At 41.4% G+C, this 65,786-nt stretch overlaps 2 long non-coding RNA genes across 3 annotated transcripts; one reads left to right on the top strand and one right to left on the bottom strand.

Annotated features, from left to right (window-relative positions):
* Positions 1-5,735: 5,735 nt before the first annotated feature.
* LOC308177193 lies at positions 5,736-45,764 on the bottom strand. 2 transcript variants are annotated; one of them, XR_013938934.1, is made up of 4 exons: positions 43,805-45,741; positions 42,478-42,673; positions 41,625-41,711; positions 5,736-11,193 (listed from the first exon to the last, which is right to left on the bottom strand). It is a non-coding gene; the product is annotated as an uncharacterized lncRNA (long non-coding RNA). The 2 variants fall into 2 exon arrangements; XR_013938933.1 differs by lacking the exon at positions 5,736-11,193 and adding an exon at positions 18,791-21,722 and having other exon boundaries at positions 43,805-45,764.
* Positions 41,732-56,347, top strand: LOC308177196. The gene is made up of 4 exons (XR_013938937.1): positions 41,732-42,044; positions 42,436-42,627; positions 48,551-52,036; positions 52,657-56,347. It is a non-coding gene; the product is annotated as an uncharacterized lncRNA (long non-coding RNA).
* Positions 56,348-65,786: the final 9,439 nt, after the last annotated feature.

The following is a 65,786-nucleotide window of genomic DNA, read 5'->3' as shown; positions in this document are numbered from 1 at the left end:
TGACAGGACGGTGCATGTACAGCCATGAGCACATTATAACATTTGATATTTTTAATCAAATCCCATTTTAAGGTGCAATGTGTTTTACTCTGTTAAAGGTCATTTTAGTTACAGTAGCATTAAGGGTTTTCAATAAAACATTTTAAATGCCAGTTATATAACTGCTTTTAAAACATTTAACAGCCACATTGGTTACATGACCTGAGACAAAGGATATTTTCTCAGCACTTTGATATATTGTGCCTAGATTATCCTTATGGGAACGTTCAGTTCCATAATGGCCTCAGGCCATCCCATAATATGTGGTGTAGATTTTTTTTTCTTTTCACCAAAACAATAATTGCTAATGAAGCCAATGGTGATGGAAGTTCAATGACATGGCAAAGGATCGAGATTGTAGTCAATAACAGCAGCAGGCACTAGCCAGTACAAGAAGTTCATCCAGCACTATGCAAGGACAAAAAGAGGCAGCAATAAGGGACAGACACGCTGATCTGTGTGTTAGCTCTGCACTGTATGTTAAAGTAAAACAACTCAGGTAAACAGAGGTTCTTTCCTCCCTTGCATCTCCTGGAACACTGCACCATTAGAGTACAATTTATAAGAGGATATGAAATATAGAGAGGATAAGGTAAGATGTCTTGGATATAGTTTCAGGCTGTCACAGCCAGGTGTACCTGGACACATACAGAGCTGTTCCACTTCACACCTCTTCTTTAGTCTTGGTGCAAGGGGATGCTGGGAGATGAACAAGCTCCATTTGACATACATGAGACTCAAGCCAGATCTTATTTTTGAGGGTAGACAACTACTTCCCACTGGGCTCTCCATGGGACAATATCTCTAGAGCAGCATTTTCAGCTGTGGCACGTCCCCTGCCAACACTCAGATTCTGGATCTCATTCCCAGACCCAGACCCAGCAACCTTGTGACTCAGAGGCGAGGCTCCACAAAGCAAATCACCGTGAGCCAGTCAACAGGACCCACTCCCCTCTGTTTCTCTCTCTCTTTTTCTCTTATCTTTTAAGCTTTTGGCTTCTTGTGGTTAAAAATGCGTATTCATGGGTGATCCTGGACTGTGTAGCACGGCAGGGGTTGGCAGGTGGTCCTTGCCATGCTTCTGGAAGTCTGCCTCATCAGCAAAGCAAGTGGCTCTTGCCTGGCAAACTACCACTAAATGCCAAAACTGTATTTAAAACGCAAGCTTGCTTTCTGAAGTCTCCCGCCCCCCTTTTTTTTCTTTTTTTCTTTTTTTTTCTTTTTTCCCTGTAATAAAAATAAAGTCTTTGTCCCAAGAATGAAGTAAAAATGGCATATCATGTCTTTCCTCCTGCTTTGAGCAGGAGGTACCAGATGACCTCCTGAGGACAGGTCCATCCTGAATTATTCTAAGAAAATTTGTATATTACTTCAAAAGCAATGTAAGCAAAAGGTACAATGACAATCCTTTTTCAGAGCTCCTGGGAGTCATGTCTTTCTCAGTGATTTCAGGTTGTAATGAAATTAAGAAGTTGCTGTGTTTCAGAATAATATCTTCCACAGCCAATTTTATCATGAGCCAATGAAATAAATGTTTCCAAAGTGAACAGCTGGCATCTCTTTTCATAAAAGATTCCCTTTTAGAACACTATTTCCAAACAATATTACAGTGGCTCCATTCACATGGCTATAGTTCAGACTGTGTCAATACTTCTCTTATAAACCTTGTTTTTCAAGGGTTTATAACTTTACAGCTGAGCCATAATTAGCTGGGATTTGAGTTACAGCATAAGAGTTCAGTCTGTCTGTGAGGACATTTTTGCTAATATTAATAAAATCAGTTTTAAATTATAGAAGAGTAAAGCTTAGTGCTTTAATGCATAAAAAGGATTCTTGAACATTAAACAGCTTTGATTAAAAAAAAAAAATTTTGGCAAGTGATTAGAATATAATCTCCATCTTTTTTGTTCTTTTAAAATAAGTAGACCCAAAAAAGTGCTTTAGAAACTCAGTCTGACAAACATACGGAAAGTTAAAGTTGATGATCTCTCCTTAGTTTATGTTGTTACAAAGAACAGGCACAACAGTCTCATTAAAAGGCACAGAATCAACCAAGGCTCATATTCTGTGGCTTTTCTCCATTCTTACTTTAGTCTTGCTGCCATGTAAGCATAGTTTTTAGTACTCGATATCATTTTGTTTGAGTATTTTACGACAATACCAATTTGCATCCTGCCTGTGGTTTTATGGTCACTTCAGTCTGAGCTATTAGCCCGGCTTTCTGTACTCCATGTTTCCAGTGCCAGTCTTAATTACAATGCGAAACAAACACCTCCTGTTTCCCATTCCAGCCGTACTGCACTGTGCTCCACTGTGAGCCCAGCTCACCGTCTGGGCATGAGTCAGCTCTCGCTTCTGTTCCTGGAGCTCTCCTGCGTCAGGATTTCATGTGAAGGAGAGCCCTGTTTGGTTCCCTAGCTGCGTACCTTAATCGCAACCTCTACTGGCTGTCCCAAAAGAGCTTTCTGAAATTTCTAATGAAGTTCCATGAAATGAGGCCAAGTAATTGATGTCTTTGCACAGAAACTAATTTGTTCATAAAAACTTGCCCTTTGTATCACAGATTAAAGTGTTTGGGAAACATACATGTAAATGAAATGAGAAAATGGAAAAGATATGCTGAGGTTGGTCACCCAAAATGTCTTTTTCTAGTAGGTATGAGCTGTTACGAGAGGCATAAATATGACAGACTGGACAGCCAGTAGCTCACCGAAGCCCTAGGATGGCTCTGTTCTGGTATCTTTACTCCCCCCCTTAACCCCTCTGCAGCTCTCCTCCCCTGTGGTTTCACACCCCTACTCCTGTGACAATTTCCATGTCAGAGTACCACGACCACCCAAAAACCTAACCTTTAAGTTTCTTTAAGCTCTTCCCAACCTTTAAGTTTCTAGGTTTACCCCTCTTAAACTCTGCAACGATCATATTTTAATCATTCCTTTCATGCAGACCTTGGGCTCCTGTGCAATGTTCACCACAGAGCAGATCCGCTGGCTGCTCATTTCTAAGCCAAACCAAAGAGTCATCCAGAAGGGCAGGCACTGCATGTGACAGACTTACCTGAGACCAGCACGGTCTCATATATTGATGTTGTTAAAACTGCTATTGTCATCAGGAAAAATTATGGTTCAAGAAAGCCTACGGTCTGGTTCTCTGCAGTGCCACCGGTTCTGTGTCTGCCGGGCTGCTGCTGATGCCACGCTGCTCTTCTCCCTACCACCTCGCTGAGCTGGTGTCCTCCCGAAGGCTTTACAGTCTTCAGAGACCAAGGAAGGAACAGTGAGAGAATGAATACTAAGAAAACATTTCCAGTCACGTACAGGATGGATACAACCGAGGGCCTCATTCACAGACCCTCAGAGCTGACCCTCTGCATCAGTAAAATCACATCTTACTCCTTCCCCTTTCTTCCCCATGTTATCTAGGCACTGTCAGCACTTCCCTTCTTCCCTTACCAGCCAGTTCTTCATATGCCCTGAGTTTGGCAACCTAATCTTTGTTAAGCTTTAATTTTCCTAAGGCTTTTCCTAAGTAGAAAAGAGAGTTTTCCTTAGTAGAAAGGAAAAGATGCCTATTTTTATCTTCGTATGTTATCTCAAACGATGCTGAACAGGGCAAAAGGCACCGAATTTCACCTCGGCATTACAACACTGTGGAAACAAACATGCATCTTGTTAGAGTGTAAACAGCAGCCACAGAGCTCCCCTTGTTATCCGTGCTGACTGATCTGTATGATAATTGCCGGCTAGGGTGACTGTATCCCTCTCAGGCCGGAGGTAACCGCATTATACAGTCAGAAGCCTCGCTGAATTCTGTGGCCATCAGCCTGCACAAAAACACGAAGTTAAAATTGTTTCTTTGAATTCAAATGGGATCAATACCTCTCAGGAGACAGATGGGGTTTTCTTTGCCGCACTGAAAAAAGAATCAGTGTCTGGAGTTCTGGCTCAAAGTACTCATTCAGCTACAGAACAACACCAGGAAAAATCAGCAGAGAGTGGGCACCTGCTCTTTTCCTTGATCAGCCCTGGATCTCAGAATTTGATGTTTTATATAAAGAGAGCTTGCTGTTGCTCTTGCATGCTGCTTCTGAAACTATACAGTCTGGCTCAGGCAAGAAGGGCATGTTTATTCTTTCTCGGAGCTTTTTCATTTTTACTTGTAGCTGAATCCTCTAGGTCAATTGTATCTGCAGGGGTGGGAGAGGAATTTAATTGCTTTTACTTCCTACCTTCATCTCAGGGTGACCAGTCCATTAATAATGCACAGGAAGCGACTAAGAAATGGATGGTAGATTAGGGATTAATTGATATTTGGAAAGATTTCAATCCACATTTGAAGGAAAAGGTTACACGCTGGAGTCCAGCTCTAGTTACTATTTGCATTTGATTATTTTATTATTTCTTACAGCCCTGCTTCTTCTGGTTTTAGATAAGTTTTCCCCCTTCCTTGGCTATTTTTTGTAGAATTTCCTTGTTTATTTCTTGCTAGAGATGTCTGTCACATTTCTGACACTGCCACCCCTATCAAATAAATAAATACATTTATCTGTATTTTCCAGTAATTATGTTTTTCTCTGCACTTACACTGCTCACAGTTCCTTTATGAGCAATTTGACTTTCCAAAACTTTATTGATTTCTGTGCTTGGAAGTTACAAGATTAATAGCTTTAGAGGCGTAAGTCCTTCAATCCTTTCACCAAATAGGAGCTCCAAGCTTGCTTCAGTGCCTGCTGATGTGCTTCAGCACGTCATTTTTAGGAAGAAACATGAGCCAGGCACTGCTCAAATCAAAAAGGCCCTAAAATACAGGAAAGAGATGGGTAATTCCAATGATGTCAGGGCAGGAAGGTAGGATTTAGTTCGTTTGAAAATGACTAGCATAACACCTCGACTAGTTTTGCCTAGATTGCCCTGTTGAGATGGAAATGACTTCAGTAACTTTTTAGCAGTTTTAAAGAGTGCAAAGCAGCTAATATTGACTCTAGTAGTCAGGAGCAAGAGCCTATGAGAAAAGAAGAGAAGAGCCAATAGAAAAAATGTATTAGATTCTTTAAAGACCTTGAAAAATTCACGCCGTCTTCTCCTGATGTGAGTTACATTAAAAATAGACTAAAGTTAGGAATATAACACAGATGGCCAGTTACAAGCACTTTGATAATGTTAGGTGAATCGGACAAAGACCTTTTGAGGACCCCTGGTGCTATGGCAGCTTTTATGATGGTATTTGCATTGAAGAGTAATGGATTCTTCTAAGCAGCTAGAGGCAGACAATTTGGAAGAGTTTCAAGCTACTAAATGCGCACCACAGAGAGACACTGACGACTGTAAAATTTGAGTGGCCACCTCAATTTAGTAGTAAAATGTCAAAGGAGAGGTAGACCTGCATTTCATATGTTGTACCATGAAGAATTTGGAATGCTGATCACGGAAATGTGTTTTAAATTATTTTCTGCTCCTAAGGAAGTAGGGCTAGACTAGTTATCAAAGAGTGAGATACAGCACGTGAGTAAAGTACAACAGTGAGGATGGCTCTCCATTGCAGTAATCGACTTGGGACTGGAGAAATTCACCTCGCCATCACTCAGAGAAAGTAAAGGTCACCTCTTAAGTGATTTTTGCTGTCCTAACAATGAGTGTTTTGCACCCCAAATGCAGTTCTGCTTTTTGTCCCCCCTGTCTGACAGCCCAAGAGGAAGGGACAGTTGCTGAAATGTAAAAGGCATCTCAGGATTATGCCCTGGAGGAATCTTTGCTCAACCTCACCGCATCGTGGTGATAACAGCTGCTGGAAATGCCACTGTGTTTCCACTGCAGGACATCTCAATCCAGGCCGCAATTTTATTCAAATATCCACTTTCCAGTAAGAATGGTAAGCAGCATATCCTGTATTACAGTATTAAATTAAAAATGCATACTATTTACAACTATTGTTAGGAGCTGTTTTCAAAGCCCTTTAGTGTTTTTTACCCATAGAGTTATTTGGGGAAAATTATTCATTCTGGTTTTATAACCATGTGTTTGGTTAAGGTTACCTGAGTTGCATCTCTAAGTCTGAGAGACTTCACAAGCACTACCTGCTGATTTATCTGCTTTGACTGTTTAAATAAATGAAGAAAGAATTGTAAACTGTAGTGGTGTCACGACGGGGTAGTTATGTTTTATTTTAATTAAAATCAGGGTCCAAAAAATATTTTATTCATTGGTTATCTACCTGGGCATGCTTGGCCTACTTTTTTCAGGTACCTAGAGATTCTGCTGAAGTCTTCATTTGCTCAGTTTGCCAAATCCACAGACCTGCATTTTGTATAATGCTCAGGCTACAGACATGCCTTCAGCCAAAGGAAACTGAATTCAGTTGTCACAAGCATTTGCACAAGGCCTGTATTGCTTTTACACAAATCTACTTTTTCTTTCTCTGCTCTGCTTTTCACAGCCTCCACGCTCTGCAGCTCGCTGTGGTCACAAGCTTCCACTGAAGCATTTGAGGAAAGAAGGCTCCATGAAACTTCAGCTGCTATTTTACTTTCCACCTGATCTCTACAGGACCCCAGAGACGGTCACGTACAAAGCTTTGGCCCCAGTGGGTTTTCTGGCAAAGAGGAATGACCAAGAATCACAGAAGTTAGTGGAACTTGTGAAATCATTACACCACACAGCAATACAAGTCCTTAAGCACTCATCTGGAAGGTCAGCTGAAGACAGTGGGACAAAGACAGTAATGAAGGCCAATCTCTGTTCCTAACTGCCAATATATTCAGATATATGTACCAAGCAGTGAAGGAAAACAGAACGAAGGAATTTGGATGAACTGGCTAGAAAAGAGAAGTAGGGCAACTACCCTTTCCTTCCTAATCATAATGTTTTAGTACAACAGAATAAAATGGCATATAAAAAGGTAATGTGCATTTTCTTCAAGGACTTGTTGAAAATATAATACGGTATCTTTGTAATTTACCGGTAATGTGTACACAATGTAAAAGATCAGGAGCAGAGAGTACTATCACTATATTTAGAGATAATGGTGCTTTTCTTTCATAGGCTTGATATAAACTTTGATTACATAGCATTTCTTTAATTTGCTGCTATTCAAGAAAACCCTTAGAGCACTGCAGCGAGCAATGCCTCTCTTTTACATTTGCATTTTTTAATTTGCATTTTTTAATTTCCCAGACTACAGCTCCACACCTACACAGGCTTCCCCTGTGGGAGGGAAGAGAATATTTTTCAGTATGAATGATACTGTTTCTCTTCTCAAATAGCTGTAGTTATTAATTCCAGAGATTTACAAAAATCGCTTTGCTACCGTATCACTTAAGTGTGGAGCTTTTTTCTAGCTGACATCAGATGCCAATCTGTTGCTCCACTGGTACCCATTTTAAATAGGGTAGCCAAGCAAGAAGTTCAGCCTGCTCCGACGAGGAGCTGTTGCATTCCCTGCATACCCCAAAGTGCCACTGAGCTCCAGAAGGGCCTGGTGCTTTTAGAGGAAGAGCCACTGTGTCCCTAACACATCCAGCTCCCCATGGCACCCTAATGACAGGAATCTAGACCGGCACAAGGACACAGGCTCCTGCACAGGCAAGGGTTTAGGGGCCTGAATGCCAGCGAATGCGGGCTTTGCAGGCAGAGTCTGTGCCTACGTCTTTAGGTCTTTACAATTTCTGTATCTAACTCTTTGCTCTTAAAAGCCTGAGACGCTAAATTTGAGACATGACATAAACAGGGAAGGTAACAAGTAAAATTAGTCCAGGAAGAGAGACGGCAGCAGTAGGAACATGGTTTCGTTCAGGGATTTTAGCCAAGTGCTAATGCATGTCCATGGGGGAGTGACTGTCTCCAGAATGACTCCACCCAGAGGCTGAGCTGACAAAATGAGTCGTTGATTTGACTTTCTCTATCCAGGACCTTGCAAAAGAAAATTTACAAGCACAGTATGTCTTCCCAAGACTGAACGTTTGCTCACATAATAAGGTTAAAAAAAAAAAAAAAAAAAAAGGAAAGCAGAACTTGGAAGATTTTATATAACAGCACCATCTCATGACACCTGCCATAACAATATTTTATTTGTCAGTCTTTTCTCATCCTTAGTCTCTTGAAGCTTGACTAGGTTACTGCATCAAAGGGAAGGAGTAATAGTATCATTTCAGATAAAAGAAAAAAGAGAAGTGTGCTGTATACAATCTGCCCATCATCTCACTTCACAGTTACATTAACCAAACAGCCAACATACCTGTGAAAAACACACAGCCATATAATACAGCAATCCATGTAAACTAGAGCTTCTTCTCAGGTATGGTAAAAATGCTTCATTCTTACATGCTATAGTTCAAAATGATTTATATAGATTAATTAATGTAACATACTTTATGCACATCAACTCACTAAGGCAGAGAAAGATTAAATGAATGGCAAAACACAAAATTTAAGAGACACAGGAAGTGGCAGAGCCATAAACACCATGGAACTCCTGGATTCTAGAATTAAGAGAAAAAGACCTAATGCAACTATTTTCTTTCCCTTTCTTAATGTACGCATTTCAGACAGCAAGTTCTGCTGTGCCCAGCACTGAGCACATCGTCGGCTCTTTGCAAGGACTGAGCTGAATAAATGATGTTAACTGTAATCCTTGTCCTAAACCACTAAATCTATTGGAATTCTAAACCTTCATATTTAACTGACTTTGGTAAAGATAACTCTGAAAGCATGTTAAGCTGTGCTATCTCAGCACTACTAATTAATATGTAATAATAATAATAATCATGACTAATAATGCTGCTGTAATAAGGATTTAATCCTACAGATCATTTTTATGAAAGCACTTTGATAATAATGATTATTTATTCTTACAGTGCATTTTTCATGCTAGCAACTTCAAGTACCGTGATGATTAATAAAGCTAAGGAAATTGAGAGATATATAAAATAGCAAGCTTATGAGACTGCCAATGTGCCAATCTTATTAAATAAACGTTAACAAAAAATAGAGCTGTAAAGGAGATTCTCTTGGGAGACGGAAAACAAAACCAACAAAAACCAAAACAACAACAACCACCAAACCAAACCAACCCCCTTGAGGCTATGTCAGCAGGATTGAATTGACCTGTGTATCAATGTCATTTCTTTTGTCACTCTAGCAAACAAAATAAAATAATAAATAGCACTTAGTGAACTGTGGACTGGGCTGTCAGCTGGTGTAAATGGGTGCATTGGCATTAATCTAAAGCAGCTGTGCATCTGGCCCTGCATTTTCAAAGGGCTGCAAAAACATAAGAAAATACCTAATATGTCTTGTCCGTGATGACTTTAATGCAGAGCAGAAGAAGGTTACTTACTGTCAATGTTCACACACTCGAGCGATGGCTGATATATGTATCTGAGCTACTTAGCTGGATTAGGCATACTGAGATGTGCTAGGGCGTTTTTGTCTGCCCTGACTATGATTTAAGTTCAGTAGAGATGCCTCTTGCCTTCTTCCTCTCGTCTTCCCACTGCTGCAGGCTAAACCAAAGGCTTTGCTATGACCCAAGTTAGATTCCCACAGAAACTCATAGTGGGCCAATAGAAAGAATTCACCTGATTCAAAAAAAATCCCCTGTAGGGATCCGTTTAGCCTGCAAAGCATTACATGGGCAGCATTTTGCCAAAATAGCTTAGAAAGGAAATTACCTGGGCTGGCACAATTTCTAGCAGCAAAGGAAATCTTTTGCAGGATGGCTTAGGCAATTAGAGAAGTCTCGTCAGCGACACAGGCAGCAGAGTAGTTTTTAGACTCTGAACTTCATGCTTGTCAAGATTTTGCTAGCTTGACTTTCTTGACAGAGCCTTGGTAGGAGAGACCAACCTTAAGAGAAGTTTCAACAGGAAAGACCACCCATAGAAGCAGAAATTACTATGGTGGTAGCAACTTTCTGCAAAATGCAACTTTCTTAAAAATGTCCCCTGACTATCTGCCAGATCATTGATGTGAAAGCAGAAATAAAGGGATTAGGGGACAGACAAAAGATGAGAGAAGTCCCTGACTAGAGGTTTACTCTGACATCATGTATACATGGAAAACATCCACAGGGACTTGCTCCACAGTGATGTCCACATGCTGGCATCAGGGAAGCAGAGAAGGGAGCCCTGGTTTTGTAAGGAGTTACATGCTGGTATCCAAACCCCACGTATGAGGGAGAGGAAAACAAGTTTGTGGAAGAAGAGCTGAAGGAACTTATTGCAGGGGAATTCTGCAGTTCTTTTTCCTCCACTTCTTCCTCTTTATAATCATATTTAGTTAGGCAATTTGGGAAATGATTGCACAGAGAAAGATAGAAAAGAGACTCCAGGTAAACAGCCACCCTCTGATAAAACACAGGCCCAGCCCACAGCCAGGGAGATGACACGATGGTAAGAAATAGCTGGCGCGTTTTGAATACCTACTATGTAAACACTGTCTGAGGTTCATGCAAGTAGCGAATGGAACCAACCATCTCTTTGTGAAGGGGATGAACAATATTTCATTCCACATAAATATCAAGAGTAGCCTCCAGCAACAGAAATCAAATCCTAATAGGAAGAGATCTTAGCAGATCTAATACAGGCTTTCGACACCACTGGTCGATCCTTCTTTAAACTAATTTGTGAAGAAAGAGAACAAAGGGCTGGATGTTTCTCTGCAGACAGTCATATTTTCTAAGTCAAGAATAAATTATGTTGAATGAGAATACAAAGTCATAAGATATAATCAGGCTTTTAGGTGGGTAAGAACTGTGTGGAAGATACAGCACTCCACGACAAATTGCTAGTGTAACGTATGATAAGTGGAGACAACAGAAATCAGTGGAAAAATTTGGCATGCAGTGATTTCCTTCCCTAGGCCTCCTGCAATTTGCGGAGCTCTGCAGAATTTCTTGGGCTGCTTGGTCAGCTTTCTCTTCTGCAGAAATATACTTGGGTTTCAATGCTAACTATCAAAGCTACAGACGGAGGGTAGTTTTAAAAGGTTGATTTGCAAAAATATTTATAAATTCTGTAGCTTTCTATTTTTAGGTGTTCAATTTAAGGCTTCTGGTGGCTGCAGGCATCTGTCTTGTCTGAGATTTCTCCGTGGTGCTAACAGAAGTGAAGCTGAACTGAAGACTTGGATTCTTCATGAAGTGGGAACTGGAGCTTCGAGTCTAGAGAAAATAGAATCCAGAGGAGAATCATAAACACACAAGTTTTCTTTGCACATAGATGTTCCTATTGGAATTATCAAATAAATCTTGAAATAATCACATGGGCCAATCTGTGTGGCAATGGAAATAAATAGCTCTTTTGTGAGGGATTTCCAGGGCAATGAAGATAGGGCCTGTCTGTAGCCGGTAAGAACTCACAGGACACGCTCATTGGACTCAGTCGTTGCTGTTCAGGCTGATGGGAACTTCTGAGATTTACATTCCCTTTCACTTTGCCTGTGCTTCAACCATATACAGCTTAGTATTTGTGCTTAACCACATATGTACTTGCGTAATTGTCCCCTGCTCAGCCTGTCAATGCATTCTCCCCCCTCATCTCCTCTGCATTTCGATACATAGCAGAACATCATCCAAAGTAAAATTCGTGCTATCAAAGGCACATTTGCTCAGCATTTGTGTTAAGAGACCAAAGGCGCAGACTTAAAGGGGAAACTCTTTCCTTGAAGGACTACCCCCAAAAACATTTTCACAGAGGCTGGAGAGTATATCATCCACAGAGCACAGATTGTAGAGGACTTCTCCTGGAGTCTCACCAACACCATATTTGAACAACAGACTGAATCCAAAAGAGGGAAAAACACCCTGCATGCATGTCAGTGGGATGATCAGCATGCAACATGTGAGATGTATGTGGTGTGCTTGTTATGAAAGTTTTGATAGCTTGGAGAAGGCTTCAGAAGAGCAGAGTCTAAAAATGGGACCATTTAGGCTGTGAAGAACAGGAGACGCTGGGAAGTTCTGGGGTACATGGAGAGGATAGTAAAGAGTAGCAACTAGCTAGGCTTTTAGGCAATCACCTTGCTTACAGGGAAACCAGGTATGAGAAAATCAGATTGCTCACGCAAGTCTTTTAGTCATCTCAGAAAAAATAAAGCAGTTGCCCAAATTACAGTTACAGTTTGTAAATGCTAGCAGTGCCCAAAGGATCAGTGAATGAATTTTCAGCAGCAACAGGTATACCCTGAGCAAAAATGCCAGCAGAGACCTAATTCGTGGGCTAGAACGTGGGATCTATAAAGAAGGGACACAAAGGCTGCAAGGGTGTAAACTCAGACCTGTTTCGTGTGGGGAGCAGCAAGCTTCTGCCACCAGCAAGGTGCAGAGCGGCCCAGGATGGCATCAAGACAAAATGAAGCACAAGAGTGAGCTGAGAAAAAAGGGGAGAGCAGGTTCCTGTCTTGGATCCAACCATGTGGTTAATGACATGGTTGATTCTGATCAATTTGACTTGCCTGCTGCAGCTTCTGTTAAACAGAAAATCCATCACAGGAAACAAAATATCATTGTTTGTTTTTAAGGTTTCCATTTTTCCTTTTCTATCAGGTTCAAAACAATACTTTGTTCATAAAAGTCAACATAGCATACTTGAAAGCACTAAAAAGTGAGCTGTTTGTTTATCCTCAGGGCAGGTGCTCTGTAGATTATCACAGTCAAGCTTTGTTGTTTTGCATTACAAAGTCTCCAACCTTGACCTAAGAGGACAACTCTTCCTATTTCCCCCTCAGCTCCAAGATAAAAAAGAAAAGAAAAAAAAATAAAAAAGAAGACAGAATCATTCTTATCATTCTTTATTCTAAGCCGGCGCTTTGTCTTGCTTTAGCAAAGCCTTTGCTGTACAGACTCATATACAAGTTTTCAGGTTCCCTCTACTTGGCTGTTAATGCTGAAGCTAGTCGGGGCTGAAATGGCTGCCTTAGACTGGTTAGAAAATTACAAGCTTAGACTCTTGGGGAATTCAGCAGCGTTAATTGCATGACTTGGGAATCCTCTGGGGAAACCTTCCAGGTGACATGTAAGGAATTAGACACACATATATCTCACTTTAATATGAAGGGAAGCTGAGTGCTCATCTCCCCGCACAATCTGTTGACAACTTCACCCTTACACTGAATGATGACACACAGGTGGAATTATCTTCTTCCATTAAGGATCTTTAGAAAAACATATATAACAGCAAAAGCTTGCAAAGGGTCTCCTCCCAGACAGATATTGTAAAAATCCTAAATTCTGGAGTTATTTCAAATGAATACATCTCTAAAAAATACAAAACGTTTTTTATTCCTTGGTGTGTGGGGAAAAGTAGTACAGTGAATTACTGCTGCAGTCATCTGCCCTGGTGTGAGCTGGGATACAAGGGAAAAAATGCACACTGCAGCTCCAAACGGGAGGTGCAAAGGTGACTTTTGAAATCCCCTGATCCCAAGTTAATTGCTAGACAGTCCCCAAGCATAAGTCAGAGCAGCCTTCAGCATCCGCATCTAAACATGCCTTTTGTTCCCATCCAAAGCCCATCAGGAACCATGCCCCTATACCACAGGAGTATTGTCTGGAAACAGAATTAATAGGTTCCGGAGCCACTTGCTTCATCAGCCTGCAGAATGCCTTATTTAACTCCTTGCATAACTTCAGCACCGGTATTTTGACCACCTGTGAGAACGTGAGAGCATACTGCACTGCCCAGTTCTTCATAACCTAACAACACTCCTACAAGGGCTAGTAAAAAATTTTTTCTATCAACGACTGGCTCTTATGATATCCAAATCTGTGAAAGTTTCTGCTTTTTTTTTTTTTTTTTTTTTTTTTTTAATGTTTCTCTGCAGAAATTGGAAAGTCTTAACCTTCATTAATATCTGGAGGTGGTCTGTAGACCTCCAACAGTATCCAGTGATCTTGGAAAAGTGTTCTTGTGCCCAGACAGGCATTGACTTGAAACTTCTGTTTGTTGAATGGCCAAAGGACAGATATAGCCCAGATGCTACCATGGGTGTTTATCTTGACTACCTGCTTCGATAGGCATAGATACTTGGCATCAAGTTAATTTTGTTAAAATTAGTACCAAGGAAATTTGATATTTATAAAAATATAAATATATATAATATATATAAAAAATATATATAATATATATATATTTATATAATATATAAATATATAAATTTATAAAAAGCATTTTTCTTATAAATGCTGCAATGTAATTATCAATACATAGGGCTATCATATTTACACACAACATTCACACATAAGCAAGTAAGGGAAATATCTACTTACAACTCCTCATGAAAGACAAAATTATCTCCCTGCTTTTCCTGCAGTGTCAGAGTGGCGGAGGGTTACTTTTCTGGAGAACAAAAATAAACTACAGACAGGAGTGATGGGTTGGATCCTGAGCACATGAGGCCACAGCCTGCAGGAATCAGCACATTGGTGTAAAAATGATATAGGGCTAAACTAGTCTGCAATACATCTTGTTCTAAAACAAGACTTTTTTTTGAGCCTTGGATTCTCAAAGGAGTCAAAGACAGTTGGAAACTCTACTCCTAGAATATATGGAAATTATATGTTTCATACTTGTAGGTTCCTTTGAAAAAAACTGTGTTTTGCCCTAGTTGCAATTAAAAAAACAAACAAACAAAAACAAACAAAAGCCAAACAACAACAAAAAAACACCACCCAAAACTCTCTCAGTTTACACGTGGGCTAATCCATGTCCTTCTCCAGAAGGAATGAGATTGCAACTGCAGAATCAGGTTGTTGGCAGCTGGTCACCAGTGTGCTCAATATTTAAACCCAGATATTAGAAGTGAAAAAGAGAAACTGTGTCAAGGAAAACTCCATCAAAGGTACCCTGTAACTTAAGATCAGAGGCCCCAAGCATGTTACTTTTGAATTCTTGCAGGGTTACAGGCCTCCAAAATAAATCAGCTCTACCAATTGTGAAACACCCTAGAGCATATATTGGAAACATTCACTATCTTTTAAAGTGACAGATTAAAATCTCTAGTAACAAAGTTTTGCTCCTTTTGTTAAGCAATCCCACTCAGGCTTGCAGTGAAGGATTTGGGTATTCTTCTGAAAACCTTCCAGCAAACCACACCAGCCTACTTCAGGCTCATTCTGATCTTACTTGTACCAGCAAAAATAAATGTAACTAGACTGCATCAGAGATACTTTGGTGCATATCCAAAATTAGGCTCCAGCTGCAGACCTGTGTATTTTTATGCTCAGAAATCCTAAGTTTGGCATGCAGCAGAGCTCTGCTGGCGGGGCCCAGGGAACGCTGGCCCTGAGGTACTGTAACTCAGCCCCCGTCCGATCTCTGCTGACTCTTCCACCGAAACACCCAATGTTTTGTCTCGGACGCTATCAGCATGCCAAGGCAGCATCAGCAATACAACAAAGGCAACTGTAATAACGTCTCACTGAGCCCTTTACAGGGTGATAGGAGATACCTGCCTCCAGAAAAACCCGCAATCTGTTTAGACAGAGCCGCCTCTTCCTGTGGTCAAGTGACAGGCCTTCCCGGCCACGGCCAGCGCCTGAGAACGGCTGGGCTGGGCCCATTCCCAGACACTGCTTGAAAGAAGAACTTATTTCTCGTGCTTTCTGCAGAAAACACCTACGAAAAACCCTCAGTCACCATGGTGGCCCCAGGCTCCGTGGTTACCTCAGAGCTGTGCCTGGCACAGTGGTGTGGGCACGGGCTCCACCTGGGCCAGCAAACGCGGCCTGTGTCTGTGGTGCGGGCCCAGCACCAGGCTGTGAGGGAGTGGAAGAACTGCAAAAGGAAGGAATCTGGGGGAAATTATTCTTCGGTGTGACTTCAGTTAAAAGGATATGTTTCTCATAATGGGCAAATGTTAACTTCAAGAACAGGAGTGGGAGACACCATAATTATTTCTTTCTGAGTTTGTAAGCGGTATCACACAACCACTCCAGGAAGTACAAATGACTGCCTTATTTGTAATGAACTAACCTTGAAACCTAATTAAATTAAAAACAAAATAATAAAAATGTATTTAATTATGCAATAGCACTACAAAAAATATTTAGCTAATGTGCCTGCTCGTAAATTCCTTATAGTCACCCTCCCCATGTGAAATAAAGCACGACCGGGTTCTTCGCTGACTGAGTACATGACATGTTGTATGACACATTTACAACCCCAAAACCGGTTAGATTTGCAGTGCAACACAACAGACAGAAAACTGGGAGGATGGACAAGACATTATGGGATACACTGAATTTCATATCAGAAGAAATAATATGGTGGCCCCTGCTCTGACTACATTATTCATTTTCATATTTAATTCATAAAAAACTTCTTCTAATTTCCACGAGGTTTCCAGCCTTTTGCAAAATATGGCCCCAGAATCCTGACATCTTCCTGCACAATTCTGGTTGAGCTTGGTAGGTAGAAGAAAAAAGCCTAATCTTAAAGATAAAGCCCAAAGCCCTGACTACATATTATCTTTAATGTTTAAGTACATTGTAAACAAGTTAAAAATTTTAAACAGCAGCTTTGAGAAAGGAAACGGGTGTATTTTTCTTCAAACATCTTTTGAGAAGGGCCAGATTCTGATCGATATGTAACACTAATGTAAATCAGAAGCAATTTCCCTGAAGTTAATAGAGATCACATTCCAGGCTCCTGAGCTTTTGCACACTGAATTTAACTATCTGTCATGCCTGCGAGGTTACAGCACGACCTGAAAGAAGGTATGGTGTAAGATCAATGTTAAGGAAAGAGTTTCATTTAAAAGACCATCTTTTCCCATCAGACATGATAGGAGATTTATTATTCCAATATTATTGTTGAAACTAGAAGAGAGAGAAAAAATAAAGAGGAACATATATTTTCATTTTATGACTGCGAACAACATTTCATACTGTAAACATATCTCGGTCTATAACATTTACCCAGTAAAAAAAATAATTTCAATACAGTCCTTATTGCTAGCTCGGCAGAGCCTCCCCAGAACATTGTGTTAATGATTAATATGAAGTCAGTGGAATTCCACAGTTGCTGAGAGTCTAGTGCCCAAGAATGAACTGCATTGCTAAATCAGCAAAGACAGTTGTCAAGGTAACCTCTATGTAATCTATTTAACTGGCTCCCAAAACACCAATCAAGGTCAGATAACGCACTCAAGCACCATATGAACACACTCATACGGCATAAAGCTTTGTATCAAGACAGCAGGGAGGAAAAAACCTCATTAGGAAGTAGGGGGAAAAAAATAAATTCAGTTTTGAGAAGTGTTAATTGGGATTGCAGTTAGCTTTGTGGGGAAAGTATGCCACTCGTCTGACTATGTTTTATCTGTGGTAGAAGTAATTTCACTCCAGTTCAGTTTGAATGGAAATATCCTTCTACCAGTGCTTAAAAAAACAAAACCCCAAAAAGTAAAAACAGCCACCGATAAATTATTCATTTCATTTATTGTTTTATTAATGCCTAGACTGGTACCTACACTCTGAAACACAGTTCTCGTTTTGTTTTGCTCTGCAATAGGTTTTCATGTTACTTCAGAACAAACGATGCCAGCAGCATCTCGGGGCTGGTAATGCGGCTCCCCACACGAGCACAGTTCCACAGGTCCCGCTCCCCTGCTGCCTCGCCCCTCCAATGGAAGCTTTCCATCCTCCAGAGTGGCTTCTGGAAAGGAGAGTGTCTGCTTGGACTTACAATTGATGGGTAGCTTGAATTTGAAGTCGTATTGCAAATATTATTTACTTTCTCTGCATTCACATCTCTACAGCGGTAACAAGGGCTGGCAAGAGTCACTGGGGTCTGAACTGATTTTTATTCCAACAATTGCTGTGCATACAAATCAACATCCTTTGCCTGATATTTACTGCTTTGCTCATCTTGGAAGCAAAGAAGAGCAAGCATTATGAGAATTAAAAAGGTTGCCTGTTTCCCTTGGAGCCTCTGTACCTTTGTCCTCTCCCGGAAAGCTACAGTACTTTGCAACTTCTTACAGCCTCTGCTCCTCAATGAATCGCAACAAATATCCCTGTGCTGCTCACAGTGAAAGTACATACCAAGGGAGCTATTTCCTTCCGTCAGTTATACAATGTCAGTGTCATGGAGCTGTGCTAAATCAGGACCCTGCTCCTGTTCCACAAAGATGCCAAAAGGTCCTGCCAGAGAGAGGGAGAGCTAAAAATAGCAGATCCAAAACTGCAAAAGGCAATCACTGTAAAGACCATATAAACATCTGCGTGTTCAGACAATATTTTTGGCCAGTGCCTTCCACAGCAAAAAATCAGAACTCTACTTTAAATGCAGAATGGCTGTGTACATCAGACTTCAATGAAATCCTGAGAGCTGAGGTTCACTAGCAACTCCGGTCAGGCTCTAGACGTAGCATTTCTCAGGATTTCCTCCTTTCTAGCACTGTGTGAGATCCGTATGCCTGTCTGGGATCCGTGCAGGATCCAAGGGCTATAAAACCCTGTACCAGTTTAGGAAACAAGGAAGACAACTGCACATTCTAGTCATCCCCATGTGGGAGGGTGCGATAGTGCCACAAGCTGCTGCTTATCATGTTGCTGCTGAAAGCAGCTGTGTAGGCAGAACCCCACAGCCTTCAGAGAATCACCCCAAGGACTGCTCTGGACCCACCAAATCCTGAAATAAGGAAGCTGCTAAGGTGCCTCCAACTTACTGGAGAAAGCCAGCCTTCAGGAGAGGACAAACTGCACGCCTTGGAGGTGCAGCACAGGACCTCACCTTCCAGCTGCAGGGCAGATGTGCTCCACGTTGCACCCACACGCGCTGCATGTCAGGGCTGTGTTCCAACACAGTTCCTGTCTCAGGGAAGCAAGACCGTGGGCTGGGTAGGACCTAAATCTCATCCAGATGTGGAGTTAAGAGAGACACGGAGTGAGCAATTCAATACAAATGGCTTAAAGGTCCAAACGTTATCCATCACATTTTTCTATAAAATAACCATCACTGTAAAACCTGACCGCATTTGCAATATTCAGAAACTGATCTCCACCACAGACCTGTTAGGTACAAAAAGCTGAGGGCTCCATTTTGAGCTGAAGAAACTGAAGAGCGGGCAGGGTAAGTGACTTGCTCAGGGTCAAGCAGGACGCAGGTGGCAGAGGCAGAGACGCATACCTGAACGCCCCAAAACCCAGCCTAGCTGAAGCACTGAGGTCTCTGTCCTTAATGGAGCCACTTGAGAGCTCTGAGCACCCACAACACCTATTGATTTCAGATTTCTCCCAGAGGTAAGAGCACTCAGCACTTGTCAGGTGTGTTAGCATAAAAAGAAGGTGCTCGTGTATCTTTTCAAGCCCTAGAGACTGTCTGCTTTCAACAAGAAATTAGCAGTTTGTCTCTGGGTTTTGACATGCCAGACAGAGGGGAGGACTGACAGCTAATGAAGCTCTGAGACAATTACAGTAACTCTCCCATGATGAACTGATCCACCCCTGCATCATTGGGTGCCAGAATAATGAAAGTTGGACTATCTGTAGCATATCTCCTTTTGTTCTACTACAAACACTGATCTGACAGTGCAAATAAAGAGTATGAAAATGGAAGGAAGGCTCATTTCAAGAGACACTATGCCAGAAGATGCTGGATGCAGTCAATCAACATAAGAGTCTGTTTCTTGTCCCAGCAAGTATGTGATAAGCCAGGTTTCGAACCAAACAGGACTGTAAATACAAATATTTATTGCAGTGTTTGAACTAAACTGGTATTTCAGATCTCAGAAGGTGCTTATGGCTTCTAAATGTCTTTCAGTGTGGACCTAGGTTACTTCTGAGATAATTTGATTACCTGAACAGAATCAATTTAATCCCAATTCATAATTAAAATATTCTGCCCAGGTACCTTTTATTTTTAAAATACATTCTGTTTTCTTAGTTAATTGGGATTAGAACTGTAGGCATGATCTGTACCCAAAACACTCCTCTCTGCACCCACACAATTGTTCCTAATTTCCTTGGAAGTTTAATGCAGGCACGTACAGCGGGTAACACCACTTGCTCAGTGAGATGTAGCACAGCCAGCATAGGCACTGCTGGTAGGAGAAACTGCTCGCTTCCCACTCAGAGGCAGGATAATATAGTTCTTGGGGATGGCCAAACATAAATACACAGATGAAAGATAAAGAAGGTTGGTCCTAGTATAATATATAGGCATAAAAGTAATTTTAAAAGCCACGAGTAAATGTATATGAAATGATCACACTTCCAGCACCATCTCAGTCCTACATCTTATTGCAGTAAAAACATGTTTACAATTGTTTTGGTTAGCACTCCCTATATGGAAGTAATTTCTGGAGGTTACAACCTGAAAGTATATTTATATTTCAGTGAAAGCACCATACTTGCAGGATTTTGAGACTTTTTTTTTTTTTCCAAGAAACAAACCAACTTGAACAATATTTCTCATTTTCTTTAGTAAATAAAGTTTTAAAAAGGGGGGCTCTGATTTTTTTTAGTTCACTTTTAAAAACGAAATAAAGAGGCTTGGTTTGCTTATTCCTAATGTCAACTAAACGCTATGCAAAACAGTGCAGTAGTTGGAAGTTGCAGATAAGGTTTTTGGGTCTCTGTCTCTCATCCACATGCATATGCTCTTCAAATGTACTGTCAGAGCCACGTTCAAAAACTTCAAAATCTGGAGGTGAAGGGATCCCTGCAGACTCAGCCCTTGTGCCTGGCATCAGGATCGACACTGTAGATATCTCCAAAGGAGCGTGAACTAATCCACACACTAAGAAAGGATTTACAAGATGGACTGTAACAGCTCCTAAGATAGCTGTTACTGTCTCTGTGTTGTTAATGTGTTTGCAAGATTAGTATCAATTACCCAGTAAGGGACGTATCTGTTTTGAGAGCTTGTAATAAGTCCTTACTTAATATTAGGTAAATAACATGCAAATGAAAGAACATATTGTATAAGCAACACAATATTTGATTATTTGTATGTGTTTGAAAGGTCTATAATGAATACATCTGTCTTTGCAGGATCTGCTAGAGGTATATATTTATGTCTCTCTCTCTAAAAACAGGAATTATACAGAAGCTCAGAGATTCAGTACAGACATTCAAAGTTAAATAAACAGTGAAAGGGTGATATGCACTAACGATTGCCAGTACACTCAATTTTTGATTCATGCCATTTATCCTACTATATTTATCTGAATACGAAGAATGGTGACTGCCTGCCCCCTCCCTCCCTGTCGGCTGTGCCAGCCCATGTCATGCTCCAAGCCTTCCGAAATACCCTGCTTGAGGATTAGAAAACTTTTCCTGAGTAAAGAAAGGAAGAAAACAAGGTCTGAAAAAAATAAGTCTGGTGTAAAGTAGCATCATTTCATGGGAGCCCACAGTGCAATCCTGATTTTTACTGGCTGGGACCCTAACCAGAAATTGGGACCCCACCAGCCAGGCGCCCGGTAACAAAGGCAACACCCAGCAGGAAGAAAGCTGCTTTCCCTCCTACCACTCATCACGTTCCCTGGCTAACTTTAAGTCAGTACAAGGAGCTGGGGGAGAAGAGATGGAGCCGACCACGCCGGGCTCTGCAGAGAGGCGTGCGAGCACGGGGCTGCCCAGCGGCCTGGCCCCGCCGCCGCAAGCTCCTGCTTGCTCATTCCAGTTAGCTTCTTCTGGTTCCTATCAAACCGCAGCAGCCAGTTGTACTAATTCATCTTCATTTTCTGAAGTAAAAAAAAAACACACAGCAGCTCAGGCAAATGTCTAGATAAAAATGCTCTTTTTATCTCCTGAAACCTCGGAGACTGAATTTACCTTCAAGAGTAACAGATGGCTTAATTGCTCCAGGTAAAGACTGTGCACAAGTCAGTGACAAAAAAGGGCTGTACATTTTTTTTTGGTAACATAAATCTCCTCCAAACCCACCCCTGTAAACAGCAATAAGAACATGCAGGGCTTTTTAATTGAACATTAAACTCAGAAGTCCCATTACATTCACAGTACAGTATCCAGTTAATACATCCTTTGGGTTTTTTTTTTTTCCTTTGTCCCACCCACAGAGATGTTACAAATTGGATTTAAATTAAATTTCATTCTAAACACATATATTCAATCATAACAAAACAGTGACAAATTAGCTTATTCCATTTAAACTCATTGTATGCTCAGCCTGAGTACCTCCTGCTCCAGCCCAGGGCCTATTTCCCAGAGGTCAGGTATTTAAAGAGCTGACGCACAAATGTGTGTAGCTATTAGCAGGGGGATTGCTTTGATTATTACATGAAATATCAGATTGAACTGCATGTTTTAAAGTGTGAATATGGAGAGGGGTTGGTTTTATCACTCCATTGGTAAAGGGGTATAAGTGGACAGATGCAACCACAGAGCGGCGTACAGGTAGGGACAGCTGATCTAGAAATTCCTACTTGCATTTTTTTTTTCCTCTTTCTTAAATACGAACTGATACAAAATGAAACCTGACTGGCAACTTCCCTTTTAACACCGCTCCCTGTTAGCTGCCTTTACTGCACATGATAACATGCTATGAGATTTTCTTACTTTCTTCATCACGGCTGGGCCCTTGCTAGTTTTAGCAATCAAAGGAAGCCAGAACGGGTCAGGTGTGGAGTTGACAGAGCGAGTGTGATACCGCTCCTGGGAGCACTTGGAGAGTTTCCAAATCAATCAGTCTCAGGGGGCAGAAAAGCAACAGGCATGAAAAAAAAGATCCTAAGTGTTACCATGGCTAAACATCAACTGTGGTGAGATCAAACACTTGTGAAGCAAGGGATATCGAGACTGCTGTTTGTAAAGGAAAAAAGCCACCATTCCAAAATTACAGGGAAATGTGTTTAGAAAATAAACATTCTCAAATTGGCCCAAAATTTGTAGCAGTAAACAAACTCACTTCTTTTTCCAGGTTTGTGCACTCCTTGTGCACTGTAGATATTTCAGGCCTCATTTTCCTAACAAATTTCCCAAACCAGGAGGGATATGGTGTCCCTACGTGGGGACGTGCCTTAGCTATCTATTGGCCTAGGGTACTTAATCACAACTGCTAACAAATAGGAAAAAAAAAAAAAAAGAAACAATTAAAAATCTAATTGGTTTGAAGCTTTAAATCCCATCCCAGCATGCATACTCATTCCTCTCCGTACTACCCCGATCCTACCAAACTCTTCCCTTCTCTCCGTGGGCTACCCGACAGCAGCTACAGCCATGCACAAACTTGCGGCTTCCAAAACTCGTGCTCCAAGGGTAACTCTGGGTTTAACCCTGCCAGATACCCAGCTGTCATGGCCTTCACGGAGGACACTAAAGCCTCACAAGAAGGGCTTAGCACTTCACTGAACTGGCGATGAAGGAACATCTCTCTCTTGGCATCAACACCCTGACAGCACAGCCAACAGGACCAGCTAGCGATCTTTCCTAATACACGTGTATTTTCTAATAGGGTTAGGAAAAGACTTGGATCTATTGGTGAATTCCCTCAGCAAACAACCAGCAGGAATCAACAAAGAGCGAAGTCAGACGCCCATACGATGCTGTAGCTGTACACACTTCTGCTGATCAATGCTTTCACAAGTTGATCACCACACGAAACCCGAAGGACCAGACTCCCAACTCTTGACTCTATGGCTTCAGTGGGGTGAAAGCACTGGTATCAGCTGAGACCCCAGCCCCAAACCTGCTCTCTACCATCTGTTAGACACATGGTAACTCCTTACACCTGGGCCTTGTGGCGACTGACAGTAGAATCTTCTCCCAGCAGACATGCCTACAGAGGGATCCCCCGCGCTGTGCAGGCCTCACTGCCCAGGTGCAGCAGCGCCTGGCACTAGCAGTCCTCCCTTCGTCAAACTGAGGAAAGCTGCACAAGTGCTGATCACTTCTTCACCAGTAACTGCTCACAGCTAGAGCCCCTCAAAGCCTGTTCCATGCGAGGCCTACCAAGCAGTGTACCTCCACCCACTATTATTGCACCTTATAAATCAAACACAAGTGCAGGAAAGCAGGTGGTCGTAAACTAACAGAAAGATCAGACCAAGAGCGCACATATATTGCACTAGACCCACTCATCACGTTGCTCGGGGTTGAACGCAGACAACGGGACCATTTATTTAGGTTGCCTGTGGCTGACAAGTAACAAGCGTGCACGGAGAGCGTGCACGATCTGGGTTACAGGCCAGGAAACACCTTCCCTCAGCCCTCACCACCGCTCAGGGGCTGGGGTCCCAGGAAGAAACAGGGGGTCCCAGGGCGGAGGAACATTTTCTGTGGGGTGGGAGTAGCAAGCGGGGAGGAAGGGCCCTGCGTGGCCTGAGGAGGAGAGGCGATCCTGGCACGGACAGCCGGGAGCCCTCGCTAGCCCGTTGTCTCTTCGAGGCCAGGTGTGCTGGGAAACATCAGGCACAGTGGGATCCCTGCCTGAGCCACGATCTCAAGCTCAGACCTGCAGCAAGAATCTGTGCAAACAGTTTTTTGGGGGATTTTTTTTTTTTTTTAATTGTAAACAGGGAGCGTGAGTGCCAACAGCTAGATAAGGGGAAGAACCAGTGCTACATTCTCTGGGGTAGCAGAACAGTAATCTCTTATTAGGCAAAACAGCCTTTTGGAAGTTACCGGCTGCTACAAAAGCTGTTAACACATTCCTCTTCTTTGGATTTCCCTCAAGGTGTGAAACACAGACCTTGATGGTTTTCCTGAGCAATCTTGCTACCAGAGACAGCACGAGGGGAGTGCTCGAGCCTGGCGAGAAGAGCAGGGCAACAGCCCCAGGCAAACAGGAGGCTACGTGCCAGGGCCGAGGGGGGCTGAGAAAACCCAAAGGACAATTTGGGAACAGGGCTGGTGCCTACAGCACAACTCAGTCAGGTAGGAGCTGCCGGGGGGCTCCTGCACGGGGTCCCTGCTGGCTCTCATGGGTGCTGTCCCCTGCCTGCCAGGTCTCCCCAGAGACACGTGTCGTTTACTTAGGCAGCAATGCCAACAGCACGCTGTGTCCTCCCGCTGAAAGAAGGGCTTAATCCAGCAAAGCTTAACTGACGCAAGTGACCCTTATTCCAAACCGCCGGGACGGCACCGGTGAGCGCAGGTTCCGCTGGTACGAGCCGGTGAGCTCCGGCCTCTTGGTGCTGAGGTCAGATCCACGCAGTTTTTAATTAAATGACAGAAAAGGAGGCAGAACGGTATGAGTTAAAAACTACTGGCAGTAAAAGCCTCATCTTTTAAATATTCTTTAAGACTACTTAAGTATTCCTGCCCCAAGGAGGTAAATGAGATTATTCATATAAGTAAAAACTACTTACATAAGCTATGGTTTGCAAGACAGTTTACCAATTATGGAGACAGATTTCTGCAGCTAAATCTTATAAAATGAACATGACTACCAAATTCAAATTTTTATTCTCAAAATAATAATAGTTAAAAAAATCAACTGACTAACCAAAACTGCAGACTCGAGGGGGGAAAGGGAAAACTGCAAGAGCAATGCCCCATCCCCCATTGCTGTTGATCTAAAAATTACTTTCCTTTTAAAATCCTACATTCCCCCTTCACTTTCTGTTTTTAGGGCATGATTTGAAATAAAAAGATACAATTAAATTAAGCACCAGGAGTTGCTGAGACACAGAATCAGACACAGAAATATGTCTGATTACAAAACTGCTTACAATGTTAATGATAAAAAAAACCCTTCCTGTTTGTCACGGCCACAAAAACCATCCTGTTTTTGGATAGGATAAGGTCCTTTATGATGTTGATAAAGCACTCCTCTTGGAGAAACATAGGGTACCATCAATCAACAACATTTGTCTTTGGCTTCTTTTGTCGACATCCCAATATTACAACAGCAAATCATAATCCTAGCAAAGTAAATAGGCTCTGGGGAGAAGTAGCTATAAATTGGGCTTGCCTCGATCAAATGAACTCCATCATGAAGGTCTGTTAAGCACTGAGTGTTTTACTTTCTAGCAGAACATTCAAATTGAAAATAGGTGGATTGAAAAGAAGCATCAGAGCTAGGAAACAGCGAGCTAAAGTTAACAATTAGCAGCAGATCACCCTGACCATTGCTGCTGTGCCTTCTTTTTCTTTAGCAGTTATTCACTTCAGTTTACCTCAATTAATTTATTTTTCAGTTTACTTCAATATTTCTATATTTTTCCCCTCAATCTGGAAGATTTCTTTAAGGGCAAAATTCAGGCTTGGCATAAGCAGACGTGACTCCACTGCTTTAATGAGCACTAAGGGCCTGTCTACATAAAAGGGCTGCTCCAGATTAAGCAAAGCCTGTTATGTAAAACAATAGAGCTACATGACTGCAAGTGGCAATTTTTCTATTATGGTTTAAAGTGGTTTAAAGTGGGTTCATTGTGGTTTAACTCAAGGTGACTACCTTCATCAGTCTAATGAAACTGAAAGTTTTCCTGGCACGCAAACAGAATCTTGCACCAAAAACTGCAAGTTAAGCTGATGCAATTTTGTCATGCAGATAATACTGAGGTCCTTTTGTTGTCCCTTCAGCGTAAAACAGCCAACCCACTCTTTATACCTTTTTCTTTTTTGCTTAATGGTAACTGGAACAGCACAAGCTAACTCTAATTTCCATAAACAGCTTAAATAGTGTTTTGTTATCGTAAGAAATTATCATTACAATTACTCTCCTTCAGTACCCTGAAGCAAGCTGTGCAGCCCAGTGTCAAGGTTCAGATTTTGATCTGGATTACCCCTGGATCAGGCTGAGGACCGAGCTGTTAGTTCCATCCACCTAGTACGACTGCATGAGGGATCTGGGAACACAGGTGAGGCAGCAAAACCTCAAACCAGGGAGGGGACACTCCTCTAAGAGGATTTTACTGAGGCTCCCTAATGCCCAGGCTGTGTAAGAGGTCCAGCTGAAGCCCAGGTTACAATCTAGACCTTGATTTTAGCTAAGAGGCAAAGATAAAAAGGAGCAAAACAGACAAAAAAGGAGCTAATGCTGCTACACTGGCATGCTACACAGATACTTTGGTGGTGACATGACATCTGTGCTGTTCTCCAGCGCAACACGCAGGTACACGCATACACCCACAGATGCCTTTGTTCAACTTCTGCATTCATGTTGGTACCCACAAGCATTTATATTCAAAATCCAAATGTCAAATAACATTTTTATTATTGTTAGCTATCAACTCCAAAAGAAGCAAAAAATAGAATACTCCTGTGAACTGCTGAGATGTATTCTTGACACGGGGAATAGGATCAAAAGGCAGATAGCTTACCTTACAAGTCTCAAGTTTTCACACTATTTACAATAGCTCTCCCAACTGCACAGGTGTCAAAAATAAAGCAAACTGTATCGTGCAGAAAAAGTAACTTTGACAGGTCTAATTTACTGAGACTGATTCATGTGACAGCATAAACAAATCATTCTTGTCAAAGTCTATATTGAAAATGGAGTAAATTGATTGTGGAGTCAAGTGCACTAGTAATTTCAGGGAGTATTGTGATTTCATTTGTAAAACTATCGCAAAGAGGAAAAAAAACCACCTGTCTTTCAGAGCCAGCTTCAATTTTTGCACTAGTCAGAGTACTAGAAGAATATGCTGTTTAAGAGCACACTGTTATTACCAGCACTTTCCCTGTGCAATCCTGTTGCTGTGTATTCAGGGAAGTAACACAAGAAATCCCCTGAGATCTTTTGTACAAATATACAGTGGAGATCAACAAGAAATCCTCCAAGTGAACAAAACATTGTGTGTGTGTTTTCTTGCTTCTTCTGTAGGAGCAGAATATTATCGCTGATTAGAACACCAGCCTAACATTCAGTTTCTTACTGGAACTGTTTTTTATGCTTATGAGGAATTACAGAAACAACATTATGATAATAGGGCTTTTTGAGGTAAATTCAAGTTATATAATCTCTGAGGTCATTGTTTTCTTCCTCTGCAGGGGATAGGGCGAGTTTCTGGGAGTATGCTCTAAATGACAAAGCCTGAGTTTCTTATCCATGAATAAAAAACGGGGAGATGTAAACTTTGTGAAGATAAGCAATAACAAAACTTGTGTGTAAAGCATCCAGTGCAGCTAACGATCCTCAGAGCAGAGAAAGTGAAGCCAATAAGTTATGCTAGACAGGCACTTACAGAGGTCTTCTGGGGTCATGTTTACTAATCTCTCTCTCACTCTCTGTCAGAGTGTTATGAAGGAGCACAAAGCATGCAAACTACAAGGTAGATGAGCGGTGAATTATTCAAAACAATACCTTCACACTTTATAGAAAAATAACAAATGTTAAATAAAAAGCGCATTTAACCAAAGGGTGAATTTTAATAACCCCAATAAAGCCTCGGTACACCATAAAGACAATAGCTGGGACGTGTCTTGCAAGAATGGTTTTTTCCATTTTGCAACGAATGGATTTAATAGTGTGCCCCTGTTTTCTCCAACCACTTGACTTGGTACAGCCCTTTGACTTAAATTCCAGATGACCGCCCCCCCCTCTTTTTTTCCCCCCATAGACAGAAGGTACAAAATCTTTTGTTCAGATTTCCAGAGAATTCTGTCCAACAAATATTCACCTTTTGTGTTCATCTTCAAGCTTCATAAGGTCAACGTGAAATAGGGAAACAGAGCATTAAATTCCTAAAATCAATAGCATGTACATAAATTGACATTCATTACTTTACAGAGATTTCCAGTTTCTCCTTGATTGATTAAAGCTAGGGGTTGAAAATAAGTGCTTTTCCCCTGCCTGGAGAAATTCCCAATTGTCCATGCTGTGAACCTTCCATTAGGAGACATGAGACAGCGGTAGCAGTACATGGTTCATTTCACACCGCCACAAAATAGACTTGTCATTCCACAATCGAAAGTAAGGAACCTGATGGAAGAGCAATGTGTCAAAAACTTGTCAAAAGAGCCTTGTGCTTAATGACAACTGAGAACAAGGAAACCATATCTTGAGGTTTACACTGGCTAGCTTTCCCATGCAGACATTGAAATTGAAAAAAATAGCTTGTTAATTTGTTATGCGTTTGAATGTGATATTGAATGGCAATTCATATTTTTCAACCTAATTAATTTTGATTCCACATTCATTTAGGGAAGATAAATATTTACAATACAATTAAATTAGTTAATTTATAAAAGCAAAGAAGCAAAAACAGTTGAATAAGAGCTGCCTAAATTAATGCTAAGAAAATCTTTTCTCTGTACTAAAAATGCTGGAAAGCTAATGCTGCATAAAATGTCCTATTAGTAAGGGTGCTGTATAGTAACGTTATAAGTATAACAAATTGATCTTTTGTAAGAATTATGTTAGACCCTGAAAAATGATCATGTCAAATTCTGTGGCACAGTGGAGCCGAACCAATTACGTGAGTAGATAATTTGGCCCTTCACACTAGTAAAACATCATTAGTAGGAATATCTTCAAAGAAAAATACATATTTGGGGAATACTTTGCAACTAGGTGATGCTTTTTAAGTGTTCATACAATGAAGAAAGGGACCTAATTTCTTAAACTTCAAACACTAGGAAGGCAATTCCATAAGGTGTGGATTATAATCACACTGAGAAGACAATATTGCTGGTTTTATTAATAGTTACAGAACCACATATGTGTACATATGGTGAATATGTCTGGAGTATTTTTTTCATGGATGGGCTGGTTAATGATGGGTAAAGCTTCAAAGATTCATAAGGATTCTTTAGGATTCAAATGCATGGCTGTTTCCATCTGAAGCTTGTTAGTTAAAAAGGCTAGAAATATCACTAAAAAAGATTTAATATTAGATTTCCAGTACACCTTCCACCTACCGTGGACTGGAAATTATGAAAAAGCTTTCCTTCCATACAGTGCTTTTATTTTGCGCAAGGAAAACTTTTCAAAAGTTTATCTGAGACCCTCAGAAAGTCTTAAGCTCATTTCCTCAGTGATTTACACCAAACCATATGCACACCAAATCGCCTGCCCCAGCGGGAACCTGTGCTGATAGCAGGGCAGTGCCTTAAGAGGTCGGCAGTGCCACAAGGGACAGAAGGGTTTTGTTCAGCTGTGACCCGGTGACGTTCCCACCTGTCTCTTATTTGGTCCCCAGCTTCCAACATTTGCAATGTTTGTGAACATGGTATGTCAGAAGAACCATAATACCTCCTAAGAGCAATCCCTTCTAGGTAACTCCCACGTAATTTGTGCAATTTGTACAAAAAAATCCAAAAGATTCAGATTCAGTGAGCCATATGACATGACAGGCACTTTTAGAGTAGCCCACTGTCAGATATGTTGCAGAAATCCCCAGGAACAAGAGAGACCTCTCATTTCCCCGTGGTTTATTTTGCCCATTCCCTACATGATGCTCCAGCAGCAAAGGAACGATTCATGGATGAGCAGAGTAGGTGCAGGACTTCTTGAGGGTCCCTGCGACCCCAGGGGAACTGGCGGATTTGCTTGCCAGAACAGTCCCTCCGTCTTCATTTGTCTCCCCCAGGGCGTAAGTCACAGCCAGGTTCCCAGTGGCATTTTGCAGCCCATGGACTTTGACACACCTTTCTGGCACTCAGAAAGCAAGGGGCAGAAATAAATTTTATTCCCAGTGACCCACTTACTGGGTGCCCTCAGCAGCTCCTGCGGGCAGGGAGGGCAGCACATCACCGATTCTGAAGCCAGCCAGCTTGAAACTTTGTTCAAGAGGGGAAGGACGAGTAAGGTTTACACATGTACAGCTATTAGTATACAGTGGTACTTGGGGAAAAAAATAAAAATCAATGTTAAGGTAGTAAGGAACCTGAAACCACTCTTTCAAACTATTTTTCTGAAGAATAACAACTTCAAGGTGAACTGAACCTGAAGCTAAAACCCAAGGCCAAAAAAGGTCCTGAGGTGGACTAAAAGAAGCAGGCACAGAGTGCTTTCTTGCACTCTTTCCTACCTCTCTTTCTAAGAAGGATTTAATACTAACCTAACACAGATGGGATGTGATTAGTCTCTAATGTGTCGATCCACTGCAAATATGCAATAAGACGGTTCCTGTTACTGAGCACTGGGGGATTTGATAGGAAAACCCAAGCACGCTTGTTTTGCAAAAAATAAATAAATAAATGTATATTGGAAAATGTAACGTGGGGGAAATTAGGAAAACATCTGTTTAATTCTGGCCTTTTCTGCCAACAAAAATTCACAGAAATAACAAGAGTGACTGATAAGAAAACTGGGACTTAGAGGCAAAATTATAATTTAATTCTACTAACACTAGGAAATACCTTGACTCAAAGGTGGAAGGCTGTTCTGCCCGGTATTCGAGCCTGAAGAAACTGTGGCTGCAGAGCGTGCACGTGTCTGTGTGTGGCGAGAGGAGGGTAATGGTAATGCTCTCACAACAGCATTTACTGTTCCCGTTCTGTGATCCATCTCTTCCCTCCCTCTGCTACAGAGCCTAACCAGCATATTCGGTTACAAATAAAATAAAGACTTCCATATCTAAAGGAGAGTTTGCTAATTGAATAAACTGATTATTTTAAGGGCATTTACAAATCCATTCAGAAACCATTCACCATACCACGAAGAAAAAAACTCCTATTGGTGTCGGGAGTTGTCCTTAGGGAGATACCACTCTAAGCCTCTCAGCACTGCGCTGCCAATGTCTTTGTTCTTGACCTGACCTAAAAAAGCGCTCTCTTTATGAGTCACTGAGGATTTATTTTCTGCCTTAGCTTAGCCCCAGCTTCTTTTAGGCAGAAAATGACACTTTTGCTCAGTTGTGGCAGATGACCCGCGCTTTTTGTGATGTGGGTGATCGTCCACCAGGATCTGTGCTGAAGCCACCAGTGTGATTGAATTTAGGAGCACAACTGCCTGGAAATGCCAGCTACAAGCATTGCTTTTGTGGGTGGCAGTAGGTTTTGGAGTGCCCTTCTATTTTTCTAGAGAAATGTAAGCCTAAAAACACATTTTATCCAAATATTTTACAAGATACTCCTTCTTCGTGCAATGAAACATTTAAATTGTGATTGGGATCCTTACCTAGCATAAGTTGCATAAGCCCCTAGGAAATGTACTGATTTATATTCATTTACGTCAACTGAGCCCTTGTCTATTTGAAAACTCTCTCCTCTCCCCAATATTACAAGATAATTTGTCCCCTGATCAGCTCAGAAGAAAACCCCACAGTGTCTAAACCCAGTTCTGTAATGTGGAGGAGATTTCTGCATGTCTGCAGGGAGACACTTTATGATCTGGTCATCCAAGCTTATCGCTGCGTGCTTTATGGCTCAGAGAAAATAAAATACACATTTCAGGAGAGCGTCTATTTGGATTTAAAAAAAAACAAAAAAACAAAAAACACACCATCCACCCCTCCAAATTCAGACTAGTTGCTTACAAATGGCCTGTCCGAGCACAGGCTCCAGTCCTGCTCCTGGGCACAGGTCCCTGGACGCAGAGAGCCCCCAGCCAGCGCAGGGGAGGTGCGGTGCTGGACGCCTGCAGCGAGAGCAGCCTCTCTTTACACGTTACACACTTAGCCTAGGCGTGTGCAGCGTGCTCAGGAGATCAAAATCTTTATGATGGCCCTGATAAGGCATTGTAGTTTTTCTAGGAGGCCTTCTGCAAAACAGAAACACAGTTCAAACTCTTTCACTGGATCAAGACCGGCTGATGAGAATTGGGCCAGGACTCCTGCTAATGAACTGGATCTATGTTTTCTAAGCTTTTTGAAAATTGCTTATTTTTTCTTGGACTTACTGACTTTCTTTCTATTCTCTCTAAAATTTTCAAGGCAAAAAATAAATTTCCAGCTCTTTGTAATTAAATTGACACTTAATTACCTAAGCACTACTGGCACCTCCTAAAACACGTAGCCCTACTCTCACAGTATTGTAGAATACAATGTTAATGATTTTTTTTTTTTTTAAATCTGGTTAGATTCAAAACATTTAATGACAAATAAAAGCCTTAAAATAAGACAGAAGACATCTTCAAATACTCATAAGCTAGAAGAATAAAAAACAGGATTATCTTCAATTCCTCATGATTTTTAAGCCAACTTGCAGTATGAGGAGGCTGAGTGGTTCATTTTGTGTATATAACTAGCAGAGATTAGACTCCTATCAAGGTTTCAGAGGGCATGTGCTCCAGAAAGTAAGTAAACATGACAGTGCCATTCCTTCTTCCCCCTCTTTCTATCCTCCCACTGGTTTTACCATCTGACATTTAAAAAATAAAATGTAAATGCTAAGTTTTACCTATTTATATAGGAAGGTCACCTACTCTACCACTCAGGGTGAAAGCACACCATTACCATTCGAAATACTAAATCCCTTTCCAATTCATACCACGTGGGAGTTAAGTTCTGTACTGCAAATGGATTTTTCGCTGTTTCTTCCAAAAACAATACACGTGATAAGCAGAGGACCAGACCGTGGAACTCGCAGGGAGGCTCGGAGCCTCAGCCTTGCAGAAGCACAGTGTTAAAACTAAGCCGGCACTAGCCATATCTCCACTAAACGGGAAAAGATAAGAGTTTAGCACGATAGGACTTGTGTCGTGCACTTTTCCACCCACATCACTGGGTGAGAGCCCAGCTGGAGCCCTTCTTCCCTGCTCTCCAGGTTGCCTGAGGGCAGGGCACGCTGCTGGACAGGGCTGCAGGAGCACGCGTGGCACCTGCTGTCCCTGACCCACCGGCACAGCCGAGCCCCAGTCCCTGCAAGGCAGCCAAGCACGGCTGGGCTGCTGCCACTGTGCGTGCTCTGGAGCTTTGCCTAAATCCACCCTTTATGCATAGGCTTGTGCACAAACAACACCGATGTTGGACAAGCTGGGACTTGCGGATGGGCTCGGACCTATGTTTGAGCAGCCGTGCAGGTTGCTGAACACTCGGCGAAAATTCAGTTTAACCTTGTCTGAGGTGCACACTGATGCACAAGGGAGCTACTGGCTCCAGAAGTACCTGACCCCCCAGCCTCACTGAAGTCAGAAGTTTCAGATTTAAAGTTGTTTCTGTTCTGTAATTATAGGAGGTTGTTTAGATATGCAGAGCAGAAAAGCCCACAGACTTTCCATACACCAGTAGAGGTGTGCAAAGGCTGTAATAATTCTCTAACCACGCCTTCTTAATTCTACGTAGTATTACTGGATGGGACTTCCTAAGAGTAGGTCCACAGACCGCTCTGACCTAAGGAGCCTGTAAGCACCTCATGTAAAGCAAACACTGCTCTTTGTGAGCAGTGTTTGCTGAACAGGGCTTTAAGTAGTTGCCTGTGTCTTTTTCCGCGCTCATACACCCTTTACGAGTGCACGCAGTGCCAGGCAACATACAGTCTTAGTACATTTCCCTAAAAAACACACAATCTATGTTCGTTGGATACCTTTTGCTTAATAGGACACAAAAACCAGCGCAAAGTCAGCTGTTTGGTGGATTTACTGTGCCTTCAAAAAGGGCTCACGAATACCTGCGAGACGTTACTTTCTTGTTGATTTGTGCATTAGGAAGCTGATGGTTGGTAACTTAAGCATAAAGTAAATCTTCTCTAACTAACAACGCCAGAAAATCTTCAGCAAGAGCTTCCCAGAAATACCCAGTTCAGCGTGCAAGGATTCATTTTTTATCTCTACATTATACCGCTGATGTGCCAGAGAGGAGCCGAATTGCCTGCACCGATACAACACACACTTCCCTTCTTCCACGAGCTGCTTGCTTTATTTTTCTTCCTGCTCTCCGGGCAGATAAAGGGCATGATACTAAACTGCTCTGCCATCTGGTCAGACTTTGTTGGTTACTATTTAAGATATAGCAGATGTTTCAAAGTGATACAAGAATGTAGCCTAATAACTAAGCAAAATACGCATACCTTACTGAAGGCTATTTATTCAGGAGAAAACAGTTCACACGTTTGTGTGTTATACAGAAGATGCTTTAATTAGGTTATTGTATTTGCCTGTCACATTGTACTAGCTTTGTACTGGAAACAGTCTTATTAAAGAGAAAGACTGTCTTTTCTATGACCAAGGTTTTTGATATTTAGAGAAAGATTAAACAAAGAGAACAAACTGCCTGAGCATTTCTTTGACATTCTGACACACTACTTCCTAAGCTGATGCTCTCGAGGTGAAAGCTAAGAAAAGCAGAGAATGAAGTGCTTTGCTGCTTCTACTCCCTAGCCAGTAATAAGCCCTTTCATAATCAGCAATAGTCAAAGATATTCCACTCCATCAAAACCAAGCACAAGTCATCCCCTGCAGAGCCAACAAGAATTTTCAATTTTCTACCCTTTTAGTACAGGTGCTTTTTAGGAGCGACTTAGAAGAGGGCTACTCAGTGCTCAGCCATCTGGCCATATCCAAACCCCTAGATACTTTGTCTCAAAGGCTGTAAAATGAATAGTTTTAAGGCAAACAAAGGAAAAAAAAATAGGTGCACCATTGCTGACTACCACGACAGGCTACTCTCGCCAGTTCAGGGGCATCCCTCATGAATTCTAAAGCAAGTTTCATCCAACTCCTTCATTTTCCAGGATGGCAGCCACCAAGGGGCTGAAGCAGAAGGAATGTGAGGCTCTTCAAGGCACCATTAGCAGCTCCAGTCTGTTCACATGCATTCGCTTTCTGCCACAGGAAAAGGTTTTGACTAAAAAAAAGACATTTTTACTTAAAATGAAACCTTGTGCAGAAAGTGGTTGCAGTTGTTCCAACCTGGACTAATGTTCAATTTCCTCTGATAGTTCTCTTGCATTTGCTTTTCTTATCTAGCCCTGGTAAATTCTATTTCATAGTTTTCTCTTCATTTTCTCTTTCACTGTCTCTCTCACTTTTTTACATCTTTCACTATTGATTTTCAACCTTAATTACTAGCACAACTGTGCATTTTATTTTCTCTCACACAGCAGGTGAAATTTCATCACCAGCTACGAGGAAGTTACACTGATGACAAGCACAATGGACTACAACTGATCACTTATCAGCTGCTATAATCAACTACTTTGAAATACATATATCATCTTTTTATTTGTTTCACACTCACGCATCTATAGCAGGTTGATGGTAATTTTCAGTCTGAATTTCACCAACTGTTTTGGCTTTTATTTTCTATTATTCAAGGGAAAATACCACATTATCTCTAATGTTCCCAAACAATCCCTTAGGATGTGAAAGCAAGCACCTGAAGGCACCTCTCTCTCATGCCTATGCCTTTGTCATCTTTCAGTTGTGGAGTTGCACTGACTTCTTACTTGAGCTGACCTTTCTAATGAACTTTTCTTCTGAATTGTTCCTTTTATTTTTAAGTACTGGAAAAGGTAACAGGAACGGCAACAAGGCTGCTTAAAGGTATAGAGTAACCTTCTTATACAGACCAAATAAGGATTTTCAGACTGCAAAACTGATAACAATGAGTGGATAAGCTGGAGGACCATAAAACAGAAAGAGTCTGTGAATATTTTTTTCCTCAGACCCCTATAATTTGATAGCTTACCTTTCAGTTAGGTAGAAAGCCCCAGACAACCCAAAGAAGTACTTTTTCACCTGGCACATGATTAAATTGTGGAGATGCTCTCACAGACTTCAGCTGCTCTGCCTACTGAGTCTCAGGTGCTGCTTCTGCTCAAGAAAACTTCGAAGAGGTGCCTGCAGGGCAGCCTCTACCTGTCCTCCTTCTCACACTCTTTCCCTAAGTATCAGGTGCTACCTCTTTTTGTAGAGAGAATACGGGACCAAATTGAATTTTAGTTTGGCCCACATCTCTTCTTGTATTAAGAATAAAACTACAGTGTAGACCTTTCAATTTGACATTATTTACCAGAGAACAAGAAGGAAAAAAAAAAGGAAAAATGTTTTCCCACATTCTGCTTCCATTCTGCACTGGCCTTACATGATCCAGATCCACCCCCACTGCTGTACCTAGAGTCACTTGCACATGAATCTGCCTTGTGAATCATGCCTAAAAAGCATACACTGCTTGTTATGCACTGAAGTGTACAAAGAGGTGGTTTTTTTTGCTTCTTACTGTGAACAGATGCCTCAGTGGTTTGCAGAGATCAGGCACCCAGCAAACGTGTTTTCTCTCTTAATGGTTTGGTACTTCCAGAATATAACCAAGTTTCTCATTGCTTTCCTACCCACTTACACAGCTCGATACATCTCAACCATACTGTAGACATACTGATGGAAATAAAGGAGTTATTAAAAAGAGCTTTGAATCTAGGACTGACAGGAGGTGTTGTGCAAAGGTCTGATCTCAAAGTCAATAGCCCAGCTCCATTTGCCTTGGGTGATGAAACCAAACTTTAAATAAAGATGCATTAACTCCCTTTCTTGAAAACATTTACAGTGAGATACCGTGTCCACTAAGCGTAGTATGTTGTAATGTGGCCTTTTGGTAATAAATGTAATAATCTACTTACTGAACCCGCAGCCAGGTATAGGGACATACCCTGTCGTTCCGGTACCAGCCAGGTTGCTTTAACTTATGGCCAAGTTCGGCCTCAGCTCAGCAAACGTCACTTGAAACTGCACAATGTATAATGCTTGTTCTAGAGAGTTCAATGTAGGAGCAAATTAGGTCTAATCATGCTCAAGACACAACACCTACTCTTTGAGATGTCTTGTTCCCATCCAGAATCAGCTTTAAATCTAACACTTCATTACACTGGACCTACAGTTAAGAAGCACAGAAAAGTATGTGCAGAAAAGCATGTTCTGTCTCTCACGAAGGCAAGGGACATACGGGGAAGATTCTGAAAAGCTGTAAAAGATTGTGTTGTCTCAGACTGGCTTAGCAGAAATAAATCCTATTAGCCTAATATGTATACACATATGCACAGAAAAGAGCAGCTTTTCTTCAAAAAACATACATTTTCGGGTGCTGTGCAAGTGACTGCCTGTCTAATAATAAGATAGGTTATACAGTACCCATATTTTATGATCTCCATTTATCCTGTGTTTTACACTGCACACTTGTAGACACATGCTTCAATTAGTATGAAACAAATGGCGTAATTCCAGATCCACTAAACCTCAGAGACCTATATTGTCATGCATACGCAGCATGCATTTACTACTACATAGGAAGCCTTATCTCGTCACCTCCTCTTCTTCAAAAGAAGCCACTTCTGAAATAAATGGGATAAATATCCCCTGGGTGGTATTACAGCAGATGCTTAGAAATCACAGCTAAAATAGACCCTCATTGGTTTGCTGGCAACGTTAGCAAGGTGTGCAGTTGTAACTGCAGGTGGAACTTGGTCCCACAAACTGTCACCCTGCCGAACAGCACAAGAAACTGTGCACTGCTGGTGCCGTGGGTTTGTGCTAAAAAGACTCCTTCTTCCCAAATGTTCATGTGGCACGGGGAATAGAGACTTTCCAAAGTGATCAATACCTTGCAGAGTCATAAAAACAACATTCATAACAATTCCCCACCACAGAAATGCTCTGAAGTTCCTTGGAAAAAGCCAGCAGCAGCATACCCTGCACAGGCCTCATCCTGCAGGCTTCATGCCAACCTACTGCAGTTTTTTGTTTTGTTTTTGAATGTGCTCATTCCAGCTCTAATCAGGAGGGCAAGATCTCCCTACAGGACACCACCCACGTGCCTGCAATGCACTCACCAGAGCACAACACAGACGGACGTGGCAGGACACGGCCTCTTCCGCGTCCAGCATGTGAAGCCAAAGGCCTCTCCCTCAGCTGGGGGGGCAGGTCTGTACCATGCTCTGCCCATGTTAGTGTAGGAATTGCTCTGGAAATATAACAAATCCACTTTATTAGTTGAGGGCATGCTCGAGACTTCCCCTTAGAAGCAGAAGCCCGGTTACGGTCACAGTGCCCACAGAGCATTGGGCTCACCTGGCCCTCAGAGAGAACGAGAACGGAGCGCTTCCTCCAGCCGTGCTTTAAGCACATCTAGGCCGCAGTACTTTTTAGAAGAGCGGTTGTAAGGAGCTTGATATTTTGGAGTTGCACCATCCTAAATAATAGCTGGAAACAAAGAAGTGTGAGATCCTGAGGGCCACAGAGCCCCTCTTTGTGCAGGGCACCCGGCCTCTGTGGGCGAGCTGGGAGCGCTGCCCTGCAGGACAGACTCGCCGCGCTCCCCATTAAGGCTGCTTTGCCTAAGCTGTCTGGAGAGCCCAGCCCTGCACAAAGGGAATCCTGAAGCAGCGTGACGTTTTCAAATAACTCATTTGAAGCTCGCTAAGATGCTGACGCCTGCCTCCTTAACAATGTGGCATGTGTTTAAATATTAAACTTTGCTTGGTAAGTTGGAGTGATAGGGGGAAAAAAAAAGAACAATAACAATGCCAAATGAAGTGATCTCCATGAGCTGAGCACTGAATAAATCCTGTGCATCTTCAATTAAGTGGTAGTTTTACAATTAAAGCCTTTGATTTTCATAAAGCTGTTTCAGCATGCCAGGGGAGCAGTGGAAGCAAGAGGTTGGGGGTGGGAAGTCAAGAAGGAGGCGCGATACTTCCCCCTGCACAAGTCTAACATTCATTTTACGATTGATTCACTGAACAGAAGCATCTTGCCACAGCAGCCACCCACTTAATGATGACAAAGCACAAACACCTCAGTCCTGGTGGCGCAGTACAGGCAGGCATGACATCTCGGATCAGGTATGGGTGGCTAATGGCACTGCCACGACACCCGCCCCCTGAGCTTTGCCCACCCTCTCACCAGGCGGAAACAAGTCACTGCAAACCTCAAGGCAAGGAGTATAATAAACTCATATATATTCAAGCCGGGGATTTCTGTTCCCTTATGGATTGTTAGTAAAATGCTTCCTGACACACTGCAGAGTGGGTTATGCAAGAAAAAAAAAAACACATTGAAATTTCATATCAAATAAGCAAATCAGGGCTTTATCATGAATATACCATTTCATTCTTTAAAAAAAACATCCTAAAATTCAACACAATGATTGACATTATTCCAAGGAGTTCAAGTAATCTTGAGGAAATTGTTCGGCTTTCCTGTAGCTTGCAAAGGATGTAAGAGGTTAGGTTTATTCGGGACAGAGACGGACTCATCAAGCCATGGCACAGGGTGAGCTTGAGGGAAAGATTAATGCATTAACTCTAATGTGTTTTTATGTTTCTGAATCCTTCCCCCAGCCCCCTCCCTCAGGTATGTAAATTGGCAATAAATGATTGGCATTCATGAGTGTGCCTCCAAGCAGGTTAGGGATAATTAGTAAAGCATGCAGACACCCTGTCCTAAGAGCCAATTGTGACAAATCCACAAAATAATGAATCTCTATTAATAGTTAATGCTGCGTGTCGAGAAGAGCCCGGTGCCTGGGCTGTTCCCCTTTATGAGAAGTGCTACCCTCCTCTGTTCGGCTGGTCCAGCTGAACCCCTGCCTCCCCTGCCTGGTGTCTCAGCCAGGGTGAAGGAACTGAAAGCTACCAGCCTGAAGACTTCAGAAGTCTATCACGGAACAAGACTCAACAAGCCTCTTCTCAATTTGTAAATAGGCTGGAATATAAGTAGTCAAAAAGCTCCACTGTCAAACAAGTTAAAGCATTAGCTGTGTTGCTTTATGAATGCTACAGAGATGCTTAATACTTTACTTATTAAGCCCTATTAACACCATAAAGTAACTTCATCTCTGTGTTCCTCACACCGATTTACTCAGATTAAGAGCAAATTGTATGTGTCCCCCCCCCCCCCCCCCAAATTATAAATTATTCAAAGCATTAAGTTTCTGCTGTGCTCTCTATATTGAGAAGCCATATTCCAATGCCCAGGATCACAAAACATTGCATTTCTAAGAATTGCCTGCCTATTCTTCATACCAGTTGATGAAAAAAAAACATGGTAGTTTCAGAGATAACTCATGTTTTGTACCCTCTGTTTCTCATATGGTAGAATACCCGTGTTGGGTATATGCATATTCATTAACAATGACCCACTTTTGGGTTGTAGGAACATATCAAAATACCAAAATAAAATGTAAACAAAGCAAACCTTTGCTGTGTGGGGGGAGAACAGTGAGAATTCAGCTGATATTACGGTGTAATGATGAATGTTCTCCTGGTTCTCTGAAACATTCTGCTTCCTGATGTCCAAACATTACTGACAAGCCATGTTTCTGTCCAAGTTAATTGGACAGAAAAAAAAGGGACCTACTCTAAAATCCATCGCTGCTAATAGCTTAGCCTCTTTACTGTCTTCATAATTAATCTTCTTACTAGCAGAAAAGTTGAAACAGTTAAAACCTCTCCACACAATGAGTTGTAACCAGAGGTGTTACAAACATGAACCGAAATATCTTAACCCAAACTTCTGGGAGGTACTGACCCAAATCTAACAGCAGCAGCTTATGTCCCTCCCTAATTATTTGGAAACACAGCTGGCAGAGTATTTGTAATACCTGATTCCTTGTGACTTACACAGGAATCCTAGTTTATTTAATTTGATATCATTGAAAATGCTTAGTTTTAAAAGAGAATTCAGGCGATTTACTTGCAGCAGTGTAAGAGCGATGCATAGGACTGTGATAAAGAACAACTTGTAATTTATCAGATTTCAAGGCTCAATTAATGTGACAAGGTCCCTCTTAGAAGCTTTCATACCCGGCATTTAAAAAGAAAAGGAAGCTTATAAAACCTAAGCAAATGTTTCCAAGCACGGCCCCTACCTTTGTCAGACAAGGTTAGTGAATCCCCATCCTTTATTTGCCTTTCTCTGTTGTCTCTTCAGAGACATCGCTGCGAGTCATCGAACCCTATGGAACCATCAGAGGTAAAGAGCAGTGAGGCTTTGAGAAGTGCCAGAGCATTAATTAGCTCAGGATTCCTGAATCTCCACTGATCTAATGAAAGTTGCTCAATCACAGGATGATGTGGAAAGCCTGCTAGGGGCTTTCTAGTTAAAGCACAGAAGTGGGAGGCAAGAAGAGCAGGTTCTGTTCTTACTGCCAGCACCTGCGTGCAACCTTGAGCAAGCCATCAGTTTTCACCGCTCATTTTCTCTGTATGTGAAATGAAAATAATTGTGCTCATAGGACTGTTCCTAAGCTAACTTCATCTCCATCTGAGAAGCACTTTGGGATCTTCAGGTTAGAGAAACTACTGAACTGTAAAATATCATTTAAAATATGTATTTTACTGGATGTGCTTAAAATAAGTATTCCCTGTACCAACGCAAAGTAGAATTTTGAGTGTGGGATACTCGGTCTAGATAATTTAACTGTTACCTTGAAGTGTAAAAACAGTGTTTGTAAAGGATTTTTCAATTCAGCAGATGACTGTGAAGCAGCACTTCAAACAACTTTGCTTAGAATATCTATTATTAGTAAACAACTATGCTTTACAGGATTATTTTGCAACATTTTGCATTAGGAGATATACTTCAAGCAGGCTTCTGAAAATAGTTTCAAACATGCTAGAACACAGTATGCATGTACATACTTTACCATCTTATACAAGCTTGCATTTTTGTTTTAACAGAAACAGAAGTAATTTCGGCACGACATTCAGTCTCTGACTCACCTTTATTCTCAGTAAAGGTGACACATGGCAGAAGAACAAGGCACGGAGTTGCCCTGGCTTCGGCTATCTCCTGTTTAGTCAGAGCGAGCTGCTGGAGCCGTGTTTATCCCCAGCATTGCACCAGCAATCCTCCCTGAAGACATCTGTCAGGTCAGTCGGGGATATAAATTCGGAAAAGTTTCCATATGTGTGATTCCTATCAGTAAGTTTTGTGTAAGGAAGAGTAAGACTTATATACATATATATTCTTTTAGAAGAAATATATATTCTTCTATAAAAGAATAAGTCATATATTCTGTAAAAGAATATATTGTGTTAGATTTATACATATATAAATATATGTATGACTGGATGACTGTCTTAAAGTTTTTCCTTTCCAACTGGTGTGCAGGTTTGTCTACCCCACTAGCTTTGCTACGGCGCCACGACTTCTGTGCTTGTCTCAGTGTCTCCTAGGCCCTTTCCCCTCACACAAATGGCAACCGCTTAGTAAATATGTGTTGAAAGCTTCAAATATAATCTAACCATTTCATTTTAAAACTCACATTCAGGCTGTTAGCTGAGATAAAAGAGTATAGTCTTTATGCAATCATCAGTTAGACTGAATGAGCTGGGGCTGAAGGCAGGTCAGAGCAGAGAGTGAATTCATAGCCTCAGCATAAAGCAAGGCTCAGTCCTTCCTGAGACCAGAAAGGAGTGAAATTACCTGAATTCAGATTTCTAGAGGAAAGTTTTTGCCGCGTGAACTCATATACATCAACGGGGAAGAGGAAAAACAAACAAACAAACAACAACAAAAAAAGTGTTGGTAGTAGGCCGAGACCCAAATTAATATTAAGTAAAGATAAAAGTATGACTAAGTAAAGGTCGGTACATAAGTTAAAAGGCAACACTATCTTTTTCCTGGTGGAATCCAAAGATAAACAAGGTCTTTTTTTTTTTTCTTTCCCAAAATCATGCTTTCTAAGTCCCATTATATAATGGCTTTCACATGTACACTTCTAACTGAAATCAAAGAAGCTTGGTGTGCTTTAGTATTTATTTTTTATCTCTTTTATTTTTAAGAAAGGAAAGGGACACGCCACTACCCAAGGATGGCCTGCAGCACTGCATGCAGGGGCAATAGGTAGGCTACGGTGAGCCCCTGTAAGAGCTTTCTCTGTTTTTGCAGTGGGAGAAGTTTCTTTTGCCCTATTATACAGCAAGATTGGAGAAAGCAGCAGAGTGTGTGGCTTTGCAGGTGAGGATTACACAGCAACCCCCGGACCAGTTATGAGCTGTGTGCAGAATAATGTCAGGTTAGCATCAACAGCAAGAACGCCTTTACCTCGCACGTCAGCAGTGGATGGCATCACACGCAAGCTCATCGGGCAGGGCGACAGCCACCAGCATTCTGGTGTAAAAACCTCCAGAACAAGCTGCTATTTTCAGTCCAAGAACAGGATACAGCTGCCAGCACCACCTATCTTCTGCAGGTTAAGCAGCAACGCTCAACTCTTTGTAAGAGCCCAGAAATCCCAGCCCACAGAGCCTTTCTGAACCTCCCATCCCATAACCCAGGCAGGAAGCCTATCTAACCTGCCAGCTGGGACGAAGGCCTGAGCCACTTGCCAGTACCTGTGCCAGTTTACAGCCTTGGCCAGCTGCTCTTCCAGGGTTTTACAGACCAGGAAACTGCTATCCTGCTCATCAAATAAAGAGAGGATATGCTTTAAGAGTAGGAAAATTACCAGCTTTTGTTGTACCTGCTCAAGCAGTATGCTTAGAGAAGGCAGAACCCGAACCTCCATAAGTCATTTGCTTTCTACCAAAGCAAGCTGAGAAGAGGGAAATGGAAACTGTCAGAAATTACCTGAATCAGGCATACAGAGTTATCTTTATGCAATGTGACTTTGTCTCAGACTGAAATAGGGCACAGCTGAATTCGTAACTAGCCTAGCATCCACCCTTCTGTCCTTGTGTAAATTAAAACCTGAACCTTTGGAACGACAACTCTGGTGTCATCCGCAGTCTTTTCAGGAGGCTCCATGTGGAGCCACCTTGGCAGGTGACTGGGAACTTACAACTCCCTTTTTTAGGTCAACTTCTATCCTAGGATTTTACATTTTCCCTTCCCCTCGCTAACAAAATGACGCTTACTTTTGGCCAGATGGACAAAAATGAACTGAACCACTAGTACTAATGTACAAGCTATGCATCAGCTTAGGAACAGCTGAATTTAATTCATCTCTTGAGGCTCGTTGCCATAACTGATACTAGGACAATACAATATTATGATACAGTAGTTAAAATCTACTACAGATACAATCTCTAAGGTGAGGGAAAAGCCTATTTAAAAAAAAAAATGAAAGAAAGAAGAGGGAATGCTTGGAAAGTATCAAAATGTGGCAAGGCCATGTGCTCATGAGCTCAGCTAATTTGCACGCATGATGCAAATCCACGTGTAAACACGCTTCCCCTAACAAGGTGACACTGCTGCTGGAAGAACATTCCATAGTGTGCTACTGGGCTTTTTTTGTGCCTGGTTTTCTTTTCCATGGATATACACCCAAATGTATTTTAAAAACAGGAGGGGTGTTATTTTTAAATTTATATTTATTAGCAAGGCATTCCAAAATTAGATGTGGACACAACTGCTAAAGAGTAGACTATAAAACGTGGTTTAACATTTTTTTTGCCATGAAACTTGTTGGAGATGAAGGCACCTAGTAGCCAGTGATGAGATCTGGTGACTCTGCAATAAGGATGTATCTTCAGCAAAGATTTTTGAAGATACATACATGAGGTTTCTGCACCACCAGTGCGTGATTCGGTGGTGATTTAAAAATAAAACTAGCTGGCAAATCTTTCTTTTCTTTGCTACCTTTCAAAAAGCTTTCCATTTGAGTGGAATCAGGCATTCTGGGTTCAGCTGCACCAGAAACTAATCTGGGCATATGCAGTGTTCGCTATGAGCTGCTTCTGTGACCTTGTGAACTGTTTTTGATTTGAGCGTTAATTACAAAACACTCCAAGTGCACATATTTCTTGGAGAACTGATGCAGTCACCATTATTATTTGTGTTGCTGTCCATGTTCTGGCCGTGCTCAAGGCCCCATTCATAATTACAAAGAAGAAGGCGCGTATCTCTAGTGGCTTCTAGTTCAGGAGAGCTATTTTGTGGAGAAAATATAGCCCAAGTCTCTCTGCTAAACTTTGTTTATTTCATTGTTATTTCATTTTCCCATGCCACCCATGTCCTGTTTTTGCCACCTGCTGTATCTCATTCACCATAGAATTTATAAAACTGTGGGTGAAGGATGGAGACATCCTTACTTTTACTGTTCTGTACAATATGCAGACAAAGTGGTCCCAGGCATAAATAAGAACTAAACCTTAGTATGTTATCAGTGATTATAATCCTCTTCCTAATTTCAGATTAGATCTAGGAAAATTATAGATAACTTATCTACTCATTTGGCAACACTGACATTCCTGGGTACTTCTAAATGTGCCCATTTGTATTTGCAGTGTAAATAGTCAATGCCAGGAACAAATGGTATCTTGTAGTTAGCGAAACAGGGGGATCAGAAGGCTGCTGCTCCTATTTAAGTAATTTGGAATTTTGCCACCGGTACAACAGGCTGAGATTTCATGCTGGGCTCTAAATGTGAATGACCAAGTCTGTGCCAGAGGGGGAGCCATGTATGATTTTTTGTTTTGGTGGTCTCAGTTGCAAAAAAAAACAGATAAAAGCAAGACTGCACTGCAGAGTTGACACTGACTCAAAGGTGAGATTTCCTGGGGAAAAAATGGGTCTGACTCTCTACTGGCTACACGGCTGCTTAACAGGGATGCATTGTGACTGATTTTGGTGCAGATGCACAAGAGGGCAGAGAAATGTATCTAATATATTTTTTCCAAAAAAAGAAAAGGTCTTCTAAGCTCCTGCCCAGAACTGTGACATGCCACGTCTCTGCTGACCATGCTTAACAAACATCTTCTATTTGTCTCTGCCAGGCCACGAACACTTGAAGCGATTCTAAATTGTATCTTGGTAATTATTTTTCTTTTTCTCATTCACACCCTGACTTATGTATGATTTATAATATTTCTACTGGGAAAGCTTCATAGGCAATAAGCTTTCCCTTGTGAGGTTTTGTACATTACCATTTGGAGGCATCTTTTTACTTTTACTATGGTAATATTTCCTACATCGATTTTCAACTTCGTTGTTACTGGAAATTGTCTAGGTAATAATTTAAAGATGTTAAAGAGCCGCTGGTATTTCATGAAAAAGCCTGACAAACATTCCATTAAAAATTGGGCTGGTGATAATTCATCACCAAGAACACTTCTCCAATTCCTTTTCTTTACTTCAGACCTTGCCACCTGAAGTTACACTCCTCATTTCTGAAGACAGGGCTGGTTCCAGTTCCTCTTGTTTGTGTTCTCCCCAGGAGAAGATGCTGAGACAGACATAAAGGAACTTCTAACGTAACTAATCATTTGTAGTATTCAGTGCAAGATAAAGAGGGCTGAGCTGTAACAACCTCTCAAGCCTTCTTTATATCAGGATCCTATAAAAAGGTCATGTTGAGGCCTCCTGCAAATGGAAAAGCAATAGCAGTTTTATGGGCACATATGCAAGACCATCAGGACCACATTATGTAACGCAATGCACAAAATGAGATGACAAAAATTAGGAGGATCATTTCCATTTCATTTGATACCTTTTTGTCCAGGCATTTTCCACCTGTAGGTACCCTTATCATGTTTTCAGTCACCACTCACATGCTAGGCATAAAATAATTAAGTATTCATCTCCCCCTATATTTTTACCTTTTTATTACCTTCACAGGTACAACAAATTAGCTGCATTTTCATTCAGATCTTTTCATGAGCACTTTGAGTTTAAGCAGAAAGTATTCAGATTACATGGATTAATTAGATGTTTTATTAAAAAAAAAAAAGGAAAATGAGTTGCAGAGTATAATATAAAACACAGCAGGCTTTGACTTTCTGCCTGGAAGCTGTTTAAAAAAATAATAATAATTAAGAAGGAAATGAACAGTACACTGTATTCTATGCATAAATCAGAGATATTAAAGGCAAATATTTGCTTTTAGATTATGATGAACTCAGATTTATAACAAAAAAATGGACTTGAGATGTTAATTTAGCTAAATATGAGCTCTAATCAGCCATTCCTTCTGCATCATCTTCCATGGTTATGCATAATAATAGTTGAGGTGTTCGTACAGTAATACAACCTTTCACTGTAAGCTAGAGCCTGAGGATGTTTTCTCCCCTTATCCTTGAATCCCCTTTGCACAGCCCTAAGCCCCATCACACATTTAGAAGGAACAGTTCAAAAACTAGATGGAGTATAATAAATTAATCTGGACTTAGTGGGTGGATAAAAGGTCCAGCAGGGGTTTCTTACAGACCCTGGGGACACGAAGAGAGCGGAAAATGGAATATTGCACAATGACATTAGTAAGGCAAACAGAGATAACACTGTGTGTGCGCCTGTGTGTGTGCCTGTGTCTGTGTGTGTCTACAGAGTGCTGGGGGAAGGGTGATCTCAGTATGCTTAGCCTCGATTCATCCTAATGTAATAACAATTGAACACTGCCAGCCCACTTCCAGGGATCCAGTGAAGAAGTGTTTCTACATCTGTGCTTAAATTATCACACGAAACCAAAGCACAGACACGGGAACTCCTACAGCAAAAAAAGAATGGCATTGCAAGTCCCCACCCCAAACAGCCTTACTTAGGAATCTGAAAACATCTTTCTGTGGCCAGGCGACCTAGAAAAGGAAGGTGTATGCGGTCTGGAGTAAGTTATTATGATACAACTTTTTAATGGGAAACATAAGAATGCATTACTGCCCTTTCGAAAGACAGAAACACAGGTGGTAAATTCTAGAAACCAGGTTTTTCCATATTTGTACTCTTAAATATACATAGTTAGTGCCATTTCAGTGCTGAGTGCCAAGATGCCAGCTACACTGGGATTAGCCACTGTCATCACCTTTCCTGAGCAGGAGTAAGCGGCAGGAAACCAAAATGCTTGTGTCCTGCCCACAGGCTGGGAAACGGGTCCTCCCTTTTGCAGAGACACAGCCCTGCTACATGCTATGAACCACCTTCAAAGAGGATACGAAGGTAAAAACATACAGTTTTATAAAGGAAATATACATCATCACCTTTACACATCATGGAATGCCGAGAAGCACACAGCAAAATGGAGCACGTGGAAAAGAAAGAACGGGTTTGAGTGGAGTGAGGATCTCATTGTCAGACAAGTTTGGGAAAGTCATTTCTGATGATCCACTTGAAATTTGGACCTGAAATACTGAAAGTATGAATGAAATGTTCCTCTCTCGAATCTATACTGTCCTTCTCTCACCTCTCCCACCCTGCAGAAGAGCAATGGACACTTGATGGAGGAAGCCTGTTGGCACAGCTGGAATTCCTCTTGGACACCACTCCTAGTCTACCAATGTCCATTCTTTTCTAGCACAACTCCACCAATGCACCAGGCTTTTGCTTTTTTCATTTTTTTACACATTTGCTCAAAAAGTGCCTCTGCAATAAAATGGTTGGAGCGCAAGGATTGTGTGTGGTTACTGGCTGAAGTCTGTGCTGGATTCCCAATGGCCTATTTGTATCTCATGACCTCACAGCAGACCATTTGGGATGTTGCACAACATGCAATGCAAAGAAATGGCAGCAATACAGTTTTTCCAGTTAAAACTCTGGGTATGATGCTGGACTGACCACAGCTGACTGGTTGAAGGTTTGTGAAAGAAGCAGCTAAAGACCAGGGAAGTATGGTACCCAGAAATGTAAATTAACAATGGAACAAAATTAACAGAGGAGAAAGCTAAAAGCTAAAACAACCTCAGTGTTATCAGGTCTTTAGCCAATATCCAAGACATCATCCAAAATCTGAAGACATGAAATTATCTGGTCAGTTAAGAACATTTCCAGGACTTGCAGAGTTCATTTTGAAGTCACAGCAACTTCCCTCAGCTGCTAGGGCTGCATCTGTCTCCTGGCAGAGCGTACTCGGTGCTGAATAGCTCTCTTCCTGCATAACTCTTATTCACAAAACACAAAAAGAACACAAACAACATTTTCCTTTCATTTGTTTGTAAGTATCTTTTAGATAAAGCTATTCTGTTAGCTTAAGGCTCTTTGTTCAGACTGCACAAGCTATTCCATGTCAGAGTTATTTAAATCCCAAGAAGAGGTATTACAATAGCTAGAAATGATGTATGAATAGGACATAAATGATGATGATGGAAGGGCTGATTTAATAAATGGAAACTTGAAGCTGAAAGCATGAATGAGAAGGTACTGGAGGTACAGCTCCGCTGCTGGGGAACATGCGGTCACGAAGAACAGGGGCGAAATGCTGCACGTCGCCCTGGCAGGATTTATCCCCGTGCTCTGCAAGCTGGACACATTGTTGGGTAAGCTACTAGAGCTGCCACCTTGCAGCTGATACATAAAGCTGACAACCTAATCATCTGTGGCATTAAAGATCCTGTGGCACTTTCTGTAAAAGACAAGGAATTAGCCATAGTGAACTGGCCTAATTTCAGTCTGCATAATTACATTCCGCACACCTACGATTCCTTGGCAGTTTCTTAGGGGGGAAAGGGAAGGTATTCTTCCCTTGCTGTGAACCATTTTCCTAGTGCTTCCTAGCTGCAGTCATCTTGCACTTAAGTCTGATATCAAACTGTTAAATTTGCAATGCACTTTGAGATCATTTATTCTAAAACGCACGATCATTACTGCAGACATCTCAAAGGAGCATATAATCTACCCTATCTGTTCCAGTAACTAAGCAAAAAAGAGTAAACTGAGAATTTGGTTTCTGGATCCTCCCCTTTCTTTTCCCTGCCCATTTCTATGCTTTTGAAACCCAAGTCATAATGCTGTCTGAACAGTTTTTTTAGTGGTTTAATAAACATAACATGCTTGCACTTGTTTTGCATTTTAATAGCAATGCAGTGGCAATAAGACACTTCCACAAATATAAATGCATGCAATTATATAGGTATTTAAGTGCTAACTTTTTTGTCAGGCATATACTTATATTAAATCCCTTTTGTTCAAAAAGACCGAAAAAATCTCTTTCGTTTTTTGCTCTGCCCATAACGGCTGTCTGACTGTTTGTCTTTCAGGTGGAGTCGGCAAGCACACGCCACCTCGCCAGCTGCAGCCATTACCAGCTATGTCTTTGTAGGTCTAGCACCGCAGCCAGTGCCAAGGGAAAGGTCTTAACAGCACCTGAGGAATGCCTACAGACGTGGTCACGTTGATATCTGACAGTTTTTACATCTTGCCTTTTCTTTCTTAAAGACAGTCTCAATATGAAGGATCTTTTTGACCAGGGAGGTGGTGGAGTCACCGTCCCTGGGGGTGTTCAAGGAGAGGTTGGACGTGGTGCTTAGCGACACGGTTTAGTGGGTGACACTGGTGGTAGCGGGGTGGTTGGACCAGGTGACCTTGGAGGTCTTTTCCAGCCTTTATGGTTTTATGATTCTATCCCCTAATTTGCACATACACTCTATTTCAGAGACGGGTCTGCCTGCGTGTATTTGTGTTTTTCCTTTTCTACATTAACTCTGCTCTGTGTCACGTTCCAGTATATGGACAGAAAGGCAACATGACTGCACACGAGGTGGGTTCATCTGCTGGAGTATGATCTCTTTCAACATGAGCAGGCTACTTTGCCCCAGCAGATGGGTATGAGAACTGCACCACACAGCAGTGACTGCTAAGAGCATCATTTCTAAGAGCAAGAATGGCCAAATGTCGCTAACGCAGGAAGTTTGGTTCAGGATTTTAAAGCCCCAAAGTACTGCATTGGTCTGTTCAGCATTTGGGCTTGAGCCATTTTAAATACTTTCTGTCTGCTACAGGAGTAGACCTTCATTAACCTCTCCTGAAGTTCTTAAAAATTAAACTGAATCTCACTAGAAAAGATTCAAGTAGTAAAGAGGTAGTTTTAGTTCCAACGAGTATAACTTGTACTGTGCTGGTGCTTCTGATTTTGGCCCACCTCCTCTTTCTCCCTCTCTCACCAGACTCAGGGTAACATTTCACTCATTTTGTTCAGAGGTGAATTGCACGAGCAGGAATGATATTAATTTCAGGGTCTGCCTCAAAGTGCATTGTAAGAAACAAGAAGGCTCTTACTAACTTTAGTAGAGTATCTACAGTGTTCGGTAGAGGACTGAAGTTAGTACACGCCACAATATGAACACATTTTTTAAGGAAAAACTTCAGTATTCCATATGACTGACAGTATTGGTCTATGCTTAAAATAAATAGCATAACTTCCTTCTGTGTTTTGGATGTTAACATCCATAACTCGACAGTATGACACTGTATTTGGCTCCTCTAGATGGTCACCCTGACAATCATTAGTAAGGATTTTTCAGTTATTACCTAAACAGACTATAATCAGAAGCTTTCTGCTACAGACCTTCACTGCTGTAGGAATGATGGACCTGAGCAACTCGGCTTATATAAGGAGCTGTCAAAGGACATGAGGTAGAACACTAACTCCGCTGAAGGATCTAATTGAGTGTACTTTCTCTGTGCTAGCATTAGTCAGTTATTATGTTATTAAATCCTCTCTAATTATTATCTGAAGCTTTTCATAAATAGCTTTTTGCAAAATGGATCTTATCTAAAAAATTAATTTATTGGATGTTTACAGGCTTAAGAAAAGTGATTTTACGATATAAAAACAGAATGACTTCCTTTTTAAATAAACCCAATTGGTGCTGTAATTGAGATGAGCATGCTATTTTTTTTCACACAATAATCTGATATGGGAGTTTCTTTTCTCAAGAGACTTGCTTGATCTGCTCTTTATAGACATTCAGTCTCTGTAAATATGCTTTTGGTTTTCTTTATCAGTAATAGTATTAGACCTGAATGCTTTAGTATACAGTATAATGGGATATAAAAGGGCTTTCTGTATATGTTTTAGACAAGCTAGTTTAACAGAAAGAAATGAGCACACACTGAAGGATATTCTTTACAAGCAGACTATCATTTACAGGGATTTTCTTCTACGATTTAGTTCTTATATTTTTAGAGAAAATCACATTGTTTTCCCTGTGTGTTTTTTTTTTTTCCCTGTCACTGTTTGCTTTTTCTTCCAGCTTGTACTTTGCTACCTAACCATCTGACTATCTGTGTTGCCATGGGAAGGACTGTAATGCCATAAATTCAGAGAAGAGAAGTTCCTGTGTTCCTTTTTTTTTCATTTTATTCTTACACAATCATTAGCACAGATTAGCCCCTTTCGTAAGGGTGTACTGGCACTAGAGGAGGACTGTAAAATATTCCATTTTGGAAAAGATACAGCAAAACCATTTTACATCTTTCACAGAAAGGCACCAACCGACACAGGCAAAAGCCAAGGCTTCCCAACTTGTAGATACCTGACTATCTGAGAATTGAGCCAAATTATGGGTACATATCCATCCAGTCTTGCAGTAGATAATGGGAATTCTGGAAAATTGAAAAAAGAATAAAGGGTGTGTGTGTGGGGAAAAACACCGAAACACAAAAACCTGCTGGATGCCTTAGGGGATTTGTAATACAATGCAGAGATTTTCCTTTTTGAACTGCTGGCTAGATCCACGAGAAGCTGGTAGTGAGTGAAGTTTGTTACCTTTTAAAGTCTGTAAAGTGTGGTCTGTCTGAAAGGGGCCAGAGGGCTCAGCGCAACTGCTGGTGCCAGCTCCTTCCACCACAGAAAGGAGCTGGTGGTTCCTGCCTTGCTACTGGCACACCAATACTCCCTTGGTGGGCTCAGCAGAAAGGCAATGGACAAACTAGCTACCAGGAGCATTCCCTCCAGGTACCCCTCTCTAAGTGATAGACCTGGGTTTCTTTCCCAACACTTTTTCAGCCACAAAATAAATGTCTCTGGAAAATGGCCTCCGAGAGTCACACCCACGGAAGTTAAAAGGAAGGTACCACTCCAGCATGGAAGAAGCACGATCGCACACTGTACAAGGCAACCAGACTTACTCAGCAACACCCAGACAAGTGCATTTACGTATCAGAAGAGGGTCCCCATCACGCCATTCACCACCAGGATGGCACCATCAGGTCGCATCCCCACGATGCCAGCAGTTACCGTCCAGGCTCAGGACTGGGGACTTGGGCTGAGTTCCTCTGGACACAGCTCCAGAGCTCCAACAGAGGCAAGACCAAGTTCCCAGCTGGGAATTTGCAATGAACATAATGTAGCCCTACTGTATTAATCACCCGGTGCTGACAAGGGTAAAAACTTCTTTTGACCAGTAAACAGCAGAACTACGATTCAGGAGATACGGGGAGCGGACGTGCAAAGCTGAGCAAGCCAAGAGCGAAGAGTCCCTGTCCTGACGGCAACCACCCGCTCGCCTCGCCTTTGGCTGATGGCTGTGCGCTGAGCTACTCTGTTCAATATTTTGCATGTTGATTGGCTTGTTAGTCACTTCTCCCTCTGTTGGAAGCCAGACTAACCTGTGGGGGAAGTGTTGGAAAACAATTACAGTGCATTGAAATGGCCATACAAGTACAGCATCCCGCAATACTTTACATAATTTATTAGGTGTTACTACATTTGCTGGCACTCGCATAACAAAGATTTTTACAAGACAGACAAATACAACAACATCTGCATTTCCGTGAGAATGTTTGAGATGAAAATTTAAAATTAAACAAAAAGCACACATTATGGTGCAAACACTGCCGTCGTGGTCTGCCTGGACTCTCGATATATTCTGTTAACACACTATGGTTGCCAGTGTAAAATAGAAAAGTTCATTACAGCAGCAATTAATTGCTTACTATTTTTGAAAATTAACATTTAATATAGTTTTCCAAAGCAATCCAATATTACTCTGAGTTTTCATGCATCATTTCTTTATTTTTTTCCCTATTGTGCACACAAGGTCAATTAACAGGCAAATACGATTATTTTACAAACATAGCAAGCTGCAGCCATTATAAATAACAACTTATTTGCATATTTCCTTCTTTCTGAAGCAAATGGCTATGTTAAGGGTCTGAAAATCTTTGCAACTATAATACAGGGAGATAATATTTTTAAGTAAGTGTTCTAGTTAAGTAAATATTCTAGAAAATATGCCATTCCTGAGATTAAAATCAGTAAGTAGAAACTGGTTTGCAGATTTCAGAACTCGCTTCATTTGCATCTTGAAAATGGAATGGAACTGAAGGCTTTCAAGCTTTATTGTTCAACTCCGCAATTCTGTTGCTCTTTGTAAATGAAACAGAAAAGAGATGTATGTGAATATATCGCACATTTCAGCCTAAATGAGCTTTTCAAATTGTAAATGAATATCATTGTTTGTAGTCACCTTCACAGTATTCCTGAAGTTCAAGCTGTGAGCTGAATCCTGACAGAATTTAGGGAAGGATTTGGGAAAACATGACTCACAAGATTTTAATACTGGCAGACAAAGACCCCTTTCTGATTCTATTTTTGATTCCCAGGGTCTCTTTAAATAAAGAAGATATTCAACACCGAGTGACAATAGAGAACAGCTGTAAGGATGATTTCTTTTAAAAGGAGAAATCAAAGGGCAGCACTTCTAATGTGCACTATATATGGCAATCCCTTTGTCTGAATATTGAAGAACTGGTTGGTACTAGCATGCTGTGCTGAAACTGCATGGCTATAGAGGTTTTCCTAGACATATTTCTTGATGACAGCTGCATGCTGTTGGATTTGTTTCAGTGACTGTGAATCTGTGAGCCATGCATATTGTGTTCCATTTGCCACTTCACAAGAAAAAATATTTAGTGAGTTTATGGCAAGCAGAACACCTCATTTAGGCTGATTGTGGCACAAGGGGTGATTTGCAGATTGAGACACGCTGACTTTGAGGCACTTTGAAAAAGCTACGCTGGGCGAATTTGAGATTTATCCCCCAAACCCAGCACAATTCACGTGTTGGGGTGTTCCTACTGAGAATGGGAGCTGGCAGCTGCAGACAGGGCACTGGAAACATTTTAAAGCTTGGTGTAAAGAAAATAGAGCAGTCTATGCCTGGCAGGGAGGAAAATCGATGACTCGGCACTTGGCAGTGGTGGCCAGCAGGATGCTTCTGATGAATGCTGAGTCATTGATTTCCCTCCCTGATAAGCAGCAGCTGCTCCATTCACACTGCAGAAAGTCTTCTTGCCAGGACCAACTGTGTCAGCAGGCTTTATTGTCATTAAAGCACGAGGTATTAGCTGACAAGACATCCAATCTATGTATTCTTGGTCTTGATATCTCTACTTACAATTTCAAAGATACTTCTCAGCTAGGGCACCTAAGAGGACACACATATCGAGCAGGACATCCAATAGCACAAGCAGCTTCCAAAGTACAAGCAATACTTGCGTGGTAGATGCCTGAAGGTAGCCCAAGCCTTCAGCTTCGTTTCTCACTAGGATGTGTATATTCCATGAAGTATAGTCAAACAGAGGGTAAGGTGTCTTCTGAGAAGGTAGGCTTCAAGTCAGCACAATGCTTAAGGTAGGAAAACATGTTTCGGGTTAGATGTGTGTGTAAATATTTGAATGGACTGAGCTTTTCTCATGTGCTATGCCTTCACTGGATTTTATAATGCAATATGGCATGGCTGAACACCATAATTGTAGTTTATCGTTTTATGAAAATAAAAAGGCAACAGGTAAAACAGGTGAGACTACACTGAATGACTGCAATAAAAGTACAGTTGGAGCAGGTTATTACAAATCTCGGCACTTGATGAGTATGTATTTATTTCTCAACTTGTTCTATCATTTATTATGTTGTTTATATTACCACAATTATTACTTAATAAGTTAATGTGTTTGTGTATCTGAATCTTGGAGGAACCAGTTTACAGAAGGAGCCAAAAGAAGAGAAGGGGCTGTCAGGAGATAAAAGCTGTCTCTCGGATTAAAACTGACTGAAGCACTCTATTTATAGGCAGGCACTTCACTGCTGGTTGCGATGCTGAGTTTCTTAATTTCGGGTTCCCTTTGTTGCAGAATATACATGACTGTGCCTCAAAAACACTCACGGAAAAAGTCATAGGTCAGGTCTCCATGTCTGAGCTGCTGTTTTAGCAAAACCTCACATGGCCAGCCACACAAACCATTTTCCCTCAGCTCTGCGGGTGTTCCTCCTTTGTGAAAAAGGGTCTCTTCGGCACAGCGACAGGCCTGGATTCAGGGGAGCCCATAAAGGGTAAGCTACATTTTCCTAGTTAATGCAGCTGCAGATTGGAAACTCCTGCTTTGTAACTGGCTCCCCTCTTTCAGCAGGCACAGGTCCACTTAAATTCATTTGCTTTTTAATGTGACCTAATCTGGCTTCAGTAAGTCCCCAGGAGAGTTGTGCAAACTTGCTGGTTTTAGTCAGTGCAGATTTTGCAGAGAGTACATCAGCTACAACATCCACTCAGGCTGTAGCATGAGTGAGTACATGAACTCTGAAATCTAAGATGAAAATCGCTGCCAGCACCTTTGCTTTGCCTTATCTCCCTAAATTTCTAAAAGCCCTCCTCCATTCTGCTGTGCCTAGGGGCAGCTGAGGATGCTCCTCCTCAGACTAACAGTTGCATTAGCAGGGAAGCTTTCAAGGATAACTGCTGCTCCTCAGGGAGGCCCGGGAACAGGAGCAGGGAAGAGTGCACTCATTCTTTTATTCCTTTGCACATCTGGCCTCTGAAGTATCTCAGGCTGTGCTAAAAAAACTGCTAACTTAGGGAACAAGTCGTTGAAATCAGATTGTCAGCTATATTGCAGTTAATGAGCCATATAACATCTGAAATCATACACCTATCGCTTTCTTTAAAATTGTTGACCAAGGATATAAAGAATACAAAAGAGAAATAGTAAGCGAGCTCCAGCGTACAGCGTGACCCCTGTCCCGTGTCTGAGTTTCTTTGCCATGATCCACATGAAGGAGAATGGATCTCGCACATTAAGGGTTGTGACTGATGCAAGTAGCTGTGTTCTTAAAATTCTGTTTAATTTGCTGATGATTTCAGTAAAATGCTAACTTTGCAAAGTGAAGGCCAGACCCTGGTACTGACTGATGGCAAGATGACAGCTCAGGTGGTATGGAGTATAAGAAAGATCAAATGGAAAACAAACAAATGTCAGATCCTACATAATTCTGACTGGAAACTAAATAACACCGTATTTGGGATGGAATTCAGAGAGAATACAACATATAGGGTAAAATGTTTTAAATTCCTATAGAAGTGATCAAGGGGGGAGGGATATGCTACTCATAAATGATGAATTTGCAATACAAATGATGCATATTGGGAAACAGTCCAATTTTTGGCAAAAAGAAGTTTCATTAAAAGATGTTTCAATGAACACAATCCTGCTGTGTTTAGATCCTATCTACCTAATAAAATTAAAGATTATCATAATTAATATAGATCCAGACATTTACCTAATTGAAATGAACTGAGTGGAAGGAATTGATTATACATTTCCTTATGAATGAAAATAAACATAGAAATTAGTGTTCTTCCAAAGATAATGCCCAACTTTAATGCTTTAATGATAGAAATCTCACATTATTTTTAATGTTAGATCATTACTGATTAGAAAAAACTTATATGATTACAATTAGTAAGGAAGATCATCTAAGTCAGCATCCAAGCTGATGGAACTATGACAGCTTGCAATATTTGAGAATCTTCTCCTTATCTCCAAAAAATGAGAAGCAAAGAATCAACATTTATAAAGAGGAATGCTTTCTTCGAGCCACTATCAAACACACTTTTTCAGATAAAAAAATGAAAACAAATGACAACTCTGCAAAGACCAGCACCGTAACCGGTACACAGAAAGCCTCAGTATATATAAAATAGCAACATTTATCTGAAAAATAATAAATAAAAAAGGCTTTCCATGATGATGGGAAGTTCTGAGAGAGGGATTAAAATTTTTCTTGGGCTCTGAAATCAGATAAAATCCTTGAAAACAGACTTTATTACAAGACTGTCAATATTTCTTCAGGTGCTTCGTACAAGGAGTATTACACAGATGTTTCTTTCTTGGTGTCCTCTGTGATGATGGAAAGCCCTGCTGTGATGCAACTCGTCCAGTATTCCAGCTTCAATGGAGAACATAGTGGAGGATGTTGCTATTTCAGATGTTTATAAAGACCTGCAGTATCATGGATATGGATATATGGTGAAAAAAAAAATTAATTAAAAAAAAATTAAAAAAGGAAAAAAAGGCAAAGCATAAGTCTAGTATTTTTCAAACCTCCTTGAAGGCATTATTTGAATTTGGGTGAGTTTTGAGTGTCTCTATTCCCAGCACTACAGGTGATAACTTTTGCATCTAGCAATGGTCAAATTCCAAAATTAGAGCAGGACGAATTAGTATATAAAATTTCTATGATACTAGTTCACCTGGAATGGCAATCATGAACACTCACAAGAGCACTCACATTCATGAGCATACACAACAGCTCTGAAAACAAAAGACTATCTCTATTGCTGTACCTGTGCTATAGTAACTTCTTTTGTAAGTAGAAGAGGAAGAAAAGAAAGTGGATAAATACATATGTACCATAGTGAGCATACCAGCCTGCCTCTACACAGAATAACAGTTGGAGTTGTTGTATTATATTGTGTGTAACCTTTCTGTTATATCCCTGAAAATAAAAGCAGAGTATTCAAGCACAGCACTAAATAGCCTGCCTTTTGGACACAGATGACATCCTTAACTTATATTCCACTAGCTCTCAAGCACTCAGAGAAACAGCTGTTCAATTTTATGTCATATCGCTCCGCCATTCTTACTGCAAAAGACAGAGACCTTGCATAATCAACATATTTTCCTGGCATGCCTTCCTATTGCATCCATTCACACACTGCTAATGGTACTGCTGCAGTAGCAGCACTTCTGTTTTACCAAATCTGCTGAAGATTATGTTCTAGAACAGACTTCCACACGCAGATCTTAACGAATACTGCTGGCCAGAGCTGCTGGGCTCCTTCTTTCCTGAAGATGTAATTTTATTTGTGCTAAAGACATCTGGTCAATATTTATTAAAGTGTGTAGATGGTTTGATGATATAGAGCTAGAAATGTAGCTGATGTCAACTGGTATGGCTATAACATATTCAGCAGAGATATGCTGGATTAACATCAGCACAAAATCTGCCCCTGACAACTACAATATAGCGACACACGAAGTAGGAATGCATCTTTTAGAAACTGATCTGAACCTGGGATCTTCATTTTCTCTGATGTAACCTGGGAATATTCTGGCCCTAAAGCAAAGCTATTTGAAGCTAATGTCCTAGTGCAGATAAGAACTGCATTTAGTTCAATGTGCATTCGCTGGATATGTTCCATCCTGTAGAAACACCTCTCCCCACCCAGCAAGACAAATATGTAGGCCAGACAGTACACGGCACTATTCCATTTTCCATCCCTTTTTAAAGCCTCCTCCTTTATATGTGTGTGCATGCACATGTTTCTACCCCTCCTCTTTCATCTCTTCTCTCTGTAGGGCACCAGAAGTGCTTTTCAGGTGGGAGGGCAGCAGTGTAAAATTGACTACCATTCTAGTCAATTTGCTTCAGCAGCCATTCCATGTGTAAAGCACTTTATACAGAAGGAAGCTTTTTAGACCTTAAGACCAAAAAAAATCTATTTTTTACAGTCAAGAGGTTCCTGTGAAATCAGAGAGGTTTCAAGAACTCATGTGAGGACAGAATTTGGCATGCAACCTCCAAAAAAAAAAAGCCTATTAAGATCGTGCAATCTGTTTCCCCTTGTTTTTCTTATTAGCATAAGAGACACTCTCAGGAGGAAAACAATTCGTTCTGGAGAAGTCTTTACCTGGGAACTTCAGGCAGGTTGTAGACGGAAGCACTTTTCACTGCCTCCTACTGTCTGAAACCAAACCTCAGTGTTACTTTGAAATGAAACAGAGGCAAGAAAAATAAAATTATGTGGCTGCATCCAGCCAATGTGCCTCATGTTTGATAGACTTGCTGTATTGGCCAACATGTACCATCCATTTCAGTCTTCTAGTGTTTACTATTTATATTTTTCTGTGACCTTATATAACTTATACCAGACCCATAACTTCATCAGTGCTGTGTCTTTAAATCTGTGAGGCTGGCTGAGAGCAGGAAGTCATTTCTACTTGATTTGCTGAAGACTGGTGCTGAGGACAAACATACCCGTCTTGTTTAGATGTTCCCTTTAATCGTGAATGAAGGTCATTCTCCCCGAAAACACGCGGCTGCTGCTCGCACGTAGGGAAACCCAGCAGCCTTCCATGCAGCCCAGACATCAGACTGGAACGAGACTTAAGTCTTCTTTTTGCAGTGGAAGGAGAGACCTGAAATGTCACTGGGACTACCCATCTCTCTGACCAGGTGGCTTTTGGGATCCCAGGAAATATCTATCCGAGATGCCTGCTGAGGCCACTAGTCAGAAACCAAAACGCAGCCAGTTCTAAGTTAATAACACAATCCCTGCATGATGCAGAAAGGAGACAACCTGCCTAGCTGTGCAACACGTCATCCAGGAGGGAAGTCCTCCTGCTCCTAAATAACCCAGAGTTTGCCAATAAAAGAGTGGGGCATCCAACATCTCCAGATCATGGATGGGGCCTTAGGAAGCCATGAGTGTGGGACTGGAAGCTACCAGCCAAGTCAGCCCAGGGATGAGAAGAGAAATGAGGCCACTGGAGGGACTCCTAAAGCCTCTACATATCTCTAGCAATGGATCAGAGAATATTACAAAACAGGACGGGAAGGAACTTCAAGAAGCCTTGTCCCTACCCCAAGACATGATGACCTATACCCTTCTCATTCCTGACAAGCATTTTTTCTAACCTCAACTTAAAAAATAAAGATAGAGGCTCTACGGTAATCTGTGTTTAACTGTCGTTATTGCCGAAGAAAGCCTTTGCCAGAAGCCTATTGTCTGTCCTGTCCACAAGGTTATCCCTGTTGGCTTTACATCAGCTTTTTACGTAGTTAAAGACGGCTATCGTGTTTCTTTTCAGTCTTTTACTCTCTAGTCTAAACAACCCCAAACCTTGTAATCTGTTCTCATCGGTCGGGGTACTGCTCTGCTCTGGTCCTTGTCTTCCCTGAAGTGGGAGACTCCAAACCGAATGTAGCTGTAACCGAGGCTGTTCTAGGGCTGGAAAATGGAAGAAATGCTTTGTGCGTTTGGCAGGCTGTGCTCTTGTTTGTACATCTCAATCTGACATTTCCCCCCTTTTTTTACACTAGCAAAGCATTGCCCGTTCATGTTCAAACTGCAATCAGCTACAACCATTAGTTCCATTTCCACAAGACTGTAAATTAATTGGGTGTTTCTCACAGATTTGATTCTGTAAGTGATTTTTCTTGTCTAAGCACAGAAACTGGACTTGTCTTTAATTGCATCCTGTTTTTTTTTTTTTCATACCATCTCTCTAATTTGTCGAGATTCCTTGGAATACTAATCATGTTCTCCTCCATACCTGGAGCCTTCAAAGCTTTGTGGCGTCTGCAAATTTAATAAGTACACTTTTTATCCTATCATTGAAGTTGCTAATGAAAATGTTTAACAGTATCAGACTCAGGACAGATCCTCCTGGAACAACATTTGATGTATCTCTCCGTACTCAGAGTAAACCAGTGGTAACTCTTTGACCTTGGTTTTCCAGCTCATTTTGCTAATGCTTCTTAGCAGCTTCTTCTAGATCCTGCTTTTCCAGCTTCTTTAAGACGATGTTATGTAAAACAACAATGTTTAAAAGCATCTGTAAAGTTAGGAACTGTAGCTTCAAGAGATATGGGGTAAAACACTGTTCCTAGACTTCTGCTACCTTCATGCCCTCAAAGAGCACAGCTCCCCGAGGGGTTTTACACCCGTGGGATATCATCCCTTCAACTGCCCCTCACTTTCTCCTGGCTTAACGAAAGAGCACCCAAGGGAAAAACAGAGCTGGTGCAGCAATTCATGGCGTGTGAAGTGGTATTATGTATGGAGATCAACAAGTTAAGGAAGTATGCTGCCTCTGAGTTTATTCCCTCCCAGCCTGGAAAAACCTCCTTTTAGCTAAAGATCCCTCTTCCACCTTGTAATTGCAGAGGGATTCTGCAAGCATGTGCAGAAAAATGACTGCTCCCAACCAGTTCGTCCAATCCAGCAAGTTCCATCAGCTTTAACTCCTTCTCCTCTACCAATGCTCAAGAAAGGGAGTATCCAGACCCATACCTGTCTACTAGCTTGGCCAAGATGGGCGATCAAAGGCAGGAATGTTGGCCTGAATTTCCCCAGTTACGTGCGTTACATTAGGCCCTTATCGTTACTTTGATGTCAGATTTTGTGGTTTAATTATACACTGAGAAGAATTCTTAGGTAAGCCAGGAAGATCTGTCCTCATGACTCAACCAGCCACTTTTTGGCCAGATGACTACACGTTTAATTAACATCCGAGGCTTCGGTGCCGCAGTCCTACCCCAGGCAAATCTCCCATCAAAGTGAATGGGAGTTACCAGCCGTGCAGGGCTGAACGCAGAGTCAATAGTACAGCACTGCAAGTTTGGGCAAACAGTCAATAGTAATGAATTATTTAGAAATGCTGTTAAAGTGTTCTCAGATTAAAATATTCCTTTTTAGTTTAAAGATATTAGTACTCGCTTTAACTAGCATATCTGAGAGTCATTTGTAAGCAGGATATTGGTGAAAACATTAGGGGAGGTCATTTTCATACAACCTGTTCATTTGTATTCTTTCCTCTGTGTGGGGAGACCTGAGCATGGGAGAGGAATCAGATGGATGCAGCGTACGTGTAGCACATCGACTGCATGGAAGAAAGTTACTCCTTTCAACACAGGTAACTGCATTAAAAGCTCCAGGTTGAAAGATACATTCTGGTCAATGCCTAGAGGCAGCCAAAGTGAGGGTTTTTTAATGTTTGACAGTGGGCTAACATTTCACCCACTGCAGTCAGTGAGAAGTCTGCTGGTAACTTAGTGAAAAAAAAAAGGCTATTGCTCAATGCTTTCAAAACACTGTCCTAAAGGTTTTGAATTCTGGTTTTAAATGGGCGTCCTTGGGCAGAAATAGGTACTATATATTAAATATAGTGATGGGACACAACCATTTAGATCTTCTGCAACACTGATTTTACAAGAAAGCATAATGATTCCAATAAATTCATAATGCTATTAAAGATTTAGGAAATCTCTGGGGATCTGGGACAGCGGAATCCCAGGCTAACCTCTGCCTCTCCGAGTCAATCTGCTGTTGCTGTAAGCAAGGATACAGCTTCCACAGTGGTGCTGGTCCCTTCTGAAACTCCCCACACCTCCCCACCTCCTCATCCTGCAAAGGCTCTGGACTTCCCATGCCAGCTCTGCTTCCCTTCTGAGTTGCCTTGGAGCCAAGGTGCCTTGCTGGCTGTGGGGAGCAGCACACCTTGCTCCGAGCAGCCGGGCACCCCGGGGCTGGGGCAGCAGGGAGCACTGTCCAGCACCCCAGGGGAGCCAAGCGAGACGTAGCAACAGTGCTGTGCATCCTGCATGGCCCCCGTCACTGCCGCATCCGTAGGCACCAGAATTGCTCGACGCATTTCTTCAGGAAGGCAGTGACATCAGACTGCATGCTCTGCTATGCTCAGAAACGTAATTTGGAGTGACAGAATTTGACCTGCTTTGCCTAAGAAGGCAATAAGCTGGCCTCGGTCTCCAACCACAATGGCCACAAGAAGTAGCAACACACCACTTCTGTGATTCGGGGGAGAGTAAAGACTACAGAAAGGGAAAGCAGTGATGGACCAAAAAAAAAAAAAATTGCACTAGAAAAATACAAAAGTTGTACCTAGCATGCCCTCACAATAAACCTGCTCTTAGCAGAAATAAAATACCTTGTTTTATTTTCTGGAACAACAGACATAAAAGATTTTTCTACTTAAATTATTAAAGAATAAATTCAATTTCTAGTTTAAAGTTTCTCTACATTGTCTTTAATTTTTTTGGGGGGGAGAACATAAGAATCTAGTTATCTTTAAAGAAGGTTTTCAACATAATACCTTAAGCAGTGAACTGTGCTGGGTAGAAATCTATCTTGTACTTGTCACATCTATATTAAATTATCTACTTTTTTCATTTTACAAGGGAAGACGTGAGCAGAACATTACTCAGCTGTCAGGATACAGGACTGTGCTGCTGAGCAGACTACAAGTGAATATATTCTATGAAGCTGCAAATCTAGCACAAAGGTACCAGCGGAGGGATTTGTGTCCCCAGTTTTACCCACTGTGCTTCCTGGAAGGCAGTTTTCAGCGGCCTTTGTTTTGACTGCTTTTTGCTGTGATGATATTTAAACTTGATCAACGGCCCTTTCTGCTGTGAAAATAGTGTCACCAGACTACGACGTTACAGATAAGGACTGGAAAAATATTTTTAGTTATAACCGCTACAAACTGACCGATGCATAGACACCACGCTGACTTGTGTAGATGGTCCTTACCTTACTACTTCAAGGGTAGTAAAAAACAATCCTTGCAACTCATTTTTTTAATATGTTTTGCAGGTATTCTGGCTTGTCACCTTAAAACATAGTGGATTATAAGAGCATTAAAACATCCTGAGAGCATTATGGATATTCTACTCATTCTTCCCCTAGACTATAGGCGAGAAAACAGAGAGAAACCCACAGAACTTCTCAATATTTTTCCACTTTGGTTTTGCAAGCTGGCCTGGTCAGTCCTAGACTTTACTGCCATCAATTTTCCCACTTAACAGAATAAAAATGTAAAAAGAAAATCTTGTATTCCTTGCAAGGATAATTTTGAAAACATAAAAGTGGTATCAACCTCTCTCAAGGGTTCAAATAAGCCAGAAAGCTAGGCTTGGAAAGCTGACCTGTGTCCATAGTGGGTAGGCAGGGGATGTCCTTGGGGATGGCTAAATGTCGGATCCCAGCAAAATGAATGTGGAAGCTAAGATAGTTCCTGTGCCTGCCTCTTCCTTCTGAAATATTTGCATGTTGGCAGAGTGTCTCACTGCTTTTCCCTGTCAGGGTTGTAATCTCTACATATAAAAAGAAGTCGAACGAGGGTTTTTCTGCATGAGAAAGTTATTGTACAACAAAAATAGGACGTAATCTTATAATGTGTTAGCAACTTTGCAATATGTGGATGTACTCTATACACTGCAAAGTAACCTTCCTTACGCTTAATACTCACTTATTCTAATAAGTGATAATAATATACTAATATACTAATAGTACTCAGCACT

This window comes from Anser brachyrhynchus (assembly GCF_964034855.1).
Source record: "Anser brachyrhynchus genome assembly, chromosome: 13".
NCBI classification, from domain to species: domain Eukaryota; kingdom Metazoa; phylum Chordata; class Aves; order Anseriformes; family Anatidae; genus Anser; species Anser brachyrhynchus.
This window is presented reverse-complemented; position numbering and strand designations above follow the sequence as displayed.